Source organism: Meleagris gallopavo, chromosome 1, assembly GCF_905368555.1.
Source record: "Meleagris gallopavo chromosome 1, MGAL_WU_HG_1.1, whole genome shotgun sequence".
In the NCBI taxonomy this organism is placed as follows: domain Eukaryota; kingdom Metazoa; phylum Chordata; class Aves; order Galliformes; family Phasianidae; genus Meleagris; species Meleagris gallopavo.
The window spans coordinates 89,748,493-89,818,891 of record NC_139404.1 but is presented as its reverse complement, the minus strand read 5'-3'; the positions used below and the strand labels follow the sequence as shown (position 1 = coordinate 89,818,891).

Genomic DNA, 70,399 nt, shown 5'->3' with positions numbered 1-70,399 from the left:
GATGTGATGAGAGGTGTCAAACACTACAGTGGGAGTCAGGTGTCAGAGGAAGAACTGTTTAATTCAGTACTCCCTACTCTGCTACTTGCACAGCTCCTATTTCTGAACAGAGAAATCAGATATCCAAACACATGAGAGGAGAAGTATGACATTTTTCTGTGTAACATATGATTATATATTATGTAATCTATCAAGATTATATATTTTAGTATCTTTTAAAGGTATTTTTCCTTGCCAGCTTGAAGACTGAAGAAGCCCCACATGAATCATGAAAGGGGCTCCATGTCTGTACCTACAAGAAGGATACAGCAAAAGCTCTAACAATCGATGCTAAGCCTCTCAGTGAAGTCCCATCAATTTCAGCCTGAAAGCAGAAGAACATGAGCTTCATTTCTGTACATACCAAGCCCTGAGACTGCTAACAAAAAGGCTTTGTGATGTGATGGGAATGAAAAGGGATAAAATGTTACAATATTCCATACTGCAAATTGTTTCTTTTCAGTGATGAGGATGTTTAAAACTCATGAGAACATCTGGTGGGGCAGCAACGAGGTGAGAAAAACAGACAGGGTGCGTTTATACATGTAGATCTTTTTGTCAAGTGAAAATATGAACTGTAAGGGAAAGGGGATTTTTTAAAGTTAACATAACTTATTATTTATTTGTTCTTTAATGCTTAGGCTTTTAGGTTTATAAAGGGGGACAGTCTTTTTATATGTACCAATGACATTAACAATCAGAGTTTGTTAAACACATTTTATTATTTTTTGTTTAATGTTGGAATCAGCTGTAAAGGTTGAACACAATTATAATACAAAAGTGGTCTGAAAAATGTGTATGGACTTCTATGCAAAATTGTATTCTTTAGCTTTAAACTAATTTCCATTTGGAAAAAAATGGCATGTGAAAATAAAGCTAACAAAGCCATAATCTTTCTGATAGTTTCATTATTATCAATAATAAAGACTTTGCTTTTGACATTCAACTGCCAGATTTTCTAATGGCACAGAGGCAGAAGAAGGCCCTAGGGGACACTGTCCCTCTGTCCTGCTGACATCTGAAATATCTGCCAGGAGAGAGAGGCAGCTGCTTGTGCCTCATGATACTGAGCTAATCCCAGGTGCTGCCAAGTGTTTTGAAATCTGTGGATTCAGGGAAATATTTTAGGGTAACTTATTACTACTATTACAAGAAACTGCCATAATTGTAAGGACTTTCACTCTCTTTGCAACAATAGTTTTCTTGCCTATTGATTGCAATTCATTAAATATTCTTATTTATTTATTTATTTATTCTTTTTTTTTGAATGCCACAGTTCTGCATCATGCAATAATTTATACAATGGCCTCTAACAGGTGTCCCAGTAGACTTTACTCACATCTGTTCTACAAACCAAGTGCGTGGAATATAAATCTTCCATTCCTCACATGAGCATTAGCAAGGCAGGCTCTCAGCACAATCTGTTCATCAGCACACTAGTTTCCTTGGAAAGTTCAATATCTTAGCTAATGTTTATTAATTAAGCAATAAGACATGACAGACTGTGCAGCAGCCCTAATTAATGGACATCTCTGGTGCCTGCCACCCATCTAAGAAGTGCATTAATCAGCACCAACACAGGTCTGAAGTGACTTACCACAATAATAAAATGGTTATTTACTTAAACAAGAACATTTCTCAAAGTTAATAACATTTCAAGCCTCTACATTATACTGTGTACAGTATTAAAAAATGTATGAGAGACATTTTCAAACTCCGTTGCCTAAAGTTCAGCTTCCAAATCCCTGCTTAGGAATATAAATAGAGGATGCCAGAACTGCAAAGGTGTCGAGCTTCTCTGGCTTTCAGTAACCTGATGGGTACTTGTGAACTGTTGCAGTGTCTGAAAATCAGTTGGGCTTATTTAAGTGACAGGTATCAGCTTTACACTTCTTTTCACATCAGCTTGAACTCTTTGCTACCTGTGCTGGCTCCTCAAGATTTCATTTTTGTGATGAAGGGGCTACACAAGAGTCCCTTGGCAGAAGCAGTTTGACCCCTCTCTACTCATCTGCAATTTCCTCTCTAAAAGGGGAAATTTAGGTTAGATGTTAGGAAGAAGTGATTTACTTAGAAGGTGGTGAGGTGCTGGCACAGGCTGCTAAGAGAAGCTGTGGATGCCCCATCCCTGAGGCATTCAGGGCCAGGTTGAATGGGCCCTGGCCAGCCTGACCTAGATGGGGCACTGGGTGAGTTTTATGGTCTCTTGCAACCCAAGCCATTCTATGATTCTATGATTCTATGATCTGATGGAAGGTGCACTCATGTGGCAAGGAGGTGGAGCATCAGACAATGCTGAGAGAACTTCTGCTGCTTTTTCTCCCTTTGGGTAGGGATGGGCATATAATTTGCTACCATTTTATGCATATGAGAAACATACATTTAATTAGCAGCTGCTGCCACTCAAAACACAACTTAGCTGTAGTCCAAAAAGTGAACTAATTTCCCAAAGTTTTTTAGTGTGAAAAGCAATTTACAAGACAGCATGAGAAAAAATACCTCAGACCTGAGGAGTTTGTAGGGTGAAAACTTCTGGTGCTCTACAAAACCCTGCTCAATTCTATAAATAAAGAAGATTTTTATCAAAACACAATTCCCAGAAAATAACATCTTGTATTGTTACTTACTGACAGATAACTATCTGTTATTGACAGATATTTTGCTGTTGCACAATGTCGACTATATGTATGCAAGTCCTTACCAACAATTGTTTGTATAATAAATCTTTTATAAATCTATTCAGTGTATGCTCCTTCCTGTTACTTTCCCTGCCATCTTTACAGTATTAGTAACCTTTGGGAAAGTCCTATTATTTCTGCAAAATAAGCTCATGTGGATTCAGGATAACTTACTGTACTGAAGCATATGCCCCCAAATCCAGCAAAATAAGCTTTACAATATATCTAATAACTTGAAATTTCCCAACGGCATTTAGAGTCACTAAATGTATTTAGAAAGTCACAGGTACTTGCTGTTAACATTTCAGCAGCAGAAGCCTGTGGGCAGGGCTCCAGAGTAAAAGAGCCCTTTTCACTGTGCATTGGTGAACAGCAGGGAGAGCTCTCTGGAGTCTGCATCATTAGCATAAGCAGCATCCATAGGGTCCACATCATTATTCTGTGCTAACAGATACTTATATTTTGTATGTACAAGTGATTAAATGTTGTTATCCTCCTTCTGTAGCAGAATATTTAATATGCCCTAAATGGAGGGGTCACTAATGAATTGTCATGGTTGGCATAGTGTTGAATAAATTGTAGTTTCTGACAGAAGGAAGATAACGGGCCTGATGCCTGAATTAAAGAAAGGGAAAAATGAATTTCTCTGTTGTGTATGACTCTAACCTGGCCACTTGAGTTCTTTGTAGATAACGGCAGGACAAGGAGAAATGGTTTTAAGTTGAGGGAGGGAAGATTTATGTTGGATGTCAGGGGGAAGTTCTTTACAGAGAGAGTGGTGAGGTGCTGGAACAGGCTGCCTAGAGAGGTTGTGGATGTCCCGTCCCCAGAGTTGTTCAAGGCCAGGTTGGATGGGGCCTTGGGCAGCCTGATCTAGTATTAAATGGGGAGGTTGGTGGCCCTGCATGTGGCAGGGGGTTGGAGCTTGATGACCCTTGAGGTCCCTTCCAACCCTGGCCATTCTGTGATTATGTGATTCTGTGATTTATGGGTAGCACAGGCCCTCAGCTAGGAAAGGCTTATTGGGGTGGAAGAATGAGACCTCCTCACCTGTGGACATTTAAAGTTCTTACTGCTCAGAGCTGCTGAGTGGAAAAGAGGCAATGGACACAGACTGAAAAATATTAAATTCCATAAAAATCTGAGAATATATTTTTCTGTTGCAAGGGTGATTAAGAAACTTCACAGGTTGCCCTGACAGGTCGTGGAGTTTTCTTCCTTGGAGGTGTTCAAAATCCAGGAGAGAGATGGCCCCAAGCAAACTGCTTCAGCTGACCTTGCATGAGGGAGTTGGATGAGACAATCCTGAAATGTTCCTCAGTCTTTGCTGTTTTGTGATATGCTAATACTGTTTTCTCAGTTTCATGTTCTGTTCCATCTCACCTTAACGGAAGGCTCACAATGAAACCAACCATTGCTTCTGTTAGTTTGGGGAGGTAGAAAGTGTGAGGATATATGTGCTTTTGGATATAAAGTGCCTTCCATGCAATGCAGAGTAATCAGCTTTTGCAACAGCGTGTGTATAATGGACAGGCTGATATGCTGATATTGCCTTGGCTGCATTCAGCTTTGCTTCTGAATGGAAGATTAGCTCAAGAATAGCACCCTCTGCTATTGCAAGGCTGCAAGAGATGTCTTAAATCCTTAGCTCCTAAAACACCACATCTCACAGTGTGGCATTTTAAGGAAAACAATGACTGTTTACTGGGAATCAGTGCTTGTGTGCTGTGGCAGTTCAGGTGCTGATGAATGTTTCTCTGTTCAGGTAAGGAAACAGCTGGGGTAGGTACTCATACTGTTAGCCTGACTGCCTGTTCATCCACTTCTATTATCTTCAAACCTATCTGGCACACTTAAATCAAATTAAACACATTGTTTTAAAATCAGCAGCTGGGCAGAATGTAAAGTTTACTGTTGATATATTCGGTTGTATGAAACAGAGGCCTAAATATGGGAGAAATCTGCATGCAGAGGATTGCACACTATGCCTCAGGGAAAAAAAGTGAGCTTAATTCAGTTATCTAAGCAGAGATGTTTCATTTTAAATTTCCTAAAGTTTCTGCCTGGTTGTTTTGAGTTGTTGCTCCTGAATAACTTGGATCTCCTGTGTGTCCTGCATCAGCCACATTGCAGATCTTAGTTACTCTCAGTCATCTCAATTGTTAATGCATTGCTAGTGGTATAAAATAGAATTGAGCCTACTGGGCTCATCTACTTATTTGACAATAGATCTGTGAAGCGCTAGTTCAGACAGTACCAAAATGTCTCTGCTGAAGGAAAAGGTGTGTCTCAGCTCAGTGGTTGCTCTTCAGATGGACAATCAGCTACCGCTGCCTGGTTGATCAACAGCACTTATCATCCTATACCCCGTGTTAACTGAGGAGCAGAGCAGGGAGCTGGGCTGCTCTCTGGTAGATGTGTAGAGGGGGGATAGAAGCTGTGGTATTGTTAGGGAGGAATAACGTACAGGAGATGTGATCTTATTCCAAAGGGTAAACTCACAAGCAAAATGCTGGAGAAAAGTAGGATATGTACTACTGAGTACAAGTCCAAAGGAAATAAGGCTTTATTAAGTTTTTTAAGTTCTACTTGTTTTTTTTTTTTTTTTTAAACACTCTGAAATGATGCTTTTTTAATGAAAACCTTTCTCGGATCCTTATCCCCAAATGACTGATCAGCCTTAACAAGCAACCAGACTTGAACAGCTGAATAACTTAGCAACAGTATGAAAACAGCCGTCTGGGAAAAGTCTTGTCAGCTCTTCAGAATCCATGCAGAGGCAATTCTATTCACATAGAGAGGTTAAGATGGGTTGGCTGGTATTTTGCATTTTGACATAAAGGTTGATGGCTGGTGGGAAGAATGACTATGCCAGTTTGAGCAGTGGTATGTATGCATCAGATAACAAAATCAGTAGCAATTTAAACTGTGGTGGATAAAAAGGCATTCTCCCTTTTCTTTTTTACATTTGCTAGGACAAGTCTTCAGTGTTACCATAAGTAATCGTATTTTAACTGAGAAAGCTTATTTGGCTGTGAGTTTTGCAAACATGTCAGAGGAAAGTATTACTTTTTTAGGAGGGAGGACTATTGTCCTGCACTGTGGTTAAGCCTATGAATAGTCTTTAAGGATTTATAATACATTTAATTCTTTCAATTCTTAAAACTTTATAATGCATTTAATTTGTAAAAAAAGAGAATTTGCAAATACATTTCTCATGGCAGCTTAACCTTTACTCCTTTAGCATTTATCCATGTGTGCCTACTGAAGGGTACCATCAGAGCGTAATGGAGCTAATGGGACAAATTTATCATCAGAGTAGTTCCAGTATTCCCTCAAATTTTGATTTATAGCTTAGCTGAGAACTGCATCAAATTGCATATCTGATGCAGATTCCCAGAGATTTGGATGAAAGCCATGTATATCTAGCATCAGAACCTGGCAAGTTGCCTATAACTCTGTAATATGTCTTTAATCCTTTGGATGAAACTCATCAAGGTATGAGTAATAGTGGGTTGAGTCTTCAGGTTGCATAAATTAACTATTCCATTGATGGAGTTATACTGATTTAAATAAGTTCAGGTTCTAGCCTAGAAAGTGAGTGAGAAAACAAAGGAAAGCAGAGAGAGAGACAATTTTTCAAGGAGCATTTCAGCAATATTCAGATTAGTCCTGTAGAGTACTCACATCCTGGTTGGACATCTCCCAGTATGGTCTCTCACCATAGGACATCACTTCCCACATTACAATCCCATAGCTCCACGCATCGCTTGCTGAAGAGAACTTGCGGTAAGCTATAGCTTCAGGAGCAGTCCATCGGATGGGAATTTTTCCACCCTGGAAAATATGATGATAATGTATGAATATGACTGGAATATTGAATAGCACAAATTTTTAAGAGAAAAGAAGTATCCTGGAAGCAGAGTTTCTACATTCTGGCTTCTGTCAATTTGCCTTGTTAATTTGCCGCGGGGGGAAAGAAAGAAATAGGCCCTTTTGAGAATTTGATAGAAATTTGGTTTCCTATGTAGTCTAATTCACCAAAACCAGCACTTCTTGAAAAAATAAAAAGTCTCTGTTCAGAGAGTAGAAAGCATTTAGATGATTCATGTTTGTTCAGAGCCACATAATTAGTCAGAACCTGCCTTTTGATTGAAAACTCCCCAAGCTGAGATTCCTAGTAAATTGACATTTAATCTCTTTTCTCAAGTGAAAGAGAAACATTTATTACAAAAAGCACTTAATAAAATTGTAGAAGCAAAAAGGAAACTATACTCTCCTCTTTATTTTTTTTAATAAATAAGCCTTTTAATTTTTGTTTGGGCTGTTTAAATGTCTATGTAAGCAGAAAACCAAGCGTGTTTCCAATAGGCATTTCTATAGTGTAAATAGTCTTATTCTGCAGTTTTCAACACAAAATCCACGTGCTACCACAAAAATAGGGGTAAGAACTCAATCAACAAACCTGACTCACTCTTTCAGGGATCACCCTATGCAGAGTTTTTCTCTGACATCACTAATTTAGATTGTTCTAGGCTCCCATAACTTGCTTATATATATATGAATACTATTTTTCATTTTCACAAGTGTTTCTTCTCCACTCAAAAGTATGTATTTATTATCATTCTCTGCATAACTCTACTAATCAGTTGTTCCAATTGAGTGAGCAGTGTGCGGAAGGTGCCACTAGATGGTAGGAGGCAGCCGGTGGAGCTGAGTTGCTTTCAACCAGCAGTGACAGATTCTGCTCAGTGTTATGATGACATTTCTGACAGAAACAAAAGAAGAAATGAACTAGAACGTTGGTTTGGCAGCCAAAGAGAAGCCACAGTTAAAAACAAGTATGTAAATCTTGGTTAATTTGCTTTAAATACACAAAAAATTAGTTGTCTGGGAACTGTTGAGGCCTGACTCTACACTGACTCAGTGGATGCTTGTTCTATCAGAAAGTGTTCAAAACCAAAGTTTGGTGGCTGTGGTGACATGCCAGTAAACTAACTTCTTGTCATTGAGTGTCACTCTCCAATGAAAGATGTATAGTTATCATTTATGAGGTATGATAGTTGTGAGGATAGTCAAGATATATAGATATACACATAGATAACCTCTGTATGAGGTTATACGTTTTTGCCTGCTCAGCCCCAGTTGACATCAGTGTCAAACTGCCTACTGATTTTAACAGCAGTAAGATAAAGGTAATAATTTTGTATTTTTGACCAAGATCCACCACTCTCCTTTTACTTTCCTTAGTCCAACAATTGGGTGGCCAGACCAGATGTGTGAGATGCAAAGACCTCTGTGCCATCTCCGCTGCCACCCCAGAGCAAGCCCTGCCTATAACCACAAGAGACATTGTCCTGAAAGCCCTACATGCCCTTTCTCATCATGTATTAATCCTGGCTGCCAAATGATACAGGACAGCAACGCGAGGTGACTCTCTGAACCTAAACTCAGCACGCAGCCCCTCTTGCTGCCTTTTGCTTTATGCCCATTCAAGAGTCTTTCCGAAGTGCCACAGCAGCATTTGAGGGAGGATGCAAAAGAAAAATTTCATGTTTTCTTTCCTCATCACAGTCTCAGGAGATGTAATACCAGTTTAAATGATTGTGTTACTGCCAGACTTTCACAGTGTTTGTCATGACAATGTCATGTCAATGAGCCTACAGTTCTACTTTGTGGAGTTTTATTAATCCTTTACCACCATCTGAATTTTAATAAAAAGTCATGTGTTAGTAACAATATTTACTTTTAAGAAAAATACAAATCTATTCATGCAAATAAAAAGTGTTCGGATGTTAACAAATTTTAATATTTATAAAATCATACAGATAACATGATATGTGTGATAAATTTTTAAGGATTTTTTTTTTCATGAATCTGATCATTGGGAATCTGATTCCCAAATTACACTCAAAAAAGCAGTCATTGCTGTATTCCTGAGCAGTATTTGCAGCTCAGTCTGAAACTGTTGGCTAAATACAAATGAGTTTTAAAGAATCTGACTGGACTCTGCAACTAGTTTCATCATGCAGCTTTACTGATTGATCCCTTTTGGACTGAAACAGTAGTGGCTCACTGAGTGTGAAAATGAGAATGGAGAACAGAACCTTAACAAAATTCACGGCAGTTCATTTTCAAGGGCATAAGATGTGCTCAGTGTTGCAATGTGAAAAAAAATCTTTTATACTACTCCTAATGACAAAAGGAAGCAAAAACTCTTAGATTTTTACAGTGGATTCATCTTATATATGAAGACATTATATTCATAAAAATGTAGATTTTTATATATATAAACATAAATAATTATGTTTGTAGAATATCTTTTTATGCAAAAAGCTTGTTTTATTTATTTGTGAACCACTCAAAATGCAGAGATTGCTGTATGACTACTTTAAGAGATATGTAACTGAACAGTTGTAAAAGCTGTTCATGAGTAATAAAAGGACACATTAGGTTTAGAGTAGCTGAAAGTATAACTCCTGCATCTGGTTAGAAAATAAGCAATGTTATTGATAATGGACATTTTCTTTTATATGTTAATCTAAATGGGAATGTAATAAATACTGTTTACAAAATGCCTTGCATTCAAGTTCAGATAATTTATAAATTGTCTGTATTTTATTACTGTAGTGGTGCAACGTTTATCAGAAGGCCCTTGTGCATGCTTTTTATGCTTTTTGTGGGGAAGGAGGAAAGGGGCAAAGGGGCAAAGTGTTGTTAGGGTCCATGCTGTATATTTCTGTCTCATCTCATACTTTAATAATGACGTCAGTGGCCAGCTAATTTTATTTTCACATAGTAAGAGAACACTACACTCCAATTATTAGAATTTAGCCTTCTTATCTGTATGCTGCCCTGATTGCATTTAATAAGTATTTTTACTATGCAAAGTCAAGAATCCCCCTTGGAATTAGAGCACTAGGCTGACACTGCTTTGTGAGTAGAACTGTTTAGAGACTGGCTCTTGGAATGGAATTTGCCCCTCGCCTACCCACACCTACATGCATGCTTTCCCTGCAGAGCTGGCAACAGCACTGTTCACCATATGTTTAGCAACAGAATTGGAATTACGTGTTACAGAATGCCTTTCTTTGCCTAAAGCCATGCATGAGAGAGATAAATCGTCTCAACGTGCCATCTCTTCATCAAACTTACATTAAAAAAGTGTCTATGATCAGCTCTGTGAAAAGACCCCAGTGAGTAACTGACACTGACACTGTGTACTGCCCAACAGGCAGCCAAGTCTATTCCTTGCTCTGCGTTTTTGCCATTTCCAATTTGATATTTTTATTTTATATGGTTGACATCTTAAAAAAAAAACCAAGAGGCACAGTTTCTTTAATTAAATATTTAAAAATGTTTTAACACTTGAAGAGAACAACATAAGCAGCAGCTACAACCGATTCCACCAAGATGAAGGTCAAGATACATCAGCTCAAAATCCTTGATGTGAAAAGTGACACAGAGGGCACAGAAGGAAAGAAGGAAGGCTGTTAGATGCTCAGAACTCTTGGCGTGCCCTGCTAGCTAGTTAAAGTCAGAAGCAACTCTCAGTACACTGAAATTTTCAATACACTGAAAACCTTAGATACAAAACTGAAGCAAAGAGCGCTGAATGGATGTGCAAAGATGAGTTAGCTGTCAGAACCAAACACAATGCATCAGGCCCGTGATGTCCTCAGAGTTAACAGTGATGTGAAACAGTACCTATTTCTGTTGAAAAGTCTGTTCCTTGTTTTCCCCGAATGACAGGCCATGCAGAGGGACTGTCACAGAGCTGATGGAGGTTTTGTGAAATGCTGAGGTGCAAACCCATCAGTTCCAGATCCACAGACACCTAGAACTGTTTCTCTGCAGGACAAGAGGCACTGAACCATATGCACCATTAGTCTGATGCAGCAAAACAGTTCCTATTTATCTGTCACTTACTGTTCCTTTACGTATGATGTTGCCAAATCATGCAATAATTATCCATGACACAAGTGCGTTACCTGTCATTTTCTCCACCCCACATTACATAAATGGGAAACAAAAGAATTTCAGAATGAAGAGAGACAAAAGTAATAATAGATTAGTTTTAAATATTGGACATCATTCATCATTCTGCATAAAATCCATAGCCTACTTTACCGGAGTGATGCTTTTATTTGAGCATATGAATCAGGTTTTTCATGCACAAAGATATGAATAGTCAGAATTTAGCACTGTCAAATCATAATTTAGAACTCTGCAGTATTACCAACATTATTCTCTGAAGACTACTGGAATATCGGAGAAAGTTCACGTCAGGATAGTGAAACAGTTCTGAAAGGGCAATTCAGAATTTGCCTTCATTGTGCCCAATCCCAGCCATTTTTTCATTTTTCTCTGAACTGAAATGAACAAAACCCCCAATTTTCAAAAAGATAGGATTTTCTTTTCATTTCTGGAGAAAAATTATTTTTCCTTTCAAATATCCTGATTAACAATGCTAACATTAATTATGTGGAGCTTAATTTATTTTCCCTAAGTCAGCTATCAGATTTTTTAATAGAATCAAAGAATTGCTCAGATTAGAAAAGACCTTAAAGATCATCAAGTCTAACCACAACCTAACCATACTACCTTAACTAACAACCCTCTGCTAAATCATGTCCCTGAGCACCACATCCAAATGGTTTTTAAACACATTCAGGGATGGTGACTCAATCACCTCCCTGGGGAGCCTATTCTAGTGCTTAACAACACTCTCTGTGAAGAAGTTTTTCCTGATATCCAACCTAAACTTACCTTGGTGCAACTTGAGGCCATTTCCCCTCGTCCTGTCACCTGTCACCAGTGAGAAGAGACCAACCCTGCTTTTGCTGTAAGCAAAAGATGCGGGAAGAGAGCAATAAGGTCTCCCCTCAGCCTCCTTTTCCCCAGACTAAACAGCCCCAGTTCCTTCAGTCTCTCCTCATAGGGCATATTCTCCAAGCCCTTCACAAGCCTTGTTGCCCTTCTTTGGACCTGCTTCAGCACCTCAATGTCCTTTCTGTACTGAGATGCCCAAAAATGAACACAGTACTCAGGTGGGGCCTCACCAGTGCCAATTACAGGGACAGGATATAAAAAAAGCTACTGCTATGTTAAGTTAAAAAAATAAAGATTTAAAATAGTACTATAGTAGTATAGTACTCTTCTAACATTGAACAGTTCTGAAATGCAGAACATTCTACAAAACAGCAGGAATTCTCATCAGTATCACTGGCAGCATTTCCTTTCAAACAGAACCCTTCAGCATGCAGTCCCTTGCCTGTTCTGAAGCACTGATCTTCACTTGGGTTGGAAGATAATAAGTCTGATAAAAATGCATAGTTTTGACCCTCAAAATCCACGTAAGTGAAACAGTAGTGAATATTTTGGACCACTTACATCTGTCCTGCAATCATGTTTTCCTGACAGTGGTTGATACTGTTTGCGTAAGTAACAGGACTATAGAAATTTTTTCTTGTTAGCCATGATGTCTTCATCTACAAGGTGCTTGTTAAAAGATAAAACATTTTTACCCATTTATTTTAAGAATGAACATTCTCTAGTTTTCAAATTAAGTAGTTCATCCCAGAGAGTAAGGAAAAGAGGCTTGCAGTTGAAAATGGGAACAGTTCTAGTCCTCCATAGCGGAAAGTTCAGTGGCTTGTTTTTTAGTTTTTTTTTTTTCTTTTTTTTTCAGAAGAGGGCGGGAGAAAGTATGGAAGATGAGGACAAAGATCAGGAGAGAAGAAAAAAAAAGAAAAAAAGATGTAACTTTTAGAAGTTGACAGCTTTACAAATCAATGTAGACAGCTAGAGCCATTAGAAAGCACAAAGAGTAGGGCCACTCTCTAGGGAAGGGGAGCCAGGAGCAGCTGTAGTGAAACCTGGACAGTGTCCTCATGGACAGACAGAGTGCACCCACAGTGTCTGGGAGCACAAGTAGAGCAGGATGGTGATGGCAATTGGTGCTATTGACAGTTCTTGAGTTGAAGGCAAAGTAGGAAGACAATGGCAATTCAGAATCTCCAGTCCTACTGGCCTGGGGCTGGCCAGCTGAAATGGAGGCCTGGACCCATGGGCAACATTGGGGAGGCTTGATGGTGTCCTCAGAACCCTGTTAAGAACCAGGAAATTATACACAAACATATAAACACAAGTACTCTGCAAATCTCTTTGCGACTGTTTTTTTGAAAGGTAATGCTGAGTCTGGTGGGGCCAGAGAACCTCCAGAAGTTATAGAGGGTGGGCCTTGACATTTCCCTAGCACTAAAAATACATCAGTGAATTGTACAGTATTGGGTGCTTGGCCATCAATAACAGAAATTATTTATTTTTCTGAAATTAAATATCATAGCCATACTTCTCTACAAATCCAGTTTAGAAACCATAGCACTACTTGACGGTAAAGATAGCAAAAAGGTCATTTTTCTTGAAACTAATATTTCTGACAAAGATGTATCTCCTTTTGAGAGCATCAATTTCAAGCTATCTGCCAGCTATGTCAGCACAGCTCGCATTACAGCCGTAACCAATTTCTTGAAAGTTACTCCTACAGAGTCCTTCAATCTGAACACCCAAAGCCTATTCACTATGATTACATGAGTAGTCCTGAAGTCAATGGAAAAGGTGAAGAGGATTTGTTCTGAGATGCTTATTTGAAAGATACCTTACATTGCACAACTCAGTAACAAAGAAGCTTGCCACAAGATTCATTCTTACAGCAGAACTTAGTTACTGAATACAAATATTTCTTTAAAAATAACAAAGTTAAACTGAAAAAAAAAAAACCCAAAAAACAAACACCTCCAAACAAAACCCCAAAGTATCTGTAGGTACTATGCTTTTTTAAAAGCATCAGTCAAAATTTGCCTCTGAAATGATGCCCCTGACTTCTCTACGGCTCCATGAAGTTTTTATTATTGGATCAAAAGTAACTGTTACTATGAGCTGCTTGAACACTTTGTGTGATTAACTATCATTAATGATTTCACAGCTAGTGATATCAACATGAATATCTAGTTGACATGCACAACAACCAGTTCCCATATTTTAATAATCTAGTGGCCTCTCTCTGTTTGCTGTCATAATGACCAGATCAGACTTGACTGCCTTGTCCCCTGCAATAATTCCTCCCATACTGTGTAATTAAAAGTGGCAAATAAAAACTCAGAAATATATGGAAACTTGAATATTGAGGACAAATAAAATGGATTTAAATGCAAAATGAACACCATATAGTCTGCAGTGTTGTCTCCAGGATATGCTTTCATATTCAATTAACAAAAACCTTGTAGGTTTTCTTCAAAATGAGGCTGCAGCAGAATTTTCGAGATATTGTACAAGAGAGAGTCTAGGGACCCAGATACTAAGTTCATATATGGCTTGCTGTGGAGTACATTAGATTTTATTTAATAAAGACTTCTTGAAAACTTTGTGCTAGAAATGCATCAGAAACATCAAGAAAGTAGGCTTTTCTTTTGAGAATTACAGTGTCATACACAGCTGATGATGATCAGAATTATTATGAAGCTAAGCTACTCTGCAACTATCACTGCTTTAGTTTCCATTCCAGCTGGGCCAGGAAGCATAGAGAAGAATTAGCATCTTAGTAACTGATGAATTAAATCTTCTGCTCACATTTTTGCGAGGTCATTTCTCAGTTTATACTGAAGGACTATGCTGGTTCTTTAAGTTTCAGTCATTCATGGATTAGACACTGGTTTAAAGATAGGAAACAAACAGTCAGATGGAAAAGGTCAGGTTTTAGAGTGGCATCCCCCAGGAAACCATCCTAATGTCCAGCTGGCAGTGTATCTATAAAGAATCTATAATAAAGACTGGATAGTGAAAAGGTAAAACTGTGCTAATAATGCAAAGGTATTGATGGTAGCAAAGATTATGAAGGACCATGAATATTTGACAAAAATCTTACGTTACTGAGTTGTTAACAGGCAAAATGATACAAAACTCATTGTCATGAGGTGATGCAAATTGAACAAAATGGTCTGAACTTTACATAAAAACAAGAGAAAAGGACTCTACTGAGCTATTACTGCTCAAGACTGAGATCTTGTGGTTATAACAGAGAGTTATATGAAATTATCAACTCTGTGATTGATAGAAAACTAAAGAAGAAGAAAAGAAACAGTAGAAATGATGGAGAAGGAAAAAATCTGAAAACAACAGCACATTATGGCACTGCTGAAAACTACTGTACTCCTATATTGTTTACTGACTGTTGTCTTGATCTCCCATTTAATAAGGATAAAGCAAAACTATAAGAACTATACAAAAAGACAGGAGAGGTGTTCAAACATATGGAATAAAAGAAACGAACAAAGATTTATACAACCCTAAATACAATGAAGATGTTAATAGGTGGAGAGTATATGAGTTTACATAGACAACAGAACCAAGATTTATCACATATAAGTGGCAAACAGCAGATAAAGAACAGTAACAAAATGACTTTTTTTTTTTTACAAGGAAATTTATTGCTATGGGATGTTGTGGACCCAAAAGTACAAACATCACCTAAAATGACTAGATGAACTGACAGAGAAAATATTTGTGAAAGATACACAAATCTCAGTTAACAAAGCCTTTGAGCTACAGACCGCTAATAGCTCAAAAGCTCAAAGCTAAGAATGCATCATGACATGAAAGTTTTCTTGCTATAGTTCTTAGAACTTGCTACTCATAACATTTTGGAGATATTTCATTTAACTATAAAGCACTGAGTTTGATCAGTATTCCCTTCCTGTGATCTCAGCTGACTTGCAGGTAAAATTCAGACACACGTTGTAACAGTATAACTGCAAACGAGAGGATGTGAACACACTATTAACCTTTGAGAGTAAAGAAAGTTTAAATTTAAAAGCTAAAGGAATTTAAAGAAAGGCATCAGACATGAGGTGCTCTTCACGTGAGACAGTGTATTTGTAGACAGCTATCCAAAGGATCACAAGAGGTTTTGAGGTTGTTAATTCTATGACTACATTTATACAGGTTTGTACTGGATTTCATCGCTTACACATATCCTTAATGACTGAACTCATTGACTGAATAGTTCAAAAAGAGTATTAAGATTTCTCAGTACTTACTAATTAGTACAGAGTACTAAAGAGATAAACTGGCAGGCTGTTATCTGTAAAGATATTGCCCTATGATAGCGTGTGCTGGGGGCAGGTAGAGGTTTTTGATTGCTCCATGGAAGGATGACACTGCATTTCACATCTTTCTTCAATAATAAATAGATTCACTTATGAAAAAAAAAATTAAAAAAGAAATAAAATTATTCCTACAATGTTGGGAAGCATGAAAGTTTCATGTTTTTAAGTGAACTAACATGAAGTATAAAATCATTCTTTGGATATTGGTGGGGTTAGAGTAGAATGGATGCTGACAAAGGAAAAGTAGTGGAGTCCAGGACCATGGGTTGAGAAGCACAGTGGGGATGCCAAATCCTGGGCACCATCTCCTGCTTTCCCATCTGGGGATGGGGAGAGATGAAGATGGAGAGATGCTTACCAAGGCCAGGCATGCAGTTAAACTCAGCAGAGAACTGTAACAGCCATTTCTCCTGTACCATCCCGAAGTGCTCCCAGTGCTACCCTAAAATGTTGCTTTGCTTGTTTTCCAAACCACAGCTGCACTCCCGTCCATCAACCCCAAGGTAAGAGTTTTGACCTACCAGCAATTTCAAGAAGTGCGTATGACAGAAAGGTGGAGATATCAAAGGCTTGATTAAATTGCCTGAACATGGAGTCTACTGTCTCTTTAGTCACTGTCACTTGCTCGTTAGCTGTCATTTTACAAAAATGCGGATCTCCCATTACATCACATCTGTCAGCCCTCTGCAGATATCTCAGGCACCCCTTAATGTCTCAGAGGACACTAGACCTGGACATTTAAGCAGCTGATCCATTCCTGATTTACCCATATTTAATGATGAACATCATTTGAACAAAGAAAAAATATCACAGTAGAAAAAAAGAAAAGGCAGAAGAGCTCAGTTCATAGCTGTTCTGAGCACAGAAGACAAGAGCTGGCTGTCAGATCAGGCTGCATGCTAGCTGACCTGTTGGGCACAACACATTGCCTCTATCCCAGCTAGCAAACTGGGCAAATCTGGGGATAATGCGGAGATATGGAAAGGGCTTATGAGTAGTTTGATATTGCACGAGGCCATGGGGACATGGGAGGGATCTAAGCTTCAGCAGTGAAGTCAAACTGCTGGAGCATACCAAGAAAATGCAAGTACTGTGAAGATACCATGTGGAAACTCCGAGATGATCAGAAATTATAATGCTGAAGTTGCAGAAGATAGCCTGAGAACTAGGATAACTGCAGCATGAAAATGGAATTGCTCATCACTAATCAACTGGGTTGGAAGAAAACCTTAAAGACTATCTAGTCCAACCTTACTTATGTATATAACAAACAAATGGCTTCATTAACTTGATGCTCATCAAATATTTTTTACCCATCTTTTGACCAAACAATCCGGTTACAGTGGAAGCTACAACACAGTGTTATACCATAACCACACAAATATAGATGAAACATATCAACAATGAATTACTAAGAAATGAACATGAGAAGGTAGTTTTCAGTCTCAAAGGTTGCTTCACAACAAAGTTGTCTGATATTTCTATTTGGTCTAGTGACAGACTGGTACCATCCATACATCAATACAGCATGTCAGCTTGCAAATTATTGAATAACAGGATAACCATCTGTTTGATAAACAGTTCAGCACAAAAATATGGTTGAAACTTCTTTCAAATATCCACATTAAATATTTATAAAATGAGTAAAGGGCACTGAACTTGGTTTCTATTTCATTATTATCATTAACTTACCAAGACCTACATGGGGCTTATATGGAAGCTTCAGTCATACTAATGATGCTGTTAGTATAATATATAATGGCTATGCTAGCATGATGTTGGTTTGCAGGTACTGATATTCTGCCCCTGACTCCTGTAATAGCAACATTTCTTAGATTTCACTTCTTAGATGTATGTTTTGTAGTTATTATCTATATCTTGATGTATTTTAATTTAGGCTGTATGTGAATTGTGGGACTAGGATAACTTTTGTCCAATAAGTCAGTTGAATTAATTCATTGTATTCCCTAGATGGCATAAAGTTTTGAGTAATACACAATTAGATTATCTTTTTCTGATGATGCATCATACTAAATCATCATCTGACTGATGATAATATAATGGGAATAACATATTAACATAATTTATCATCCCTGTACCTTGCTCAGGGGATATTTTACTTTATCATATAATATATTAGTTGTCACTTCCATTATATATTACAGTAAGACATTGTCAGAAAGAAATATTTTGATGAAGTTGTACTTAACAGTAGAGACTATTATCTAGGGATAAACAGCCTTCAGGGGTACTTTGTTTTATAAATAATTGGAATACAAAGGTAAGAAGATACATGGCATAATGAGAAATGCTATTATTCTCTGACATCAGAGATGCCACTGGTGCTAAACCAGTTATGGTTTATATAAATTGCTACACACCCTCTGAACAATGGCGAATTTGCTTTTCCTTAATGAGTTCACCCAAAAGCTTCATCAAATTAGATTAAATTTATTTTGACCTTTGATCAGTATCTTTACTGATCAAAAAAACAACAAACCAAAAAAAAAAAAAAAAAAAAAAAAAAAAACCAGCCCAAAACCAAAACTGTATTTCACTGAAAAATCTACCTTGTTCAGAATGATGCAAAACGAGCTGGATTTCCCCTCCTCTCTAAATTCAGAAACATTAATTTAGCAGATTTAAATTAGCAAACAAGAAAACTTTTTTATCCACTAGTTCACAGAGAAATGATCATTCAAACATTTTTTAACATTTGAATTTCATGCAAATTAAGTGTATGCATCTGTCTAATTTGCATCAAAGTTGGTTTAGCTCCTGCCTTAAGGCACCAATATATGGCAGTGATGCATTCACATGGCCATACTGCATAATAATAGAATCACAGATGTACATAATCCTCCATAATCATAGAATCATATAATGTACAGGTGTGATTTCTGCAGGAAGTCCCTTCCTGTCCTACAAAGAAGCACATCCTCTGTTTTTTTTTCTTTTCTTTTTCTGCAAATAATCTCAGTTACCTTTATGTACTTAAAATAAATAAATGCACAAAACCAAAATGGATTTCCAAAGCTCTTTGGGAGAGCAACAAAACAATGCGCGTTCCAACAGGCAGCCATCAGAACAGCTATGCCTGCAGCATCAAAAGTACTTGCAGGTAAGTTCTTCCAGGTAATTGCACTGGGAAAGAGAGTAGAGAGTAGATCACAGACACAGCAGAAACTGATGACATTTTAAGAAAAAACATTTTTCTCCTCTGACTGAAAATGGCAATTCTTTGGTTTATAGATTTGCTCCCCTTGCTTTCTGGATTATGACCTTGTACTCTTAAGAAAATTAAGGGAAACTAATTTTGGTAACAATGAATGGAGAAATTGTGGAATACTAATACGTGGTTCTGAGTTTCTATTTTCAAAATCTTGTGTAAAATGCAAGTCTTCTTTAATGCCAGAAATTCATATAACTTCAAGAGCTGCAATGCTAATCAAAACAACACCTATTTCCATGCTCAAGACAAAGTGGGGTATATGCTCTAGCTCTTGCAGCTCTTCACTGCTTGTTTCAGTGTTGACTGGAATATTTGTAGATTAAACAGGTTATTTTCATCTGTAGATCCTAACAACCCATAGGGTTCCCTTAGTTCTAATGGAAGAGCTGAAGAAAGAACTTGAATTTTGCAAAGAAAGGGTATCATTATACCTGGTAAAAACAGTGATATGAAGCTAATGCTGATGAAAATCTTTACAGATATATTCAGTGTCCAGCGATTCAATTATATCAAAAACAGTGCTGAAAAGAAGCCATCATTGCTTGTCAGAGGTTTCCAGAATGGTACTTGATTTATTCCAGGCATGAGAGTTTACTAATTACAACTTCAAGAGCATGCTCTGGGAAATTGCTCTAGATTAGCCATCTATCCTCTTTAACAAATTTCCACACCTTCTGGCATACTCTGTGAAACTTCTCTCACAACATTAATATTTCTATGATATGTATTCTTATGCTTAATGAAAGGTAGATAAAGCTATGCTTGTGGCATAACTCAGCCTTCAAACAAAAAGCAATGCAACTCTCCACCCTCAACCTATAACGTGAAAATAATTTTCTGAAGAAAATTCAGGCTTTGATCCAGTTTTACTCCTAGAGTGAGATGTAACATTGAAAAAGGAAGCTCTTCATTGCTCTTTCAGTCTTGCATCCCATAGGATGTGCACATTCCCACCCATGCGGTCAGCTTTTAGCTCATCTCTTAAGTTGAATCCATTTACTTGAGCTGTGCAAAGGACTGTCACATTTCAGTGCCTGGATTAAATGCTTTTCTCTTCACATCCAGTCTTCTGTTTTGCACTCGTGCTGTAAGTGATCCTCAGCTAGAAAACTTTTGCTGCTTCTGAAATACAAGTGGATGCTAGAGATCTTTGGCTTTTAAATGAATCTGCTATAGATCTGCTGATCTATCTCAACTGGAAAAAGTATGCTTAGGATTCAACCTAGCATCTTCATCTCTTATTCCATGGTTTCAGGCATCATTCTTAGTGGCGGCATCCCACCCATTCATTGGTCTTTTTGCTAAGCAAGATAGTAGAAAAGTTTTACCTACATTTTTTCTAATTTCCAGTTGGTTCTGTACAGAGCTTTTGCTTTCAACACCAGTGTGTTTTTTATAGAAAGTTAGCATCCCAGCATGTTATGTTTGTGCATGCCATCTCCTTCCCAATGTGCTTATGGCACTTCTGTCTTTTCACCACCCTCACTTCGTGCTTACAGTTCTCATTCAATTGCAGCAACCATTTGCTGCAGCATGTGAACAGGTGTTAATGCAAAAAAGCTTCATGCTTTTCAACACTTACTCAACTGCTTACATTGAAGATCCAGTTGTGGGCTACTTTTCTCAACACACACATATGAATTGGTGTCCCTCGCTTTCCCCAGACGTTCTTCTGAAGCTTTAGTATTCCCCTTCAGGTTCCCTTTGTGTTGCTGAAGTGACCACAATCACATTTGTCTAAATAAAGCTATTGATGGCACACTTTTGGTCTTTCTAGACCTCATTCTGAAAATCATCCAAAGTATGGAACTTGGACAAACAAACAAACAAGCAAACCCAGCAATGAAAAAGTAAAAATTAGTCTTCAGTTTCTCATAGCTACACAGAATTAACGGAATCAGATTTTTCCACATGTATTGCTTTTTGCAACATACACCAACAGTCTGATCATGGACAAAAGCCACGATATCTTATTGCATATTTTATATTTTTAAAGTGTTTCAAAATTTAACAGTTGCTAAAGGATTTTGGCAATAGGATATGGGAGAAAAAATGTGTACTAGAAATGAATGTGAGATATTTAAGGGTTAAAAAGCTCAGAGCTGAAACTGCCTTCTTTAGATTCAGGGTAATCACAGCAAATGTACCATGCACAGCCCTTAATCAGAAAAACAAGCTTGTTTTTGTATTGTTCCTCAATTGTCTTTGCAATTATACAAAAGCCTATAAAGCCTTTGTTTGAGGTACACTGACCAATACTGATTTTTCCAAGCACTGTAACCAAATTAGGAGTTGTTTTTCACACTTTCTATTTCATAAGTATTCCCCAAAATGAGGCCATTATGCTGAAATTCGTTAAACATTGAAAGGGTGCTGTAACACTGCTTTGCCATTTTGCTCTTCAGAGTACTTCATGGTTCCTAACTAATTACTCTCATAGCAGCCCTTTGAAGAAGCTACTCTCTATTTAACAGCAGGAGAAACAGAGACAGAGGTCGAGAACTGTCAAATATGCTGAATACCTGCAACTCTCACTGGCAATAACCGGATTTCTGGATGCTCACTGATACTGAAAAGAGGCTGTAAATGACATTTTCCTCCTTTGTCTAAAATGACAATTATTTGGCAAAAAACTCTGAGACAAAGTCCCAGCTTATGCAGCTGGTTTCCTGGGCTGTGCCTTCATCTCACAGCAGAAAGAGCTTTACAGTGGCTTTTGTATTTACAAAAATAGAAGAACAAATTAACAATCAACTGCTATGAATGTTTATGTAGCCCCCTTTCTCCTTTGCAGTCTATTCACTTAAGCAAAAGTCAACACACAGGTTTGTAACAATGAAATTATAATTATAGAGAGCAATGAAAATTATTCTCACAGTACACACCTCACTGGGAAAGGATGAAATAGGGATTGGAAGGAAATGTGTTATCTGTAATTCCTTGAAGCAATCTTTATAATACTTACCAGACCTAGCATTATGTCCCACCTACAACTGAGGAAATGTTGCTGAAGTTATTAACCACCAGTAACGCATATAAATCTCTAGACTTAAAAAAAATAATTCCACTTGATGTAAGATTAAATCAAACCTTTTCCTCAGTGCAACACTGTGGTGCACCTCTCAAAGTAAAGCTGTGTTATCTTATCTCTGATCTTTGTAAACACTACAAAAACAGCAGAAAGATGTCTAACCTCCAGGAACACACAGTCTGTTCAATTTCATTTTTCTTGTTTAGTTCAAAAGATCAGAGAGCAAGATAATAACTTCTCTCTTTTGGCATTTTATCTGCATGCTAACTTCCATAATAAAAATTCAGTTTCATATTTATTGCTTTGCATTTTATTATTATTTTTAATTTAGTACCTCTTATCATTACTTTGATTGAACACACTTTGCCACTCCTGCAGGAAAAAAGCTTTGGCTTCATTGTGTTGCTCTGGGACTTGTCATCAAGCAAAATTCACAGATGTTCCAATGAACACACAGCATTTGGTCCAGTTCTAGCATAAACACCACGGTTTACTTTACTTTATCTACAGTGTCATGATCTTGTACAAGCAATCAGTAAGATCTGTTAACACCTTTCACCTATTCTGTCTACAGCTCTATACTTTTGATAAAATTATGCAAAGTAGGAAGAAAAGAGGAAAGGCAAGATTAGGGAATAAGAAAAGTCCTATGAGATGATGATGATGGCTTATGTGTGAATAACCTTCCGAATCCTCATGAAGTCACACCAACTTCTTTTATGTTACTGACTGATATAGGCTATTAAATCAGAAGAGAAAACTGGAATTTGCTACCCTAAAGCAACCTGACAAAGAATGCATGTGCACATGCAAAGAAATTGTTCCTGAGCAATAAACAGTTATTTTGGCACATTAACAACACAGCACTTGCAAATAAAATTGGAGAATGGTTCTGAAACATACAGAAATGCACAATAGGTCTGAGATGATGCTCCCATGCATTATAAAACTGATGTTACATGGCTACTAGAAAGAGTCATATGTATATTTGCAAAAACAATCCTTTATACAGAAATGGCACCGAAATACCCATGTCTGTAATAATACCGTGAGGTTTTGGGTAGAGTTATGCATGTTCCACTTAAACACTTGTACCTGCCTTGCTCTCCATCTCTCTGACAGAGAGAAATCTGGATTTTCAGAATGTATTAATGTCAAGTCCAAAGATGAACAAATTATGACTCAAATCACCAACAATTATTACTTGTTTTTGACAAGTATTTAAAAAAAACACAGAAAACAAAGAAAAACATTTTTTTTTTCTTTCAAGGGCCAAGTTTTTAAGGTTTTCTCATTGCTACAAGAACCCCAAAAAAACCAACCAAACAAACAATCAAACAAAAAAACTAGAATGTAAGTCTTATGAATATTCTAAGAGCTGATTCTTCCCACAGAGAACTCAGAGTAAAATCATACATGCTGACAAGTGAGAGGTCAGCAGTTGGTGTAATCCAGCCTATCTGGTTGCTGTAATTAAGTCTGCACACAAACTGACAAGTGCAATATTGCTATTCCTTTTAATGCCATAGATCTTCAGAGAAGAACTTTTAGATTTTGAGCTACAGTTTTCTTTTAGAGAGTCTTCGGTATGTCACATTGATCTTCTCTTATGATTCTATATTACATACATTTCTTACTGCGATTACTGAAGGGTATCAGTTTCTGTGCAGGTGGCTGATACAATTACCTTTTATTATTGGTTATAATTAAGTCTGTGCAAAAAGTCCAGGAAATGCAGTGCACTACACTGAGAAACTTAATTGCAAAAACTCAAGAGCGTCGAAGAACACCTTCATTACATTGCATTTGTTATGCAGTCTGGTGTTGTCCTTGTGACAAATTTCAAGCTTTAATTTAAACTCCTTATTTTTACTTGCTTAAAACTTGAAAACAATGTGTCAGCAAGATGCTTTTTCTTGCTTTTTTTTTGTTTTTGTTTTTGGTTTTTTTTTTTTTCCTAAACACATCACAATACACAATTTCAATTCCAGTGCAGTATATGGAGGACTAGAAACAAGTGTTTTGAAAAGATACAGTGTGCAACTTGAGACCATTGGAATAAATTACATAACGGCTTGATTTCACAACACCTGGCCAAAAGGTGAACTGACAATCACCAGGACCTTTAAAAAGGAAGTTGCAAACAGGAATAATAGCACTTGGTCAGATGTTTTGTAATTGAGGGAGACTTCCAGAGAAACCAGACAAAAAAACTTTTTCTAAATGTGCTGTCAAGAAGCACATAGAGCTTGCTTGCTGTGCCCTGGAAACAGAAAAACAATCACATTAAAAAAGACTACAACTGAACCAAGTAATAGTCACAGAATCAAATAATCAAATGATCATTTTGGCTAGAAAAGACCTTCAAAATCATCAAGATCAATCATCCACCTAATATTACAGGACCACTGCATGTCCCTGTCACATCCACACATCTCTTGAACACCTCCACAGCTAGTGACTCCATCACCTCCCTGGGCAGCCACTTCCAATGTCTTTCCATTAAGACATTCTGACATCCAGTTTAAACCTTCCCTAGCAAAATTTGAGGCCGTGGTCTGACATCCTATCACCTGAGAAAAGAGACTGACATCCTCATCATTGCACTCTTACATGGGAAACTGTCAGGAATCAAAGTATTTCCTAAGGACATAACATGCACTTGGAAAGAAACTTCTGAAGTTTCTTCAAGAAATTTGTATGTCTTATTAATGGATGAATGTACATTTCACCAAAACATAACATCTGCAGCATTGAAACATGATTTCTAATATGACTGGATATGTAAAACCTAGGAAAAAACATAGGTGATGGCAAATGGATAGAGTAGCAGGCTCCAAAAGGCATAACGCTACAGAGTCTAACAGGTTCTATTATGCTCACTGACACTTCCATCCTACACAGGGGAAAAAAAAAAAAAAAATCTCTTCAAGGAAGCCCCTAAGTAATTTCATATGTAATTTTGCTCCCTTAAGTAAATGTAATAAAAGAAATATTAAAACTTGTAAGTTTCTATAACCGAATCTGTGGTATCCTTTTATTAAAGACTTGACTCTGCCTTCAGGTATAAACTGAGAAAAAGTATACTTGAAGGATGATATGGAAATTCATTGTTGTGCACTCCGAGCATCTTTTTCTAGCCTCTGGCAAAGGAGTAATAATAAGTATTTTTAAAAGATGATACAGGAAAATAAAGGCAGCAAACCTACATAATATATTTTATTTTAAAATTATTTTTGTTAACAATTGTATCTCAGGGAAAGGCAAGATGAAAATCCTGGAAGAAGGGCTATGTAACCTATAGATTTACTTTTGATAGAAGTTACTTCGCTTGTTGGTGCTACTGATTCTGCCCAGGGACAGATGTGCTGGGAGTAGATGTGGCAGGCAAGAAGCAGCCTGATCTGGAAAGACATATAAGAAAGAGCAGGGAGCCAAACCTGAGAGCTGGAAGGAAGAACTTTCTAGAAATGAGATTCATGAAGCCATCTTGATCATTTAAGTATCATCACATGGCATGAACAGGACAACCAGATTATCAGGCCTAGTCAGCATTGGTTCATGACAGGAACTACCTGACCAAACTGATCTCCTTCTATGACAGGGTAAACTGGTTAGTGGCTGAGAGAAAGGCTGTGGATGTTGTTTACCTGGACTTCAGCAGGGCATTCAGTACTGTTTTCCATAGCATTCTCCTGAAGAAACTTGATGTTAATGTCTTGTAGAGAAGTACTGTTTGCTGGTTAAAAAACTGGCTGGATGGCCAGGCCCGAAGCATGATTGTGAATGGAGTTAAATATGGTTGGCAGTAGGTTACACGTGGTGTTCCTCAGGGCTCAGTACTGGAGCTTGTTTTACTATCTTATCAATGATATTAGTGCAGGGATTCAATGCACTCTCAGTAAAATTCCAGATGACATCAAGTTGATCTGAGAGCATGCTCATCTGATTGAGGGTAGCAAGTCCATTCAGGGGAATCTGGGTATGCTGGATTGATGGGCCACATCCAATAGCATGATATCCAACAAGGCTAAATGCTAAGTGTTACACTTGGGCAGAATAGCCTTATGCAGTGGTGCAAACGTGCGGAAGAAAGGCTGGAAAGGTGCTCAGCAGAAAAGGACTTGGGACTGCTGGTCAACAGTCAGGTGAACATGAGCCAGAGGTGTGCCCAAGGTGCCCAATAAGGTCAAAGGAATCGAGGCATGTATCAGAAATAATGTGGTCAGAAAATAAAGGGAAGGAATAACTTAAAGTAGCACAGCCAAAAATTAAAGGAAAGAAAGAGATAACTCAATTACACCAATAAAAAATGGGCTAAAAGGATTTCTTGACAATCCTAGCTGCTGTGAAACATTGCCTGCTGACTTCAACCCCATTCTAGAGCAGCAAATCATAGAAAAAAAAATCATCCTCTCAGGAGGAAACGATTGATAGTATCCAATTTATTTAAGTAAGAGAATGGCATATTTGGAAAGAGACAAACAGAGAAGAACACAGCAGCGTATCCTGAGCCTACTCAATGCTCAGGAATGTGTCCGATTCATCAAGCTGCACTCCAAGAGTCATCTCGATGGTGAAGGTGCAGTTGGAGGGGCTGGTCAGCCGGATCTTGCATGAGCGGTGGGAGGGCAGCAGCTCCAGGCGGCAGTCACGCGACTGAGGCAGATGCCTCCAGGCTGCTTTCACCTGGTCCTGGAGCCAGAGCGCGCTTTTCTCCACTTGCAGATAGGAGCCCGTGCAGAAGGTGTCGAGCAAGCTGGGCCCCTGTTTTTCTCTCAGCTCCTCCTGATCGTGGTGCAGAAAGCAGAGCATGTCCCCCAGCAGCCGCTCCTTCGTGCAGGTGCACTCCAGCTGCACGCGCAGACAGGACCTGCTCGTCGCCGTCTCCTCCACGTTGTCCAGCTCCACATGGAAGGTGTGCCCAGGAGGAGGCCTCACGGGCACGAGCAGCTGGTAGATGATGTTGCCATCGTGGGTGCTCCATTCTTCATAGACGCAGACCCCGATGGCCGGCTGCAGCTGGGGCGTGAAGCTGTGGCAGGTTTGTCCTCGGCAGGTGCGCAGAAGATCATCCACCAGCTCCTCCACCAGCTGGCACTTGTCAGCCATGTACGGTGCTGGCCACTCGGTGCTGTAGGCCCAAACTCTGCCCAGGTCCCGTGTCTCGTCTGAGTCCCTGTCCTCTTCCTCATCGTCGTCCTCCTCCTCGTTTCGGGACCTTTTCAGGCTGCTGCCGATACAGGCCAGCATACGTGCCACTTTTGTGAGGAAGAAGAAGGCCTTAAGGAAGAGGGTAAGGATCGCAGCACAGATCCAAATAATGCTGCTGCTCCCTGGCAAACATCTCCTCTTCCTGATGCACCAAATGAGGCCAAAGAACAGCAGAAAGCCTCCGGGAAAGGCCCAGATCTGCCAGTGCTGAAGGGCAGCAAAGAGCGGGGCTCCCTTGGCCGCCCAGGTCTGCTGCTGGGTCCACTGCACCGTCTTGGTCAGTAGCTGAGCCATGACCCGACTCAGCTGCTCCACACGCAGCTGAACCTGCTCATGCATATCGCCACGCGTGAGGTGAATTCCCAGACGGATGATTCCCATAAACGCCATGGCGATGAAGACCATTCGAGCCACTTTCATGAGGAAGATGAAGGTCTTAAGGAAGACAACAAGGATCGCAGCAAAGATCCAGATCATGCTGCTGCTCCCTGGCAAATGTCTCGTCTTCCTCATGCTCCATATGAGGCCAAAGAACAGGAGAAAGCCTCCGGGAAAGGCCCAGATCTGCCAGTGCTGAAGGGCAGCAAGGAGCATGGATCCCTTGACCGCCCAGGTCTGCCGCTGGGTCCACTGCACCGTCTTGGTCAGCAGCTGAGCCATGTCCCGACTCAGCTGCTCCACATGCAGCTGAACCTGCTCATACATATCGCCACGTGTGAGGTGAATTCCCAGACGGATGATTCCCATAAACTCCAGGGCGATGAAGGCCTTCCGAGCCACTTTCATGAGGAAGATGAAGGTCTTAAGGAAGACGGCAGGGATCGCAGCACAGATCCAGATCATGCTGCTGCTCCCTGGCAAATATCTCGTCTTCCTCATGCTCCAAATGAGGCCAAAGAACAGGAGAAAGCCTCCGGGAAAGGCCCAGATCTGCCAGTGCTGAAGGGCAGCAAGGAGCATGGATCCCTTGACCGCCCAGGTCTGCCGCTGGGTCCACTGCACCGTCTTGGTCAGCAGCTGAGCCATGTCCCGACTCAGCTGCTCCACACGCAGCTGAACCTGCTCATGCATATCGCCACGCTTGAGGTGAATTCCCAGACGGATGATTCTCATAAACGCCACGGCGATGAAGACCTTTCGAGCCACTTTCATGAGGAAGATGAAGGCCTTAAGGGAGAAAACAAGGATCGCAGCAAAGATCCAGATCATGCTGCTGCTCCCTGGCAAATATTGCGTCTTCCTGAAGCACCAAATGAGGCCAAAGAACAGGAGAAAGCCTGCGGGAAAGGCCCAGATCTGCCAGTGCTGAAGGGCAGCAAGGAGCGGGGCTCCTTTGGCCGCCCAGTTCTGCCACTGCTTCCACTGCACCGTCTTGGTCAGTAGCTGAGCCGTGTCCCGACTCAGCTGCTCCATACGCAGCCGAACCTGCTCATGCATATTGCTATGCGTGAGGTGAATTCCCAAAAGGATCATTCCGATCAGTGCCAGGGTGATGAAGACCACCCAAGCCATAGCCGCTAGCCGCTAGCAGGTGCGTACTGCACTCACTGAAGGCCTGAGGCAAAGTGCCACAGCGCTGCCTCTCTTACAGCTCCTGACAGCCCCAGCCCACCCTCCATTGTGACTCGTCTGCTCATGTCACAAACACGGCCGCATCACTGCACGCTGTCACAAACACGGCCACATCACTGCACGCTGTCACAAACATGGCCGCATCACTGCACGCTGTCACAAACATGGCCACATCACTGCACGTTGACACAAACATGGCCACATCACTGCATATTGACACAAACACGGCCATATCACTGCACGCTGTCACAAACACGGCCACATCACTGCACGCTGTCACAAACACGGCCACATCACTGCATATTGACACAAACACGACCACATCACTGCACGCTGTCACAAACACAGCCACATGACTGCCTGTTAGATTAGACTGGTAGCATGATCCGTGTGCCATGCCTCACTGGTGGAACAGTACTGCAGAAGTATGAACAGGAATGCTGCCAACTTACACTCTAATGTAGGCTACAAACCAGGGGCAAGAGCTTTTCAGCTTAGTGCACGGAAAAAAAGTCACTGTTAGTCTAGGAAATTCAGCACCTATCTAAGCCTAAAGCCAAAGGGAAACTGTAGAACATTCCTTATGTTTTCCACTCGTTGGCTAAAGAATTAATGTACCTAACATACCAAGAAATCTGTAAATGAAAATGGAAAGCTGAAGAGTGAAAAACTGACAAAAGAATGAAAGCGGTAGCTCTATGACGCTACTAAGAAACAGTCTAAGAGGATTTCTTGATATTCTAGATGCTCTGAAGGATTGCCTGTAGACTTCCTCCCCGTTTTAGAGCTGCAAATCATAGAAAAAAAATCACCCTCTCATATCATGAAAGGAAGCAATTGAGGTGTACTCCAGGCAGCAGCAGAAGTGCCCCAGGACGTCATCCAGCCACAGGGGCAACTCCTTGCTCCAGGCTTCAGAGGGCTACGGTTGTCAGGTGGCGAATCACAAGCATCTTCAGGGCTTGGGGCAAAAAGCTGTGCCCACCAGCAGACAACTGCAGGTCCGCAGACAGTTGAGGTAGAAGCTGAAGTGATGGGCATGCCTGGCCGTATGCCTGGCAATCTGTAGGTCCGCCTCAGCGCACTTTTCTGGCCGCACCGTGCTGCTGGTGCAGCTGGCTTCAGCCTATTCGATGCTCAGCAAAGTTCCTCAGGCATCAAGCTCCTCCTGCATCCTCATCTCAGTGGCACAGAACATGTCTTGATGCTATTGAACATATTCCTACCTACCAGAAACAAAAGGCAGCTTCGGAAAAGAGCCTTAGCAATAAATGACAGATTGAAAAAAAGCCGTGTTCAAAGCAAAACTATTCCTAGGTGTGGATTTGTGTTATAGACACAAAAAAGAAAACTCTTACACGAGGAGCGCTGGTGTTAACAATAGTATCCAATTTATTTAAGTAAGAGAATGGCATATTTGGAAAGAGACAAACAGAGAAGAACACAGCAGCGTATCCTGAGCCTACTCAATGCTCAGGAATGTGTCCGATTCATCAAGCTGCACTCCAAGAGTCATCTCGATGGTGAAGGTGCAGTTGGAGGGGGTGGTCAGCCGGATCTTGCATGAGCGGTGGGAGGGCAGCAGCTCCAGGCGGCAGTCACGCGACTGAGGCAGATGCCTCCAGGCTGCTTTCACCTGGTCCTGGAGCCAGAGCGCGCTTTTCTCCACTTGCAGATAGGAGCCCGTGCAGAAGGTGTCGAGCAAGCTGGGCCCCTGTTTTTCTCTCAGCTCCTCCTGATCGTGGTGCAGAAAGCAGAGCATGTCCCCCAGCAGCCGCTCCCTCGTGCAGGTGCACTCCAGCTGCACGCGCAGACAGGACCTGCTCGTCGCCGTCTCCTCCACGTTGTCCAGCTCCACATGGAAGGTGTGCCCAGGAGGAGGCCTCACGGGCACGAGCAGCTGGTAGATGACGTTGCCATCGTGGGTGCTCCATTCTTCATAGACGCAGACCCCGATGGCCGGCTGCAGCTGGGGCGTGAAGCTGTGGCAGGTTTGTCCTCGGCAGGTGCGCAGAAGATCATCCACCAGCTCCTCCACCAGCTGGCACTTGTCAGCCATGTACGGTGCTGGCCACTCGGTGCTGTAGGCCCAAACTCTGCCCAGGTCCCGTGTCTCGTCTGAGTCCCTGTCCTCTTCCTCATCGTCGTCCTCCTCCTCGTTTCGGGACCTTTTCAGGCTGCTGCCGATACAGGCCAGCATACGTGCCACTTTTGTGAGGAAGAAGAAGGCCTTAAGGAAGAGGGTAAGGATCGCAGCACAGATCCAAATAATGCTGCTGCTCCCTGGCAAACATCTCCTCTTCCTGATGCACCAAATGAGGCCAAAGAACAGCAGAAAGCCTCCGGGAAAGGCCCAGATCTGCCAGTGCTGAAGGGCAGCAAAGAGCGGGGCTCCCTTGGCCGCCCAGGTCTGCTGCTGGGTCCACTGCACCGTCTTGGTCAGTAGCTGAGCCATGACCCGACTCAGCTGCTCCACACGCAGCTGAACCTGCTCATGCATATCGCCACGCGTGAGGTGAATTCCCAGACGGATGATTCCCATAAACGCCATGGCGATGAAGACCATTCGAGCCACTTTCATGAGGAAGATGAAAGTCTTAAGGAAGACAACAAGGATCGCTGCAAAGATCCAGATCATGCTGCTGCTCCCTGGCAAATGTCTCGTCTTCCTCATGCTCCATATGAGGCCAAAGAACAGGAGAAAGCCTCCGGGAAAGGCCCAGATCTGCCAGTGCTGAAGGGCAGCAAGGAGCATGGATCCCTTGACCGCCCAGGTCTGCCGCTGGGTCCACTGCACCGTCTTGGTCAGCAGCTGCGCCATGTCCCGACTCAGCTGCTCCACATGCAGCTGAACCTGCTCATACATATCGCCACGTGTGAGGTGAATTCCCAGACGGATGATTCCCATAAACTCCAGGGCGATGAAGGCCTTCCGAGCCACTTTCATGAGGAAGATGAAGGTCTTAAGGAAGACGGCAGGGATCGCAGCACAGATCCAGATCATGCTGCTGCTCCCTGGCAAATATCTCGTCTTCCTCATGCTCCAAATGAGGCCAAAGAACAGGAGAAAGCCTCCGGGAAAGGTCCAGATCTGCCAGTGCTGAAGGGCAGCAAGGAGCATGGATCCCTTGACCGCCCAGGTCTGCCGCTGGGTCCACTGCACCGTCTTGGTCAGCAGCTGAGCCATGTCCCGACTCAGCTGCTCCACACGCAGCTGAACCTGCTCATGCATATCGCCACGCTTGAGGTGAATTCCCAGACGGATGATTCTCATAAACGCCACGGCGATGAAGACCTTTCGAGCCACTTTCATGAGGAAGATGAAGGCCTTAAGGGAGACAACAAGGATCGCAGCAAAGATCCAGATCATGCTGCTGCTCCCTGGCAAATATTGCGTCTTCCTGAAGCACCAAATGAGGCCAAAGAACAGCATATTGCTATGCGTGAGGTGAATTCCCAAAAGGATCATTCCGATCAGTGCCAGGGTGATGAAGACCACCCAAGCCATAGCCGCTAGCCGCTAGCAGGTGCGTACTGCACTCACTGAAGGCCTGAGGCAAAGTGCCACAGCGCTGCCTCTCTTACAGCTCCTGACAGCCCCAGCCCACCCTCCATTGTGACTCGTCTGCTCATGTCACAAACACGGCCGCATCACTGCACGCTGTCACAAACACGGCCACATCACTGCACGCTGTCACAAACATGGCCGCATCACTGCACGCTGTCACAAACATGGCCACATCACTGCACGTTGACACAAACATGGCCACATCACTGCATATTGACACAAACACGGCCACATCACTGCACGCTGTCACAAACACGGCCACATCACTGCACGCTGTCACAAACACGGCCACATCACTGCATATTGACACAAACACGACCACATCACTGCACGCTGTCACAAACACAGCCACATGACTGCCTGTTAGATTAGACTGGTAGCATGATCCGTGTGCCATGCCTCACTGGTGGAACAGTACTGCAGAAGTATGAACAGGAATGCTGCCAACTTACACTCTAATGTAGGCTACAAACCAGGGGCAAGAGCTTTTCAGCTTAGTGCACGGAAAAAAAGTCACTGTTAGTCTAGGAAATTCAGCACCTATCTAAGCCTAAAGCCAAAGGGAAACTGTAGAACATTCCTTATGTTTTCCACTCGTTGGCTAAAGAATTAATGTACCTAACATACCAAGAAATCTGTAAATGAAAATGGAAAGCTGAAGAGTGAAAAACTGACAAAAGAATGAAAGCGGTAGCTCTATGACGCTACTAAGAAACAGTCTAAGAGGATTTCTTGATATTCTAGATGCTCTGAAGGATTGCCTGTAGACTTCCTCCCCGTTTTAGAGCTGCAAATCATAGAAAAAAAATCACCCTCTCATATCATGAAAGGAAGCAATTGAGGTGTACTCCAGGCAGCAGCAGAAGTGCCCCAGGACGTCATCCAGCCACAGGGGCAACTCCTTGCTCCAGGCTTCAGAGGGCTACGGTTGTCAGGTGGCGAATCACAAGCATCTTCAGGGCTTGGGGCAAAAAGCTGTGCCCACCAGCAGACAACTGCAGGTCCGCAGACAGTTGAGGTAGAAGCTGAAGTGATGGGCATGCCTGGCCGTATGCCTGGCAATCTGTAGGTCCGCCTCAGCGCACTTTTCTGGCCGCACCGTGCTGCTGGTGCAGCTGGCTTCAGCCTATTCGATGCTCAGCAAAGTTCCTCAGGCATCAAGCTCCTCCTGCATCCTCATCTCAGTGGCACAGAACATGTCTTGATGCTATTGAACATATTCCTACCTACCAGAAACAAAAGGCAGCTTCGGAAAAGAGCCTTAGCAATAAATGACAGATTGAAAAAAAGCCGTGTTCAAAGCAAAACTATTCCTAGGTGTGGATTTGTGTTATAGACACAAAAAAGAAAACTCTTACACGAGGAGCGCTGGTGTTAACAATAGTATCCAATTTATTTAAGTAAGAGAATGGCATATTTGGAAAGAGACAAACAGAGAAGAACACAGCAGCGTATCCTGAGCCTACTCAATGCTCAGGAATGTGTCCGATTCATCAAGCTGCACTCCAAGAGTCATCTCGATGGTGAAGGTGCAGTTGGAGGGGGTGGTCAGCCGGATCTTGCATGAGCGGTGGGAGGGCAGCAGCTCCAGGCGGCAGTCACGCGACTGAGGCAGATGCCTCCAGGCTGCTTTCACCTGGTCCTGGAGCCAGAGCGCGCTTTTCTCCACTTGCAGATAGGAGCCCGTGCAGAAGGTGTCGAGCAAGCTGGGCCCCTGTTTTTCTCTCAGCTCCTCCTGATCGTGGTGCAGAAAGCAGAGCATGTCCCCCAGCAGCCGCTCCCTCGTGCAGGTGCACTCCAGCTGCACGCGCAGACAGGACCTGCTCGTCGCCGTCTCCTCCACGTTGTCCAGCTCCACATGGAAGGTGTGCCCAGGAGGAGGCCTCACGGGCACGAGCAGCTGGTAGATGACGTTGCCATCGTGGGTGCTCCATTCTTCATAGACGCAGACCCCGATGGCCGGCTGCAGCTGGGGCGTGAAGCTGTGGCAGGTTTGTCCTCGGCAGGTGCGCAGAAGATCATCCACCAGCTCCTCCACCAGCTGGCACTTGTCAGCCATGTACGGTGCTGGCCACTCGGTGCTGTAGGCCCAAACTCTGCCCAGGTCCCGTGTCTCGTCTGAGTCCCTGTCCTCTTCCTCATCGTCGTCCTCCTCCTCGTTTCGGGACCTTTTCAGGCTGCTGCCGATACAGGCCAGCATACGTGCCACTTTTGTGAGGAAGAAGAAGGCCTTAAGGAAGAGGGTAAGGATCGCAGCACAGATCCAAATAATGCTGCTGCTCCCTGGCAAACATCTCCTCTTCCTGATGCACCAAATGAGGCCAAAGAACAGCAGAAAGCCTCCGGGAAAGGCCCAGATCTGCCAGTGCTGAAGGGCAGCAAAGAGCGGGGCTCCCTTGGCCGCCCAGGTCTGCTGCTGGGTCCACTGCACCGTCTTGGTCAGTAGCTGAGCCATGACCCGACTCAGCTGCTCCACACGCAGCTGAACCTGCTCATGCATATCGCCACGCGTGAGGTGAATTCCCAGACGGATGATTCCCATAAACGCCATGGCGATGAAGACCATTCGAGCCACTTTCATGAGGAAGATGAAAGTCTTAAGGAAGACAACAAGGATCGCTGCAAAGATCCAGATCATGCTGCTGCTCCCTGGCAAATGTCTCGTCTTCCTCATGCTCCATATGAGGCCAAAGAACAGGAGAAAGCCTCCGGGAAAGGCCCAGATCTGCCAGTGCTGAAGGGCAGCAAGGAGCATGGATCCCTTGACCGCCCAGGTCTGCTGCTGGGTCCACTGCACCGTCTTGGTCAGCAGCTGCGCCATGTCCCGACTCAGCTGCTCCACATGCAGCTGAACCTGCTCATACATATCGCCACGTGTGAGGTGAATTCCCAGACGGATGATTCCCATAAACTCCAGGGCGATGAAGGCCTTCCGAGCCACTTTCATGAGGAAGATGAAGGTCTTAAGGAAGACGGCAGGGATCGCAGCACAGATCCAGATCATGCTGCTGCTCCCTGGCAAATATCTCGTCTTCCTCATGCTCCAAATGAGGCCAAAGAACAGGAGAAAGCCTCCGGGAAAGGCCCAGATCTGCCAGTGCTGAAGGGCAGCAAGGAGCATGGATCCCTTGACCGCCCAGGTCTGCCGCTGGGTCCACTGCACCGTCTTGGTCAGCAGCTGAGCCATGTCCCGACTCAGCTGCTCCACACGCAGCTGAACCTGCTCATGCATATCGCCACGCTTGAGGTGAATTCCCAGACGGATGATTCTCATAAACGCCACGGCGATGAAGACCTTTCGAGCCACTTTCATGAGGAAGATGAAGGCCTTAAGGGAGACAACAAGGATCGCAGCAAAGATCCAGATCATGCTGCTGCTCCCTGGCAAATATTGCGTCTTCCTGAAGCACCAAATGAGGCCAAAGAACAGCATATTGCTATGCGTGAGGTGAATTCCCAAAAGGATCATTCCGATCAGTGCCAGGGTGATGAAGACCACCCAAGCCATAGCCGCTAGCCGCTAGCAGGTGCGTACTGCACTCACTGAAGGCCTGAGGCAAAGTGCCACAGCGCTGCCTCTCTTACAGCTCCTGACAGCCCCAGCCCACCCTCCATTGTGACTCGTCTGCTCATGTCACAAACACGGCCGCATCACTGCACGCTGTCACAAACACGGCCACATCACTGCATGTTGTCACAAACATGGCCGCATCACTGCACGCTGTCACAAACATGGCCACATCACTGCACGTTGACACAAACATGGCCACATCACTGCATATTGACACAAACACGGCCACATCACTGCACGCTGTCACAAACACGGCCACATCACTGCACGCTGTCACAAACACGGCCACATCACTGCATGTTAGATTAGACTGGTAGCATGATCCGTGTGCCATGCCTCACTGGTGGAACAGTACTGCAGAAGTATGAACAGGAATGCTGCCAACTTACACTCTAATGTAGGCTACAAACCAGGGGCAAGAGCTTTTCAGCTTAGTGCACGGAAAAAAAGTCACTGTTAGTCTAGGAAATTCAGCACCTATCTAAGCCTAAAGCCAAAGGGAAACTGTAGAACATTCCTTATGTTTTCCACTCGTTGGCTAAAGAATTAATGTACCTAACATACCAAGAAATCTGTAAATGAAAATGGAAAGCTGAAGAGTGAAAAACTGACAAAAGAATGAAAGCGGTAGCTCTATGACGCTACTAAGAAACAGTCTAAGAGGATTTCTTGATATTCTAGATGCTCTGAAGGATTGCCTGTAGACTTCCTCCCCGTTTTAGAGCTGCAAATCATAGAAAAAAATCACCCTCTCATATCATGAAAGGAAGCAATTGAGGTGTACTCCAGGCAGCAGCAGAAGTGCCCCAGGACGTCATCCAGCCACAGGGGCAACTCCTTGCTCCAGGCTTCAGAGGGCTACGGTTGTCAGGTGGCGAATCACAAGCATCTTCAGGGCTTGGGGCAAAAAGCTGTGCCCACCAGCAGACAACTGCAGGTCCGCAGACAGTTGAGGTAGAAGCTGAAGTGATGGGCATGCCTGGCCGTATGCCTGGCAATCTGTAGGTCCGCCTCAGCGCACTTTTCTGGCCGCACCGTGCTGCTGGTGCAGCTGGCTTCAGCCTATTCGATGCTCAGCAAAGTTCCTCAGGCATCAAGCTCCTCCTGCATCCTCATCTCAGTGGCACAGAACATGTCTTGATGCTATTGAACATATTCCTACCTACCAGAAACAAAAGGCAGCTTCGGAAAAGAGCCTTAGCAATAAATGACAGATTGAAAAAAAGCCGTGTTCAAAGCAAAACTATTCCTAGGTGTGGATTTGTGTTATAGACACAAAAAAGAAAACTCTTACACGAGGAGCGCTGGTGTTAACAATAGTATCCAATTTATTTAAGTAAGAGAATGGCATATTTGGAAAGAGACAAACAGAGAAGAACACAGCAGCGTATCCTGAGCCTACTCAATGCTCAGGAATGTGTCCGATTCATCAAGCTGCACTCCAAGAGTCATCTCGATGGTGAAGGTGCAGTTGGAGGGGGTGGTCAGCCGGATCTTGCATGAGCGGTGGGAGGGCAGCAGCTCCAGGCGGCAGTCACGCGACTGAGGCAGATGCCTCCAGGCTGCTTTCACCTGGTCCTGGAGCCAGAGCGCGCTTTTCTCCACTTGCAGATAGGAGCCCGTGCAGAAGGTGTCGAGCAAGCTGGGCCCCTGTTTTTCTCTCAGCTCCTCCTGATCGTGGTGCAGAAAGCAGAGCATGTCCCCCAGCAGCCGCTCCCTCGTGCAGGTGCACTCCAGCTGCACGCGCAGACAGGACCTGCTCGTGGCTGTCTCCTCCGCGTCGTCCAGCTCCACATGGAAGGTGTGCCCGGGAGGAGGCCTCACAGGCACGAGCAGCTGGTAGATGACATTGCCATCGTGGGTGCTCCATTCTTCATAGACGCAGACCCCGATGGCCGGCTGCAGCTGGGGCGTGAAGCTGTGGCAGGTTTGTCCTCGGCAGGTGCGCAGAAGGTCATCCACCAGCTCCTCCACCAGCTGGCACTTGTCAGCCATGTACGGTGCTGGCCACTCGGTGCTGTAGGCCCAAACTCTGCCCAGGTCCCATGTCTCGTCTGAGTCACTGTCCTCTTCCTCATTGTCGTCGTCCTCCTTGTTTCTGGACCTTTTCAGGCTGCTGCCGATACAGGCCAGCATACGTGCCACTTTTGTGAGGAAGAAGAAGAGCTTAAGGAAGACGGTAAGGATCGCAGCACAGATCCAAATAATGCTGCTGCTCCGGGGCAAATATCTCGTCTTCCTGATGCACCAAATGAGGCCAAAGAACAGGAGAAAGCCTGCGGGAAAGGCCCAGATGTGCCAGTGCTGAAGGGCAGCAAGGAGCGGGGCTCCCTTGGCCGCCCAGTTCTGCCACTGCTTCCACTGCACCGTCTTGGTCAGTAGCTGAGCCATGTCCCGACTCAGCTGCTCCATACGCAGCCGAACCTGCTCATGCATATTGCCACGCGTGAGGTGAATTGCCAGACGGACGATTCCCATAAACAGCAGGGCGATGAAGACCTTTTGAGCCACTTCCATGAGAAAGATGAAGGTCTTAAGGAAGACAACAAGGATCGCAGCACAGACCCAAATAATGCTGTTGCTCTGCGGCAAATATTTTGTCTTCCTGATGCACCAAATGAGGCCGAAGAACAGGAGAAAGCCTGCGGGAAAGGCCCAGATGTGCCAGTGCAGAAGAGCAGCAAGGAGCGGGGCTCCCTTGGCCGCCCAGTTCTGCCACTGCTTCCACTGCACCGTCTTGGTCAGTAGCTGAGCCATGTCCCGACTCAGCTGCTCCACATGCAGCTGAACCTGCTCACGCATATCGCCACGCGTGAGGTGAATTCCCAGACGGATGATTCCCATAAGCTCCAGGGCGATGAAGACCTTTTGAGCCACTTCCATGAGAAAGATGAAGGTCTTAAGGAAGACAGCAAGGATCGCAGCACAGATCCAAATAATGCTGCTGCTCCGGGGCAAATATCTCGTCTTCCTGATGCACCAAATGAGGCCAAAGAACAGGAGAAAGCCTGCGGGAAAGGCCCAGATGTGCCAGTGCTGAAGGGCAGCAAGGAGCGGGGCTCCCTTAGCCGCCCAGTTCTGCCACTGCTTCCACTGCACCGTCTTGGTCAGCAGCTGAGCCATGTCCCGACTCAGCTGCTCCATACGCAGCTGAACCTGCTCATGCATATCGCCAGGCGTGAGGTGAATTCCCAGACGGATGATTCCCATAAACGCCAGGGCGATGAAGACCTTCCGAGCCACTTTCATGAGGGAGATGAAGGTCTTAAGGAAGACAACAAGGATCGCAGCAATGATCCAGATCATGCTGCTGCTCCCTGGCAAATATCTCGTCTTCCTGATGCTCCAGATGAGGCCAAAGAACAGCATATCGCCACGCATGAGGTGAATCCCCAGAAGGGTAATTGCCATAAACGCCAGGGTGATGAACACCACCCGAGCCATAGCCGCTAGCCGCTAGCAGGTGCGTACCGCACTCGCTGAAGGCCGAGGGCGAAGTGCCACAGCGCTGCCTCTCTTGCAGCTCCTGACACCCCTACCCCACCCTCCATTGTGACTCGTCTGCTGATGTCACAAACACGGCCACATCACTGCACGCTGTCACAAACACGGCCACATCACTGCATGTTGTCACAAACACGACCACATCACTGCACGCTGTCACAAACACAGCCACATGACTGACTGTTAAATTAGACTGGTAGCATGATCCGTGTGCCATGCCTCACTGGTGGAACAGTACTGCCGAAGTATGAACAGGAATGCTGCCAGCTTACACTCTAATGTAGGCTACAAATTAGGGGCAAGAGCTTTTCAGCTTAGTGCATGGAAAAAAGTCACTGTTCATGTAGGAAATTCAGCACCTCTCTAAGCCTAGAGACAAAGGGAAACTGTAGAACATTCCTTATGTTTTCCACTAGTTGGCTAAAGAATTAATGTACCTAACATACCACGAAATCTGTAAATGAATATGTAAAGCTGAACAGTGAAAAACTGACACAAGAATGGAAGCGGTAGCTGTATGATGCTACTAAGAAACAGTCTAAGAGGATTTCTTGATATTCTAGATGCTCTGAAGGATTGCCTGTAGACTTCCTCCCCGTTTTAGAGCTGCAAATCATAGAAAAAAATCACCCTCTCATATCATAAAAGGAAGCAACTGAGGTGTACTCCAGGCAGCAGCAGAAGTGTCACAGGACGTCATCCAGCCACAGGGGCAATTCCTCCTGCTCCAGGCTTCAGAGGGCTACGGTTGTCAGGTGGCAAGTCACAAGCATCTTCAGGGCTTGGGGCAAAAAGCTGTGCCCACCAGCAGACAACTGCAGGTCCGCAGACAGTTGAGGTAGAAGCTGGAGTGACGGGCATGCCTGGCCGTATGCCTGGCAATCTGTAGGTCCGCCTCAGCGCACTTTTCTGGCTGCACCGTGCTGCTGGTGCAGCTGGCTTCAGCCTATTCGATGCTCAGCAAAGTTCCTCAGGCATCAAGCTCCTCCTGCATCCTCATCTCAGTGGTACTGAGCATGTCTTGATGCTATTGACCATATTCCTACCTACCAGAAACAAAAGGCAGCTGCGGAAAAGAGCCTTAGCAATAAATGACAGATTGAAAAAAAGCCGTGTTCAAAGCAAAACTATTCCTAAGTGTTGATTTCTGTTATAGACACAAAAAAGAAAACTCTTACACGAGGAGCGCTGGTGTTAACAATGGTATCCAATTTATTTAAGTAAGAGAATGGCATACTTTGAAAGAGGGAAACAGAAAAGATCACAGCAACGTATCCTGAGCCTATTCAATGCTCAGGAATGTGTCCGATTCATCAAGCTGCACCCCAAGAGTCATCTCGATGGTGAAGGTGCAGTTGGAGGGGGTGGTCAGCCGGATCTTGCATGAGCGGTGGGAGGGCAGCAGCTCCAGGCGGCAGTCACGCGACTGAGGCAGATGCCTCCAGGCTGCTTTCACCTGGTCCTGGAGCCAGAGCGCGCTTTTCTCCACGTGCAGATAGGAGCCCGTGCAGAAGGTGTCAAGCAAGCTGGGCCCCTGTTTTTCCCTCAGCTCCTCCTGATCGTGGTGCAGAAAGCAGAGCATGTCCCCCAGCAGCCGCTCCCTCGTGCAGGTGCACTCCAGCTGCACGCGCAGACAGGACCTGCTCGTGGCTGTCTCCTCCGCGTCGTCCAGCTCCACATGGAAGGTGTGCCCGGGAGGAGGCCTCACAGGCACGAGCAGCTGGTAGATGACATTGCCATCGTGGGTGCTCCATTCTTCATAGACGCAGACCCCGATGGCCGGCTGCAGCTGGGGCGTGAAGCTGTGGCAGGTTTGTCCTCGGCAGGTGCGCAGAAGGTCATCCACCAGCTCCTCCACCAGCTGGCACTTGTCAGCCATGTACGGTGCTGGCCACTCGGTGCTGTAGGCCCAAACTCTGCCCAGGTCCCATGTCTCGTCTGAGTCACTGTCCTCTTCCTCATTGTCGTCGTCCTCCTTGTTTCTGGACCTTTTCAGGCTGCTGCCGATACAGGCCAGCATACGTGCCACTTTTGTGAGGAAGAAGAAGAGCTTAAGGAAGACGGTAAGGATCGCAGCACAGATCCAAATAATGCTGCTGCTCCGGGGCAAATATCTCGTCTTCCTGATGCACCAAATGAGGCCAAAGAACAGGAGAAAGCCTGCGGGAAAGGCCCAGATGTGCCAGTGCTGAAGGGCAGCAAGGAGCGGGGCTCCCTTGGCCGCCCAGTTCTGCCACTGCTTCCACTGCACCGTCTTGGTCAGTAGCTGAGCCATGTCCCGACTCAGCTGCTCCATACGCAGCCGAACCTGCTCATGCATATTGCCACGCGTGAGGTGAATTGCCAGACGGACGATTCCCATAAACAGCAGGGCGATGAAGACCTTTTGAGCCACTTCCATGAGAAAGATGAAGGTCTTAAGGAAGACAACAAGGATCGCAGCACAGACCCAAATAATGCTGTTGCTCTGCGGCAAATATTTTGTCTTCCTGATGCACCAAATGAGGCCGAAGAACAGGAGAAAGCCTGCGGGAAAGGCCCAGATGTGCCAGTGCAGAAGAGCAGCAAGGAGCGGGGCTCCCTTGGCCGCCCAGTTCTGCCACTGCTTCCACTGCACCGTCTTGGTCAGTAGCTGAGCCATGTCCCGACTCAGCTGCTCCACATGCAGCTGAACCTGCTCACGCATATCGCCACGCGTGAGGTGAATTCCCAGACGGATGATTCCCATAAGCTCCAGGGCGATGAAGACCTTTTGAGCCACTTCCATGAGAAAGATGAAGGTCTTAAGGAAGACAGCAAGGATCGCAGCACAGATCCAAATAATGCTGCTGCTCCGGGGCAAATATCTCGTCTTCCTGATGCACCAAATGAGGCCAAAGAACAGGAGAAAGCCTGCGGGAAAGGCCCAGATGTGCCAGTGCTGAAGGGCAGCAAGGAGCGGGGCTCCCTTAGCCGCCCAGTTCTGCCACTGCTTCCACTGCACCGTCTTGGTCAGCAGCTGAGCCATGTCCCGACTCAGCTGCTCCATACGCAGCTGAACCTGCTCATGCATATCGCCAGGCGTGAGGTGAATTCCCAGACGGATGATTCCCATAAACGCCAGGGCGATGAAGACCTTCCGAGCCACTTTCATGAGGGAGATGAAGGTCTTAAGGAAGACAACAAGGATCGCAGCAATGATCCAGATCATGCTGCTGCTCCCTGGCAAATATCTCGTCTTCCTGATGCTCCAGATGAGGCCAAAGAACAGCATATCGCCACGCATGAGGTGAATCCCCAGAAGGGTAATTGCCATAAACGCCAGGGTGATGAACACCACCCGAGCCATAGCCGCTAGCCGCTAGCAGGTGCGTACCGCACTCGCTGAAGGCCGAGGGCGAAGTGCCACAGCGCTGCCTCTCTTGCAGCTCCTGACACCCCTACCCCACCCTCCATTGTGACTCGTCTGCTGATGTCACAAACACGGCCACATCACTGCACGCTGTCACAAACACGGCCACATCACTGCATGTTGTCACAAACACGACCACATCACTGCACGCTGTCACAAACACAGCCACATGACTGACTGTTAAATTAGACTGGTAGCATGATCCGTGTGCCATGCCTCACTGGTGGAACAGTACTGCCGAAGTATGAACAGGAATGCTGCCAGCTTACACTCTAATGTAGGCTACAAATTAGGGGCAAGAGCTTTTCAGCTTAGTGCATGGAAAAAAGTCACTGTTCATGTAGGAAATTCAGCACCTCTCTAAGCCTAGAGACAAAGGGAAACTGTAGAACATTCCTTATGTTTTCCACTAGTTGGCTAAAGAATTAATGTACCTAACATACCACGAAATCTGTAAATGAATATGTAAAGCTGAACAGTGAAAAACTGACACAAGAATGGAAGCGGTAGCTGTATGATGCTACTAAGAAACAGTCTAAGAGGATTTCTTGATATTCTAGATGCTCTGAAGGATTGCCTGTAGACTTCCTCCCCGTTTTAGAGCTGCAAATCATAGAAAAAAATCACCCTCTCATATCATAAAAGGAAGCAACTGAGGTGTACTCCAGGCAGCAGCAGAAGTGTCACAGGACGTCATCCAGCCACAGGGGCAATTCCTCCTGCTCCAGGCTTCAGAGGGCTACGGTTGTCAGGTGGCAAGTCACAAGCATCTTCAGGGCTTGGGGCAAAAAGCTGTGCCCACCAGCAGACAACTGCAGGTCCGCAGACAGTTGAGGTAGAAGCTGGAGTGACGGGCATGCCTGGCCGTATGCCTGGCAATCTGTAGGTCCGCCTCAGCGCACTTTTCTGGCCGCACCGTGCTGCTGGTGCAGCTGGCTTCAGCCTATTCGATGCTCAGCAAAGTTCCTCAGGCATCAAGCTCCTCCTGCATCCTCATCTCAGTGGTACTGAGCATGTCTTGATGCTATTGACCATATTCCTACCTACCAGAAACAAAAGGCAGCTGCGGAAAAGAGCCTTAGCAATAAATGACAGATTGAAAAAAAGCCGTGTTCAAAGCAAAACTATTCCTAAGTGTTGATTTCTGTTATAGACACAAAAAAGAAAACTCTTACACGAGGAGCGCTGGTGTTAACAATGGTATCCAATTTATTTAAGTAAGAGAATGGCATACTTTGAAAGAGGGAAACAGAAAAGATCACAGCAACGTATCCTGAGCCTACTCAATGCTCAGGAATGTGTCCGATTCATCAAGCTGCACCCCAAGAGTCATCTCGATGGTGAAGGTGCAGTTGGAGGGGGTGGTCAGCCGGATCTTGCATGAGCGGTGGGAGGGCAGCAGCTCCAGGCGGCAGTCACGCGACTGAGGCAGATGCCTCCAGGCTGCTTTCACCTGGTCCTGGAGCCAGAGCGCGCTTTTCTCCACGTGCAGATAGGAGCCCGTGCAGAAGGTGTCAAGCAAGCTGGGCCCCTGTTTTTCCCTCAGCTCCTCCTGATCGTGGTGCAGAAAGCAGAGCATGTCCCCCAGCAGCCGCTCCCTCGTGCAGGTGCACTCCAGCTGCACGCGCAGACAGGACCTGCTCGTGGCTGTCTCCTCCGCGTCGTCCAGCTCCACATGGAAGGTGTGCCCGGGAGGAGGCCTCACAGGCACGAGCAGCTGGTAGATGACATTGCCATCGTGGGTGCTCCATTCTTCATAGACGCAGACCCCGATGGCCGGCTGCAGCTGGGGCGTGAAGCTGTGGCAGGTTTGTCCTCGGCAGGTGCGCAGAAGGTCATCCACCAGCTCCTCCACCAGCTGGCACTTGTCAGCCATGTACGGTGCTGGCCACTCGGTGCTGTAGGCCCAAACTCTGCCCAGGTCCCATGTCTCGTCTGAGTCACTGTCCTCTTCCTCATTGTCGTCGTCCTCCTTGTTTCTGGACCTTTTCAGGCTGCTGCCGATACAGGCCAGCATACGTGCCACTTTTGTGAGGAAGAAGAAGAGCTTAAGGAAGACGGTAAGGATCGCAGCACAGATCCAAATAATGCTGCTGCTCCGGGGCAAATATCTCGTCTTCCTGATGCACCAAATGAGGCCAAAGAACAGGAGAAAGCCTGCGGGAAAGGCCCAGATGTGCCAGTGCTGAAGGGCAGCAAGGAGCGGGGCTCCCTTGGCCGCCCAGTTCTGCCACTGCTTCCACTGCACCGTCTTGGTCAGTAGCTGAGCCATGTCCCGACTCAGCTGCTCCATACGCAGCCGAACCTGCTCATGCATATTGCCACGCGTGAGGTGAATTGCCAGACGGACGATTCCCATAAACAGCAGGGCGATGAAGACCTTTTGAGCCACTTCCATGAGAAAGATGAAGGTCTTAAGGAAGACAACAAGGATCGCAGCACAGACCCAAATAATGCTGTTGCTCTGCGGCAAATATTTTGTCTTCCTGATGCACCAAATGAGGCCGAAGAACAGGAGAAAGCCTGCGGGAAAGGCCCAGATGTGCCAGTGCAGAAGAGCAGCAAGGAGCGGGGCTCCCTTGGCCGCCCAGTTCTGCCACTGCTTCCACTGCACCGTCTTGGTCAGTAGCTGAGCCATGTCCCGACTCAGCTGCTCCACATGCAGCTGAACCTGCTCACGCATATCGCCACGCGTGAGGTGAATTCCCAGACGGATGATTCCCATAAGCTCCAGGGCGATGAAGACCTTTTGAGCCACTTCCATGAGAAAGATGAAGGTCTTAAGGAAGACAGCAAGGATCGCAGCACAGATCCAAATAATGCTGCTGCTCCGGGGCAAATATCTCGTCTTCCTGATGCACCAAATGAGGCCAAAGAACAGGAGAAAGCCTGCGGGAAAGGCCCAGATGTGCCAGTGCTGAAGGGCAGCAAGGAGCGGGGCTCCCTTAGCCGCCCAGTTCTGCCACTGCTTCCACTGCACCGTCTTGGTCAGCAGCTGAGCCATGTCCCGACTCAGCTGCTCCATACGCAGCTGAACCTGCTCATGCATATCGCCAGGCGTGAGGTGAATTCCCAGACGGATGATTCCCATAAACGCCAGGGCGATGAAGACCTTCCGAGCCACTTTCATGAGGGAGATGAAGGTCTTAAGGAAGACAACAAGGATCGCAGCAATGATCCAGATCATGCTGCTGCTCCCTGGCAAATATCTCGTCTTCCTGATGCTCCAGATGAGGCCAAAGAACAGCATATCGCCACGCATGAGGTGAATCCCCAGAAGGGTAATTGCCATAAACGCCAGGGTGATGAACACCACCCGAGCCATAGCCGCTAGCCGCTAGCAGGTGCGTACCGCACTCGCTGAAGGCCGAGGGCGAAGTGCCACAGCGCTGCCTCTCTTGCAGCTCCTGACACCCCTACCCCACCCTCCATTGTGACTCGTCTGCTGATGTCACAAACACGGCCACATCACTGCACGCTGTCACAAACACGGCCACATCACTGCATGTTGTCACAAACACGACCACATCACTGCACGCTGTCACAAACACAGCCACATGACTGCCTGTTAAATTAGACTGGTAGCATGATCCGTGTGCCATGCCTCACTGGTGGAACAGTACTGCCGAAGTATGAACAGGAATGCTGCCAGCTTACACTCTAATGTAGGCTACAAATTAGGGGCAAGAGCTTTTCAGCTTAGTGCATGGAAAAAAGTCACTGTTCATGTAGGAAATTCAGCACCTCTCTAAGCCTAGAGACAAAGGGAAACTGTAGAACATTCCTTATGTTTTCCACTAGTTGGCTAAAGAATTAATGTACCTAACATACCACGAAATCTGTAAATGAATATGTAAAGCTGAACAGTGAAAAACTGACACAAGAATGGAAGCGGTAGCTGTATGATGCTACTAAGAAACAGTCTAAGAGGATTTCTTGATATTCTAGATGCTCTGAAGGATTGCCTGTAGACTTCCTCCCCGTTTTAGAGCTGCAAATCATAGAAAAAAATCACCCTCTCATATCATAAAAGGAAGCAACTGAGGTGTACTCCAGGCAGCAGCAGAAGTGTCACAGGACGTCATCCAGCCACAGGGGCAATTCCTCCTGCTCCAGGCTTCAGAGGGCTACGGTTGTCAGGTGGCAAGTCACAAGCATCTTCAGGGCTTGGGGCAAAAAGCTGTGCCCACCAGCAGACAACTGCAGGTCCGCAGACAGTTGAGGTAGAAGCTGGAGTGACGGGCATGCCTGGCCGTATGCCTGGCAATCTGTAGGTCCGCCTCAGCGCACTTTTCTGGCCGCACCGTGCTGCTGGTGCAGCTGGCTTCAGCCTATTCGATGCTCAGCAAAGTTCCTCAGGCATCAAGCTCCTCCTGCATCCTCATCTCAGTGGTACTGAGCATGTCTTGATGCTATTGACCATATTCCTACCTACCAGAAACAAAAGGCAGCTGCGGAAAAGAGCCTTAGCAATAAATGACAGATTGAAAAAAAGCCGTGTTCAAAGCAAAACTATTCCTAAGTGTTGATTTCTGTTATAGACACAAAAAAGAAAACTCTTACACGAGGAGCGCTGGTGTTAACAATGGTATCCAATTTATTTAAGTAAGAGAATGGCATACTTTGAAAGAGGGAAACAGAAAAGATCACAGCAACGTATCCTGAGCCTACTCAATGCTCAGGAATGTGTCCGATTCATCAAGCTGCACCCCAAGAGTCATCTCGATGGTGAAGGTGCAGTTGGAGGGGGTGGTCAGCCGGATCTTGCATGAGCGGTGGGAGGGCAGCAGCTCCAGGCGGCAGTCACGCGACTGAGGCAGATGCCTCCAGGCTGCTTTCACCTGGTCCTGGAGCCAGAGCGCGCTTTTCTCCACGTGCAGATAGGAGCCCGTGCAGAAGGTGTCAAGCAAGCTGGGCCCCTGTTTTTCCCTCAGCTCCTCCTGATCGTGGTGCAGAAAGCAGAGCATGTCCCCCAGCAGCCGCTCCCTCGTGCAGGTGCACTCCAGCTGCACGCGCAGACAGGACCTGCTCGTGGCTGTCTCCTCCGCGTCGTCCAGCTCCACATGGAAGGTGTGCCCGGGAGGAGGCCTCACAGGCACGAGCAGCTGGTAGATGACATTGCCATCGTGGGTGCTCCATTCTTCATAGACGCAGACCCCGATGGCCGGCTGCAGCTGGGGCGTGAAGCTGTGGCAGGTTTGTCCTCGGCAGGTGCGCAGAAGGTCATCCACCAGCTCCTCCACCAGCTGGCACTTGTCAGCCATGTACGGTGCTGGCCACTCGGTGCTGTAGGCCCAAACTCTGCCCAGGTCCCATGTCTCGTCTGAGTCACTGTCCTCTTCCTCATTGTCGTCGTCCTCCTTGTTTCTGGACCTTTTCAGGCTGCTGCCGATACAGGCCAGCATACGTGCCACTTTTGTGAGGAAGAAGAAGAGCTTAAGGAAGACGGTAAGGATCGCAGCACAGATCCAAATAATGCTGCTGCTCCGGGGCAAATATCTCGTCTTCCTGATGCACCAAATGAGGCCAAAGAACAGGAGAAAGCCTGCGGGAAAGGCCCAGATGTGCCAGTGCTGAAGGGCAGCAAGGAGCGGGGCTCCCTTGGCCGCCCAGTTCTGCCACTGCTTCCACTGCACCGTCTTGGTCAGTAGCTGAGCCATGTCCCGACTCAGCTGCTCCATACGCAGCCGAACCTGCTCATGCATATTGCCACGCGTGAGGTGAATTGCCAGACGGACGATTCCCATAAACAGCAGGGCGATGAAGACCTTTTGAGCCACTTCCATGAGAAAGATGAAGGTCTTAAGGAAGACAACAAGGATCGCAGCACAGACCCAAATAATGCTGTTGCTCTGCGGCAAATATTTTGTCTTCCTGATGCACCAAATGAGGCCGAAGAACAGGAGAAAGCCTGCGGGAAAGGCCCAGATGTGCCAGTGCAGAAGAGCAGCAAGGAGCGGGGCTCCCTTGGCCGCCCAGTTCTGCCACTGCTTCCACTGCACCGTCTTGGTCAGTAGCTGAGCCATATCCCGACTCAGCTGCTCCACATGCAGCTGAACCTGCTCACGCATATCGCCACGCGTGAGGTGAATTCCCAGACGGATGATTCCCATAAGCTCCAGGGCGATGAAGACCTTTTGAGCCACTTCCATGAGAAAGATGAAGGTCTTAAGGAAGACAGCAAGGATCGCAGCACAGATCCAAATAATGCTGCTGCTCCGGGGCAAATATCTCGTCTTCCTGATGCACCAAATGAGGCCAAAGAACAGGAGAAAGCCTGCGGGAAAGGCCCAGATCTGCCAGTGCTGAAGGGCAGCAAGGAGCGGGGCTCCCTTAGCTGCCCAGTTCTGCCACTGCTTCCACTGCACCGTCTTGGTCAGCAGCTGAGCCATGTCCCGACTCAGCTGCTCCATACGCAGCTGAACCTGCTCATGCATATCGCCAGGCGTGAGGTGAATTCCCAGACGGATGATTCCCATAAACGCCAGGGCGATGAAGACCTTCCGAGCCACTTTCATGAGGGAGATGAAGGTCTTAAGGAAGACAACAAGGATCGCAGCAATGATCCAGATCATGCTGCTGCTCCCTGGCAAATATCTCGTCTTCCTGATGCTCCAGATGAGGCCAAAGAACAGCATATCGCCACGCATGAGGTGAATCCCCAGAAGGGTAATTGCCATAAACGCCAGGGTGATGAACACCACCCGAGCCATAGCCGCTAGCCGCTAGCAGGTGCGTACCGCACTCGCTGAAGGCCGAGGGCGAAGTGCCACAGCGCTGCCTCTCTTGCAGCTCCTGACACCCCTACCCCACCCTCCATTGTGACTCGTCTGCTGATGTCACAAACACGGCCACATCACTGCACGCTGTCACAAACACGGCCACATCACTGCATGTTGTCACAAACACGGCCACATCACTGCACGCTGTCACAAACACGACCACATCACTGCACGCTGTCACAAACACAGCCACATGACTGCCTGTTAAATTAGACTGGTAGCATGATCCGTGTGCCATGCCTCACTGGTGGAACAGTACTGCCGAAGTATGAACAGGAATGCTGCCAGCTTACACTCTAATGTAGGCTACAAATTAGGGGCAAGAGCTTTTCAGCTTAGTGCATGGAAAAAAGTCACTGTTCATGTAGGAAATTCAGCACCTCTCTAAGCCTAGAGACAAAGGGAAACTGTAGGACATCAAATATTTTGATGGAAATGATGGAAAGGCTGTTGATGCAGTCTCCCCAGACTTCAACAAAGCTGTTCGCACAGTTTGTCATGGTATTCTCTTGCAGAATTTGCTGCCTGTGTCCTGGACAGGTATAGTTTCCTCTGTATAAAGAACTGGCTAGATGGCCATGCCCAGCAGGTAGTAGTTAGTCGAGTTAAGGCCAGCTTGTGACGTGTTACAAGTTGTGTCCCCCAAGAGTTGGTCATGGGGCCCATCTTCCAGGTAGAGGGATCTGGAGAGACTGGATCGCTGTGCTGAGGTGAATAGGATGAGGTTCACCAAGCCAAGTGCCGGGTCCTGCACTTTGGCCACAATAATCCCATGTAGTGCTATAGGCTTATGGCAGATTGGCTGGACGAACGTGAAGAGGAAAGAGACCTGGGGGTGTTGGTCGACACTTGGCTGAACATGAGCCAACAGTGTGCCTGTGTGCCCAAGAGAGCCAGTGCATTTGAAATAGTGTGGCCAGCAGGAGCAAGAGGTAATCATCCCCCTTTATTCAGCTCTGGTGAGGCCGCACCTCGATACTGTGTTCAGTTTTGGGCCACTCACTACTAGAAAGACATTGAGGCCCCCGAGTGTGTCCAAAGAAGGACAAAGAAACTGGTGAGGGGTCTGGAGCACAAGTCTTCTGGAGGAGTAATTGAGGGAGCAGGGATTGTTGAGTCTGGAGAATAGGAGGCTCAGGGGAGACCTCATCACACTCTACAATTTCCTGAAGGGAGGCTGGGATGAAGAAAGGATTGGCCTCATCTCTCAGGCAACAAATAGGACCCCAGAAAAAGGCCACAAGGTGTGCCTGTAGAGATTTAGATGAGATATAAGGAAAAACTTTTTCTGTCAGAGTGGTCAGGCGCTGGAATGACCTGCCCAGGGAGGTGGTGGAGTCACTGTCTCTGGTAGTGTTCAAGAGGCATCTGGATGAGGTGCTGCAAGACGTGGTACGAAAACATTGAAGACAACTGGCCCTAAAATGGAGTCCTGTGGAGCTCCTTGGAGTTCCACGGGATGAACCCGTGTGGGCCTTGTAGATTTGTATGCATCCAGCTGCAGCAGCAAATCCTGCACAAGTTTGGGGTTGTCTGGAGGTTTATTCTTACCACAGTCGCAGTCCTCCAACTCATGTCTCTGGGTTTCCCAAGCCTCATCATCAGTGTTGAAGATAGTGTGAAGAAGGCATTAAACGTCTCTACAGCCATTTCTGCTCCACATGGTGGAGCAGGCTGTCCCCCTGCAGCCCCTGGGCACTGCTCAGGACAGATCTCCATGCACAGCCAGGAAGGAGCCCACGGTGCAGTAATGGATGAGGCCTGGAGGAGGCCAAAGCACATGGAGCAGCCCTGGGCTGAAGCTGCAGCCTGTGGAGAGTAGCCCACAGTGGGGCCGGAGGCCGGGGGGAGCTGCCACCCACTGGGGACCTGTGTGGAGCAGTGCCTGACAGGTATACCCCGTGGTTCAGAGCCATGTTGGGGCAGTGCTGGGAGAGCTGCAGCCTGTGGGAAGCTCATGCAGGATCAGTTCTAGCTTCAGCAGCTCTTTCATGGGGGAAGATAGAGACTATGGAGGAGCAGCAGAGATGAAGCATTAAGGACTGACCACAGCCCCATTCCCAGTCTGTCCTGCTCATCTTGAGGGCAGGAGGTTGAAGTTTCAAGTGTAAAGTTGAGCCTCAAGAGTAGAAGCTGTAGGAGAAAAGCGTTTTTAGCTTTGCTTTTAGTTTTCACTGTTCAACCCTGTCATTAACTGGCTATAAATTGAATTCATCTTCCAAAAGCTGTGATGGTAACTGGTGAGAGATCTCCCTGTCTTATCTCAACCCACAAGCTGCTTCATGGTATTTTCTCTCTGCTGAGGACGGGAAGAGAGTGGGTAGCATGGTGTGCACTGGGTAAACAGCAAAGGTCAACCTACCATGTATGTACAGCTTTTAAAATACAGTGTGAATAAAGTGACTGTCCCCTCCTCTTTCCACTGGCAAAGGTACTTGTTAAAAGGGTTCCTTTCCAGGTGTGTGAGATGGAACAGAAAGTAGACATGTTCAGGAACAAAAAGTTAAATCCACACCTGCAACCACGTGCACATACATTTGCTTTCTTAAAGAACAAAACCACAGAGTGACTGGTCCAGTTGTCACAAACACGGTCACATCACTGCACACTCTCACAAACACGGCCACATCACTGCATGTTGTCACAAACATGTCCACATCACTGCACGCTGTCACAAACACCGCCACACTGTCACGGCATTGAGGAGGGTTGTTATCACTGCAAAGAGAGTGACAAGTGAGGGGGCACCTGTTAAAGGCTCGCTAACGAGGTGGGGGCAGTGGTAGCACTACCGGCAACAGGGCAGAGCTGATCAGCAACGCCCATAAAGGCTACCCGAATAGTGCTGGTCAGTCTGCTGGTTTGCCATAGCTGCACCTGGTCAGAAGGCTACTGCTAGGAAAAATGTGGAGACCCAGACTGAGGTGCCGTGCACACATGAAAGGAAAGCTGCTGCTAAGAAAAATGTGGAGAATCAGACAGAGGTCCCAAAACAATAATGTGGTAATGAGCAGGTTTCTGGCTGGTGAGTGCCAGAGCCTGGCCTTTGCAGTGCTAGGTGAGGGAGACAGCACTTGTGTAAGATGTGACCAGCTAAATGGCTTACTCAGACTTGTGATTGGCCAGAAGGAGGAGTTGGAGAGGCTGAGGAGCATAAAGGAATGTGAGAGGGAGATTTATTGGCAGTGCCAAACCCTATCAGCCCCAAACTCTAAGCAGCAAGCTGTGGAGCACATCACCCCCTGCCTCCTTTCAAACAGGTGACCAAGGGGAACCAGCAGGAGCAGACAGCGTTCCTGCTACAGTGAGCCTCCTGTCCTCTCCTCCCCCTAGCAACAACGGTGAAGAGTCAGGGGGTGTAGGACAGTGGCAAAAGTCCCTGCTTAGTGATGTAGATGCGCTCTCCCAGGGATCCCCCTGCCTCCCCAGCTGCCCCTGTGGAACAGGTACAGTGCTCTGCGTGGGCAACTGGACAATGGTGGTGATGATGGTTCTCTCCACTTGATGGCATCACCAAAGTCTAACCAGACCTCACAGCATTAAAGCCTCATAGGCAAAGAAAAAACAACAGGCCATTGTCATTGGTGACTCTCTGATGCAGGAAGCAGAAGGGCCAATATGTAGACTAGACCCTCTACACAGAGAGGTCTGTTGCCTTCCATGGGCCTGGGTTAAAGACGTAAGGAAGAAACTTCCTTCCCTAGTTTGGCCCTCAGACTACTGTCTCCTATTGTTTCAGGTTGGCAGTGATGATATAGAAAGAACTTCCCTAAAGACTATGAAAAAGGACTTCAGAGCTTTGGAGTAACAGACAAGGGGTTCAGGAGCACAAGCTGTGTTCTCCTCTATCCCAATTTTAGGGAATGATGAGGGACTAAAAATGATGGATCAATGGATTCATACCTGGCTCCAAGCCTGGTATGCCTGGCAGGGTTTGGGGGTTTTTGACCTCTGCTCTATTTGCAGGAGACCAGGCCTGCTGGCAACAGATAGGAGTAGCTTCTCCCACCGGTGGAAAGGGGTCTTATGACGGGAGTTGGGAAGGTTCATTGATAGAGCTTTAAACTAGATGCCAGTGGTTGTAGGAGAGGGATGTGCCAGTAAGATCCCACAGTCTTGTGTCTCGGTGAAGGAGGAGGACGATTCACTCTTTTGTAGGAAGAACACAAGAGATGGCGTGAGGTTGGTGGCTACAGAAACACCTGAGTATGGACAAGGTGACTTGCTTGGAGGATGAAGGTAAGGCTGTTGATGTGGTCTACCTGGACTTCGGTAAAGTCTTTGACACTGTCCCCCACAACATTCTCATGGAGAAGCTGGCTGCCCATGGTTTGGATGGATGTATGCTCCACTGAGTGAAACACTGGCTGGATGGCTGGGCCCAAAGACTTGTGGTCAATGGATTTACATCCAGTTGGCGACCAGTCACGAGTGGTGTCGGTACTAGGACTGCTTCTATTTAACATCCTTATTAATTATATTGATGACGGGATTGAGTGCACCCTCAGTAAGTTTGCAGACGACACCAAGTTGGGAGGGAGTGTTGATCTGCTTGAGGGGAGAAAGAAGGACCTGGATCAATGGGTCAAGGTAAACTGTATGAGTTTCAATAGGGCCAAGTGTTGGGTCCTGCATTTTGGTCACAACAACCCCAGGCAACCCTACAGGCTTGGGGAGGTGTGGCTGGAAAGCTGCCTGATAGAAAGGGACCTTGGTGTACTGATGGACAGTTGGCTGAATATGAGCCAGCGGTGTACCCAGGTGTGCCCAGGTGGCCAAGAAGGCCAACGGCATCCTGGCTTGTATCAGGAATGGTGTGCTGAGCAGAGCTAGGTAAGTAATCCTGCCCCTGTACTCAGCACTGGTGAGGCCTCACCTCAAGTACTGTGTTCAGTTTTGGGCACCTCAGTACAGAAAGGACATTGAGGTGCTGGAGCAGGTCCAAAGAAGAGCAACAAGGCTTGTGAAGGGGCGTGGAGAATGTGCCCTACAAGGAGAGACTGAAGGAACTGGGGCTGTTTAGTCTCTGGAAAAGGAGGCTGAGGGGAGACCTTATTGCTCTCTTCCAATATCTGAGAGGTGCTTACAGAGAGAGCGGGTGCCGCGGATAGTGTCCTAATTAGATTGTTCTCGAGCGGGGAAGCACGACAGTACTCAATATGAGTGATCAAGCTTCACGTTATTGTTGCACACTAGAGTTTATATAGGTTTCTGATACACGTGTTCGCTTACTATTGGAGCACAAGGTGGGCGTCTAGGTGGGCTGCTCAGCCTTAACCAATGCTCAGTCAGCATTCACCCCTGTGCTGCTAAGCCAATTTACTTGTCAGCCCCCCCCACATCCACAGAGCACGGCTGCAGATGTGGGCCTGCTGTTTACATGCTGCCCCAAGGACGTTGTGATTCCTATCTAACTCCTAGTATTTTCTCATGGGTATGCACTCTGTGCTGCTGCACCAGCTATGCTTGTTCATATTCTCATGGCCGCCCTGCTCTTGCAGCCATTCCCCAACGAACGGGGTTGGTCTCTTCTCACTGGTGACAGGTGGCAGGATGAGGGGAGATGGCCTCAAGCTGCACCAGGGTAAGTTTAGGTTGGATAACAGGAAAAACTTCATTACAGCAAGGCTTGTTAAGCACTGGAATAGGCTCCCCAGGGAGGTGATTGAGTCACAATCTCTGAATGTGTTTGGATGTGGTGCTCAGGGACATGATTTAGCAGAGGGTTGTTAGAGTTAGGGTAGTATGGTTAGGCTGTGGTTAGACTTGATGATCTTTAAGATCTTTTCCAACTGGAGCAATTGTATGATTCTATGATTCTGTGATTCCATGAACATGAGCCAACAGTGTGCCCAGGTGGCCAAGAAGGTCAATGCTATCCTGGCCTGCATTAGAAATAGTGTAGCTATCAGGAGCAGGGAGGTAATCATCCCCCTGTAATGAGCTCTGGTGAGGCTGCACCTCTATTACCATGTTCAGTTTTGGGCCCCTCACTACTAGAAAGACATTGAGGCCCTGGAACGCGTCCAGAGAGGGCAATGAGACTGGTAAGGGGTCTGAAGCACAAGTCTTATGAGGAGCGGCTGAAGGAGCTGGGATTGTTGAGTCTAGAGAAGAGGAGGCTTGGAGAAGACCTGATCACACTCTACAACTTCCTGAAGGGAAGCTGTGATGAGGAGGGGATCAGGCTCTTCTTCCAGGCAACAAATACGATGCGAGGAAATGGCCACTAGTTTTGCCAGGGGACATTTAGATTAGATACAAGGAAAAACGTTTTCACTAAAAGAGTAGTCAGGCACTGGAATGGCCTACCCAGGGGAGTGGTGGAGTCTCCATCCTTGGTGGTGTTCAAGAGGTTTCTGGATGAGGAGCTACGAGATATGGTTTAGTAACTTAGTGGGTAGTAATGGTGATAGGATAGTTGGCCTGGATGATCTTGCAGGTCCTTTCCAACCTTGTGATTTTATGATTCTATGATTCTCTTTCTATGGAGATACTCAAGACCTATCTGGATGCCTACTTTTGTGACCTATCATAGAGTACCTGCTTTAGCACGGGGGTTGGACTCAATGATCTACTGAAGTCTCTTCCAACCCCTGCAATGCTGTGATTCTGTGATTTTCAAGTTGCATGTATAATGCTATGTGCATTTCTAAAAAGTAGAATTTTAGATTCTAAAACAGAATAACACTATGCAGAATAAAGATAATTTAGAGAAATACCTTCACCTGAGCTACTACTGTAACTTTAGTGATTTAAAGTCTGAAGTAAACTGTTAGTAAAAACTACTAGCAAATACATCACTAAAACCAAAGCAGCAGCAGCTGTGTAAAATTTGCAGTTGTGCTTTTTTTCTAGAGCTTACAAAAAATTGTTTCAACTGCTTTAGCAGTTTAGCCCACCAATGGATTAGCCACAACAGTTTAATCAGTTTATTAGGTTTGCTATACTTTCTCTCCTCTGCATATAGTCTGTGTTTGTCTGTTGGTTTTAAATTGCAGCTATCGAAAATATTTTTCTTTGTGTTTGAATACAGATGATGTATCTCTGGAGGTGGCTTTGGAAAACAAATCTTCAGAGCTTTGAAAGATAGCCATTTACATTTAAAGCGTGAATTATTTGGGCTAGTGGGTTATTATGGCTTCAGGGCCATTTCTGCCAGTGTTTCCCTAAATATGACACATGGGACTGACTTCTTTAGCTTTAATAAAGACAAAAGTTACTAGTGCATGAAACTTTACAAACAAGTTCTGTTGATATATGTTAAAGATTTTACTCATTTCCATTTTAAGTGGAAACTACTTTATAGCCTTGTAAAATTGAACATCCCAATCATTGTTTTTAGCATTAAAAATAACATATATGGCTGTAAAGTTACATGGCACTTCACAAATATAAAGGAGTTATTCTGAAATAGCTCTGAAGCTTAGGCATAGAACTGGAACAGAAAACAAAGTGAAAGAGAATAGGAGATTTTTAAGAAGAAAGAAATGGAAGAAAAAAAAAGAAAAAAAATTTTTTTTTTTTTGAGGTCAACGAACATCTAGGAAAAAGAAGTAATAATCAAGAGCAAAATATGTAAAGATAAATAATCATCAAATCATCCAGATCACATCTATTTCGTTTCATCTATAGCTTATGTGAATTTTAAGATGAAACAATACTTGTATAGAAAAATATGGAAAATAAATGTGACATAAATATGTCAGTGTGAGACATAAGAGAAAGGGAGTGAAAGTTAAACCCTGTACACTTTTACCACTAAGTCTATGGACTTCAGCTTGCATATTTGATAGTAATATTTGATAGATTGGATTTTTTCCTCTATTTCACTGATATCTTCATCTTTCCTGGTGAGTGTGAAGCTAGATTCAGATTCTTGATGCCTGCTTTGACAGTTAATGTTTGGCACTATTAGCTTGGAATAGATGTCCTTCAGCAGAGTGAGCAGAATGTTGAGAGGGTGAAGGAGTGCTTTTGCATTCAGAGAACTTCAGATGAACTCCTGAAATGTTTCTGTGGTAATATATAACCTAAATAATAAATACATTTGTCAGAGCTTAGAAAAAACATTTGGTTCCATTCTTCCAAATACTAAGAATATCCTTTTCTACACTCTTGTTTTGTGCCTGAGCCTAGGATAGAGACAACAGTGAGCATGCTTCTGTGCTCCTGAGTCCATGAAATCTTGTGCAATTTTATCACAGGAAAAATAAGGACTTAGGGTCTTTCGGTGCAGACTACTAACAAATTGTTTACCAATTGTTTGCAAATGTCAGTATTTGGCAGGCACATATCTTTTAAATAAGTACATTGAGTCCTCCTAAGCCCTTGAGTATCCTGGCTTCCTAGGGATCTTCTTAGATAAAAATATTACCTCATATACATGGACAAGTAGAATATGAAAGCTTTGAAGAATTAAACACTGGATGTTAGATGAAGGCTGGTTCACTGAAGGTGAGAGAGATAAGGAGATATGTGGAAACTAGATAAAGAGTCTTTCCCTCTCTAAGGATACTAGGAGCAGATTCCTTTGCTAATGTAAAACCTTAAAGAAGGAGCCATAGAGGTGTCTGTGATATATTCTTACAAGACACATATCAATATCCTCACTGTCAGCTGGGTATAACTGGGCCCTAAACAGTCTAGATTAATGTAACAATCACCTACGTATCTATGAGGAATAGTCAGAATAAATATATATATATATTTTTTTCTGGTTAAATTTGTCTACTCTAGATTACTCATGCCATTATCTTGTGATTTCTGAAAGGTAGCAGGAAGTACAGAGCTGCTACAGATGGTTATGCACATGCTTTCTTGTGCTGAGGGCATTCTGCTCCTGTCCAACTTTTTTCCTGAACTTTTGCTGGAAAAAAACATTTAGCTATTGAAAATTGCTTACATCAACAATTCATAATGCTCATTCTCTTCCTTTTCTGAAGAATGACAAGGAAAGAGGGGAGCTTGCACATGGAGATAGATAATTAGGTCAGAAAAAAAGAACTAAGCAGTAATATAATTTAAAAATGGATTGTACTGCTCTCAAACTTGTCTTTATTGCCCTGAAGCATCTATATGATCTAATAAAAGCCTGCTTCAGTAAGAGGTGTTTTCTATTCCTTTTCTGGTCAAGAGGTGTCAGGTTTCCGCGAGTTAGAAATATTACCTTGGCAATCAATAAATACACACTAATCCATTTGAGATTTCTCATTTGAGATTATTTATTTACTGGAAGTGGCATGTAGGTAACAAAATTAAGCTGAAACTGGAAGCATTGCCTTAAAGATCTTTTTATTTCCATTAGCTCTTTCTGAAAATTTTGTAACGTACCTATGTTGTACAAGGAGTTGTATGCTGTTCTGAGCCGAGTAACTGCTTACAGCAGGAAAATGCATCTGACGCTAAGTAGGAAGGAATGTACTCCCTCTGCTGTGAAAGAGAATTGATTACTGGTGTGCCATTAACTTCATTTTCTATGGAGGCTTTGAACAGATGATGCTTCTATCTCTTGATTTCATTTTCCTATGAGAAGTAGGAATGAGAGAAAACTGCATGATTCCATTTTCCTAGCTTTGACACCCATCAGAGGAATGTTCAAAATCCTGGCTCTGCTCATCATCAGCTCTGACTTGGCTACCCCTGCTGTAGGCAGCTTCCTCCACAAACTCTTTTTTTGTTAAGTTTAACAGACTTTCAGTGACTTTGTAGTAAAACTGGAACATAAAATTAAAATGATGTGGCACTGATTTAGATTTTCAAACAGTAAAATTCAGGCTGTATCCAGAGGTCAGTATCAGGTAAGAAAAGATTAAACCTGACCACTATCTGTTTCTTATGAAAATGTACCTGTTAGATTATCCTCAATAATTGTTCAGAGTAAATCGTCAAGGAAAGTGGAACCCTTAAAAAATACGGTGTGCTAAATGTTTGCAGGATGTAGCTTTTCAGGCTTAGTTGATAGTTGAATGTAGTTTTTTGACTTTTATTTTCATCTTGTCTACCTGCCTTCCTGTTCTCAGTGACACGATATTGGAGAAGGGCCTATTAATAAAGATGACTGATGTCAGTTACCACTCAGGTACTAAACACTGGTATTGTTCAAGTATCAACTTTTTTTTCTCTGAAGCTTTGGAAAATCACAATGTGAATAATCTGGATGTTCTCAAAGAGCTTAGCAAGTCTGAACAGAACACTTCTTTTGGCAGGAAACATAAGATGACAAAACCTTATGTTAAGTTTCTAAGAGACTTTCTGAATAATCTGTTGTTGGGGAATGGCTGCGAGAGCAGGGCGGACATGAGGCTGTGTACGAGCATAACTAGTGCGGCAGCACAGGGTGCATTCTCATGAGAAAGCATTAGGAGTTAAGATAGGAGACACAACATCCTTGGGCAGCATGTAAACAGCAGGCCGTAAACAGCAGGCCTACATCCGCAGCTATGCTCTGTGGATATGTGGGGGGCTGATAAGTGAATGAGCTCAGTGGCAGGTGTGAATACTAGCTGAACATTGGTTGAAGCTAGGCAGCCCACCTAGACGCCCACCTTGTGCTCCAATAGTAAGTGAACACGTGTATTAGAATCATATATAAACTCTGTGTGTGCAACAATAAAGTGAAGCTTGATCACTCATATTGGGTAACTGTCGTGCTTCCCTGCTTGAGAACAATCTGATTAGGACGCTATCCGCGGCAATTGGCGCCCTGAACAGCGAAGGACTTGATGGAAGATTGATTTGGGAGCGGACGGACAAGAGCACCGGCATCGCAGCGGCTGAGCCGGGGGGCGGCATCGCCTAGACCGACCAAAAGGGGTCTGCATGGGATCCGGAGGGCACGGAACGGAGCTCCGTTGACAGTGGGCGCTGTGTGCGGTGAGACGTGGATTGCAGTGCACCATGGAAAGTGAGGTAGCCCTAGATTTTTTAAGACGCTTCTTAGAGAAGCGCGGGGTAGAGTCTGCGAGTCTAAAGCAATTGCCTGGGTTGCTAGCCGATGGTAAAGGGGAAGAGTTCTTTGCTCGTTCTCAGGATGTTCTAGGAAAGGAGGAATGGCACAAGTTAGGGGATGTCCTTTGGTATAAGGTAATTGATGACAACAAAGGGGCTAAAAAACTAATGAAGCCATGGAGAGATGTTATAACTTGTATCAGGAGGTATAGGTTAGAACAGCAGGTAGCTGCCTCAGCTATGCACCAGTTAGAAAGTTTGCCCAAAGACGCTGGGCAACTAAAGTCGGGGGGGATTACGTTCCAAAACCCCCCTCGGGAGGACCAGTTCCGCTCCGCACTAACAGCCTCTCGCAGGCAGGAGCTTCGGCGATCCTGCCTGCCCCCCCCCAGGGACGATACAGAGGAAGAAAGTGAGGATGAGGGGCTGGAAAAACTGGATTGTGAGGTTAAAATATTAACAGAGCAGTTATGTAATCTGGAAATCTGTATGCGGCAAAAAAGGGATACGGGGCCTGACCGAGGCTCTCAACCAGTGCCTTCTACGGGCCCTGTCCTACCGATAGCGCCTGTTGCTCCACCGACTCATCCGGCAGCGCCGCCCGACTGAACTGCGGAGAGATCGTTTCGCGCGCCCGCACCATTCTGCCGGATGGGGGGTGAGCAGTCGGGAACTCCGGAGAGTTCACTAACAAAGGAGCAGCAAGAACATCTTGAAGCCTTACAGTTAGTTTTAACGTTTCAGAATCAGCCTGTATCTACCTCAGCATTAGTTACTTTTCTCAAATGGTTAAGCAAAAATGTCCCTGAATTTCTGAAAACTGCATTCTCTTTTTATGGTGAACTTTGGGACGAAATTGGCGCAAAACTCCGGGAGGCTTCTATTACTAAAGATAGAACGACTGCTAAACTTTTATCTGTTTGGCATCAGATAATGGAAGGGCTTAAACAAATTCGACAAGGAAGACTTTCTTCCGACTATCCCCCATCTCCCTCCCTCCCACCCCCGCCGCTCCCCCTCCGCGCAGCAAGCAGCCCTGGTCCGGATTCGATCCGCGACTCCGCCCCTGACCCTGGGGAAGAGAAATCCCGACCCCCCCCTCATCGCCGCTGCCCTCGGTTCCGCCTCCGACGCTCATCCCGCTCCCGCCCTCCGCTCCGCCCCTGACGCTCGCCGCGCCGCTCCCACCCTCTGACTCGCCGAGGAGGCTCATCAGTACTTGCTATAACCTTGCATCATTCAGATGATGACCCTATTTGGATTCCTCCTCGCAGTGTTCACCCTTGACGCAGGAGCACTACCTGAACCACACCAAATCAACCCGCGGCAACACATGTGGGTCACCTGCACTAAATCAGCAGGCCGCACCAACTTCTGCTTAGCGCTTGCTTCTGCCACTGATCCCTTCCAAACTTGTTTTGAAGGGATGCTGTTTCTCAATGATTCTAACTTTTCTGCTTACTCCACAGGACATGCATGACATCCACTCTAAATGCACGAGTAGCTTTAGTTGTCCTTATACCAGGGGCTGTTGCTGGGAATAAGTATTATAACTATTAGTATAGTATAGTTATTGGTACTGTAAAACGTTTACTTAGGGAAAAAAAAAAAGGAAAGAAAAAGATGAGAAAGTCTGAAACCAAGTTTGGAACGACCATGAACTCATCATGATTGGAATTGTGTGTTTCTTATTGTTTGGTATTGCTTTGTAACTTGTTGTATTGCAAATAGCAACAGTAGTAATAGTTGTTGTGTGGTTTCTTAATTTTTATTTTAATAATAGATTGAATGTTACAGTAACAGGATTTAATGTTACCAATGCTGGAATCTATGGAAATAGCTATTTTAATGTATTAGTAGCACTAAGACAGAACCTGGAAAGGAAACCCAGGCAAAGGGATGACCCTATATAGAATGATTAACTCTCTTTCATCCCACTAATCAGGAATTTAAAATATGATCATGCAGCACCTGATACAAAGGCGCACGCCTTTGTGTTAACCTTGATAGTTTATTCTGCAAGCAGGTGTTCCATTTGGCCTCTGTATCATGCACTGGCCATACAGATGCAGTGTACAAATGGAAAGTAACCTTCAGACCCTGAGAGAATCTGGGGTGGGAGAGAGAGGAAAAGTGCACCTTGAAGCAGGGGATGCCCTGCTCGCACTGCCTATCGCATTCACCACCACGTTTTTTTCTCTCTTTTTCTGCAGATTGTTGGTTCTCGAGGGTCTGTAAATAATAATGCCCCTAGTTCTATCTGGCATGCAAAAGTTGCCCAACTATGAATTCTCTATTAGCCAAAGGTATAACCATGAGCACTCTAAAAGCATCTGTTGTACAAATCTTAGTGGTCTTTCAAAATCAATATATCAGAATACATTAAAGTTGAAGATCTCTTTCAAGGCAGTGAGAGATTAACACACAACAGGTCCCTCCAGGATTTATTTCCAGGTTGCAGAAAGTTGGGCTGCAGACCAAACACGTGTTTGTTCTATTTAGGTTAACAGTATTTCTTGTCATGATACTGTGTTTGCCTTGTTTCCTTTCTCACACTTATAGTATTGTCAATTGAGGCCTTGATTGAGTTATAATGATTGTATTATTAATATAATTACAATTCTATAGCATGGCAGAAGTTGTCGGTATCTTCAATGACGATCTCAATGTACTGTGTCCCCTTCTAAAGGGCACCGATCCTGCCACCTGCGTTTTGGTGACAACAGAGCAGCAGCATCTTATTGAAACTCTTGGGCATCTTACTGCGACACAGGCCATTGATCACTGTGAGCCATCTCTCCCCATAGATATCACTATCCTAAGTGGCCACAGGCAACTGCTGGGTGCACTGACGCAGTGCAAAAAGAAAAAGGGGGAGAGACCAGACATAAAGGTGCTGGAACGGCTGTTTATGAGCTTTCAAGGATACGTAAGAGATAATCCGTGTTTCCATTACAATACTTCAGAACAAAGTGCGTGCTTGATAGTACGACTAAGTGTCTCCTTGCCATGGGACCCCCAAGAGCTGGATCTCCTAGGTTCCCAGGCAATAGGAAACGTTTCAGCGGGATGGAATCAAATATGCTTTTGCTTCAGACGATCACACCAGGGCCTTAGTGCTCGGGCAAGTATCCTTAAGCAACTGTGGGACTATGTGGATAACCCTTTTTTTGATGCAACAGGATGGACAGTGGTCTCCCCCCATAATGAACAGGAATTCTCAGTATGGGGGGCATATTGTGGTTACAGCAACCAAACCAGGGAAGGAGGTAACCTACGACCGTGGTATGGATATGGAGCAAGCCTTTCCAAAGACGATTCCCAACCTGCGCTGTGGAATAATGACTCGGCTAAGGCCTTACCCCCAGCTGTATTTTTAATATGCGGTGACCGAGCTTGGGCAGGCATTCCTGCCAATGTCCAAGGAGGACCTTGCTATCTTGGACAATTAGCACTGTTCACTCCCCAACATCGTCAGTGGCTTAATGTCGCCTCTGGTCTGCGTAAGGCCAGGCGGCGGCGGAGTATACATTGCCTGACACCAGATTGCTACGATAACGTTGATTTGTGGTCAGCTACTGCCCGGGTGTTCGCTTCGGTTCTTACACCGGGCGTGGCTGCGGCCCAAGCGTTAAAACAGTTAGAAAACCTAGCATGTTGGTCAGCGAAATAGGCTAATGAGACCACCTTAATCTTGGCATCTATGTTATCTGATATGAATAGTCTTAGGCACGCTTTGCTGCAAAATCGCGCGGCAATTGACTTTCTGCTTTTAGCACAGGGACATGGTTGTGAGGACTTTGAGGGGATGTGTTGCTTCAACCTTTCGGACCATAGTCAGTCCATACATAAACAACTTCAATGGTCGAAGGAACATACGCAAAAGATTCAGGTTAACTAAAATCCCTATTTGGAGGACTGTCCCCATGGCTCACAGCATTAATCAAAGAAGGCTTGCGTTGGCTATTGCTTATTCTAGTTGTGCTTTTACTGCTTCACATAGTATATAATTGTATCATGAGGAGTATTGACAAAGCCACACAGAAAGTTATGCTCGTGCAAAAAGAAAAAGGGGGAATTGTTGGGGAATGGCTGCAAGAGCAGGGCGGACATGAGGCTGTGTACGAGCATAACTAGTGCGGCAGCACAGGGTGCATTCTCATGAGAAAGGAGTTAAGATAGGAGACACAACATCCTTGGGCAGCATGTAAACAGCAGGCCGTAAACAGCAGGCCTACATCCGCAGCTATGCTCTGTGGATATGTGGGGGGCTGATAAGCGGATGAGCTCAGTGGCAGGTGTGAATACTAGCTGAGCATTGGTTGAAGCTAGGCAGCCCACCTAGACGCCCACCTTGTGCTCCAATAGTAAGTGAACACGTGTATTAGAATCATATATAAACTCTGTGTGTGCAACAATAAAGTGAAGCTTGATCACTCATATTGGGTAACTGTCGTGCTTCCCTGCTTGAGAACAATCTGATTAGGACGCTATCCGTGGCAATCTGTAACAAATTTTAGTATCTCAAATAAGTCAACAGCTTTTCTCCATCCTCCTTACGCCTCTCTCTTTATCATAATCTTACTTTAGGTTTCTATTTGTGGAAGGTTTTCTTCCTCTTTCTCCATTTCACCATAATTTGTTTCATGAAAGACCAATTATGTCAAACAGGAGGCTGTATAGGGACCATAGGTGTCATTTACAGCATGCTATTCTAGAGAATTCTGGGAGAAACTTGTTATAAAAGTAGTAGTAGTACAGTCTTAAATCTGTTCCATAGAAAAAATAGGGAAAAGATCTTGGTTGTCTTCTGAGAATGTATCGGTATACATGCATAAATGATAAAGAATGGAAAATTACTGGTGAGGTTTTGTACATACAACTTTCTGAAGCTGTTTTTTTCAAATTTCTTTTACTTGTTCGTGACTTGTTCGTACATCAAGCCTTTATAAATGGAATCTCTCTGTGTGTGTATATGTAAGACAAAGCTTGAATCATAAGAATTCTACTGAATACTGAAAGAGTGCAAAAACCATTCCATTGCCTGTAAGTGGGACTGACTTCATCAACAGGCTTCACTTGTCTATAGTTTAATGTAAATGATAATGTTGCTCTGAGCAGGGATCAATTCAAAGTAAAGCAAGGCTTGCTGTAGGTACATCAATTCTAATTAAAGTATAACTTGTTTCAGCCAATATAAATACCTGGAAAAATATTGCTAACTTCTAGAAAGCAAGCAGCTTCAATAATGCACAATTCTGCCCACTACTTATTCCCTTCTCTACAATTTTATTTCCTTGGCACCTCCCCAGACTCATGTATCTGCTGGCAATCAGCTCATTAGCATTACTGCATGGATCACCTGGTAATTCACCCATCCTTGTTAGTAAATTGCAGGAACATCTGGCTGTTTGGAGGATAGCTTTAACATTGTTTCTGCCAGTTCAGCTTGAATATCGTTTTCCCACATCTCTGTTAAAAGCAAATGTGAATCATTTTCCACATATATCCATTTCAAATTTATTTTGCAACTCTTCCAGCACTAGTCCTAAATTTTGAGCTTATTGTCATGAGATTGTAAAATCAACATTTATACCTACAATTGTGTCTATGGCTTTTTTATCTAATTACTTGAGTGCATAAGTTTGTAATTTTTTTGTTTGTTTTGTTTAAGAAAAACCTAAAAAATATGAAAGACTGTTCCGGCTTTTATTATCACCTGGCTCCTAGCGAAGAAGCTTTAACACTGAATGCTAATATACAGTGCTTAGTAAAGCTGCAAAATGTGGCAGTCAGGATAGTGAAGAAGTGGTACAGTGTCTACTTCCTGAGATCCAAAAACTGTTTGACTTGTATTATGTATTCTCTGAAATTTTCATTTCATTTGTTTTTTTCTAAGGGACTGTTTCCAGTTGTTTCTCTGTGACTTTATCTTTTCTGTACTGATTGAAATGAGGTCACTGAAAGTGCTTAAGGCAAAATTTTGAAAGTATAAGACAGAAAAAAATGCCAAGAGAGTACTTCCTGGAATTGCCTTTAGTGTTTGAGCTCTCTTTTGACAGCCAGTGCCACTGAAAGCTCCTCGGACTCCTCGGGAGTTTGAGTGAGGAGCAAAAGGAACCTTAGAAAGAAGAGCTAATGCTGGTTGTATGTTTTGGTTTAGCTCTGGCTGAAGAAGAGGTAAAATGTGATTGTAGGGCAACATGCTGCTAAGCCTCCTGATGTTGGGAAGCCCTGTGGGTATGGTGGGACTTGTGATCTTGACGGCAGTGCATCAGAGGAGAGCTGAGGAGCTGTCTTGAAGGTATATTGCTATGCCATGTGTTGCAAACTTCTATATCTTGATAGCTGTGACAAAGGAGCACAAGGGGACTGAAGCCTTACTAAACTCAATTCTCTATGAAACATGGATTTCTTAATGGAAGGTGTACTGGACTGGGAATATGCCGTTTATTTTTTTGGTAACTTTGGTCAAATTATTTTTCTCTTATCTTCATATTCTCATCCATAAAATAGAGATCTTATGTGATTTCTTTTGGGATGTGTTAGCTGAGCACACTGAGTTAGATGCAAGTCCTTCACTGAGATGTTTATCTACTGCTTCCTGATGATGTATAACAGTTTTTAAGATCTTCTAATTAGTTGTACTCCTGCACTGCATACCTATATAGGTACATATTTCCTTTCCACTGCAGAATTTCATTAGCTTCAGGTCAGATTGCAGTCTGCCTTCTTGAATAATAATGTAGAATGAGAGACTTGTTCTGTCTGTAATACATTGGATTTGAGGAAAATATATTTAAAAACAAACTCCAAATTACAGAAATATTTTAAAAATCAAGTTTAAAATTAGACCATATTATTCAATTTAATTCTATAGAGTACTAAGAAAAACGCCAAGTAGAATATAAGTTTTGCTGAATATTTTTTTTCTTGGGGATTTTCTAGGACTTTTATTATGGGAATTGAATCTAACAACACAACTAAATGGCTCTCCTAAATACTCTTAATGTATCATGAACCAAATAGGAAGTAAGTGACTTCAGTATAAGGACATGAGATTCAAAACTGCATGGGGAATTGCATGGTGGAAGCGGGAGAGAGAGGTGTGCATACTTTCTCTTGAAGCGTTGATAATGTATTCCTGTGGGGTGTGGAACTTCAGAATGTACAGCAAAAAACAAAGGTATTTTTCTTCTTTCTCTTTGTATTATTCACTGAAAGACATGTTGGGGAAAAATCAACGGGTTCATATAAATAAAGCAATATTCATTGAAAGTCCCCATTTTTCTACTCCACTTATCATATGCAGAAGAACACAAAAGCAATTATAAGACTATTCCTGACTCTTAAAGAAAAATGCTGTGTGTGCCGAAAAAATGCCTAGTTTGTACGCTAAAAGCAGAATGTTCCAGTTCCAGGCATATCTTATAATTGCTTAAATTTTTACAGTGCTATCCTAGAGCAAAATGAAAATGTGTTGAAATGCATTTCTTGCTTATCCTCTCTGAAATAATCATGTGTTTTCCACATGAAGTGTGTGTGTGTGGAGGGGAGAAAAATGTTCTTAAATGGTGTCTCGCTCCGATTTATAGGAGGGAGATGAGGTTCTTTTAATATTATATACCCGGGGTGAGATTAAGAAACAACGGTTCATATGTTAGTCCAACCAGTTTATTAAAATCCTTACCAGGGAGACGGGGAAGGGAAGGAGGGCGATAGAAAAGAGAGGAAAGAAGCAAGAATTGCGTAAAGCGGGGATAGTCACCACCAGGATCCAGCAGCGATCCCGTTGCGCGACGTTTCGATGGTCCGAGGTAGAAGCAGAGAGGGGGGAGAGAGAGAAGCAGCGTGGCCGGCCTTGGGCAGCACGCAGGTGGCAGAAGGAAGTCGCGGAGCCGATCCACGAGGAAGCAGGACTCAGGTAGCAGGCCCAGGAGAGTCCGCCAGCACGCAGGAATTCCGTGGTGAGGGATCTGATGGCAGACACCTACCCTCACGGTTTTCGGTTCCTCCTTTTATCCTCCTTTTCCTCCTGCCTACGTGACATACCTGGGCGCTTGAGCAAGAGTCATGTGAGTATCACCCGAGATGGCCATCATCCTAAGATAAGTCCACACAAAAGACCGCTTCACAGCTATTTAGCTGCAGCTTATCTCCCTCTCCTTGCCCCTGGCCTTCTCCATCTATGTCCTTCGGACAAAGGATTTCACAGCCTTTGCTCAGGACTTGCCTGGACTCGGACAAGTCCATCTGTGTCCCCAGCAAGCTTTGAGACACTGATGTTAACAGAATAATATCTTACTAATGGATTTTTATTTTTGTACTGCCTTTATTTTTCCATATTGGGGTGTGGATGAGTCATCACTAGAAAGATTTCTTTGTAAGTAGTCTTTTCGTAGAGATTTTACTGAAGTAAGGAGTTGAAAAGAGCAAGGAGTCTATCTTTTGGAGAGAATTCTATGTAGTTATTGAATACTGAATTATAAGAACTTAATATACTTTACTGGTAACATAGGAAGGTGGTTGATGAAGTTAATTGATGCAAGTGGTTTAGTATCAGGAATTGTAGACTTGTCATTACACACTTAGATTTGATCAAAATTAGAGAAATGGTCAGTAGACGTATCTATTAATATAAAAGAACTAATACAGCAAAGCTGAATTTCTATAAATCACATTTTGGTTTTAAAATATTGCTATATGAAATAAGAAAACACACACAAGATGAACTGAAAGCTGCAAAGGGCCGTGAATCAAAAGTGATGTCAACAGACAGAGACTTGAGGATCCTCCCAAAAAAAGTTTGAGTACCATTTTCAGTTAAAACCAGCAGGTCAGATTACTAATGCAGCATGATCAAATTACTGGGTTAATCAGCTATAATTCAGCATGTGTTTTAATACAGTCCTCTATAAGCTTATATATAAGCTTATATGTTTAAGGATATAGTATATAGGCTATATAACTGGGACAGCTGAAAGATTTAAGAGTCATCAGTGAAGAATTTCCAACAAAGAAGTGAGTATGTATGAGTGTTATTGATAAAATATGCATTGAGGCTATCTAGTTTTTAGGCACAGGGAAAGAGAATACTGGACACTGTAAAAATGAAAGTGCTAAAATGATCTAGTATTTAAGGAGCTAGAATATGAGCATCCTGCTATAAAACTTTAGAAACTTGTTTTTTTACTATAGAACATCATGCCTTGAAGAAGGTTCTAAGAATGTCACTGTACTCGGGGATTTCAGGAAGTGGCTAGTGGTTGAGCTTACGTTGTTGAATCTTGATGTTAAAATGAAGTATCCTACACCTGTGGTTAACTAGGCATTGAAAGTATTTATCTAAGTCAATAAGATTTCAACTGAAGTGTTGAAAGTAATGAAAAAAACAACAAAAAATCTCTCACATGTATAACTTAATTTTTATGCCTTAAATTCGCTTGTGGGGAAAAGCCATATCATCAGATTACATGACTGTGGACCTGTGAGATGGATCTCTGTGGCAACCAGATCTTTCAGAATATTCAGCGTAAAGAAATACAGTTTCCTTCTTTCTTTCTTTTTTTTTTTTTTTAATATTTAAATAGCATCCTTAAAAATAATTGTTTATGTTTGAAATTTTATACTTTTTAATGTTTTTTCTAATATTCTTCGCATTCATTTGATTCTCTGCTTTTTATTAACATTTATATAAGACC

The 70,399-nt window shown here is 44.6% G+C and overlaps 8 protein-coding genes across 8 annotated transcripts; 1 reads left to right on the top strand and 7 right to left on the bottom strand.

Moving 5' to 3' along the window:
• Positions 1-26,585: 26,585 nt before the first annotated feature.
• Positions 26,586-28,512, bottom strand: LOC146545507 (uncharacterized). Its single transcript, XM_085216849.1, has one exon. It carries the CDS (start codon positions 28,510-28,512, stop codon positions 26,662-26,664), a length of 1,851 nt encoding a protein of 616 aa, XP_085072975.1. The 3' UTR covers positions 26,586-26,661.
• Positions 28,513-30,301: 1,789 nt separating this feature from the next.
• LOC146545506 (uncharacterized) lies at positions 30,302-32,680 on the bottom strand. The gene has a single exon (XM_085240015.1). The coding sequence runs from the start codon at positions 32,438-32,440 to the stop codon at positions 30,395-30,397; it is 2,046 nt and encodes a 681-aa protein (XP_085096141.1). The 5' UTR covers positions 32,441-32,680; the 3' UTR covers positions 30,302-30,394.
• Positions 32,681-33,869: 1,189 nt separating this feature from the next.
• On the bottom strand, positions 33,870-35,155 carry LOC146545505 (uncharacterized). Its single transcript, XM_085240010.1, has one exon. The coding sequence runs from the start codon at positions 35,136-35,138 to the stop codon at positions 33,963-33,965; it is 1,176 nt and encodes a 391-aa protein (XP_085096136.1). The 5' UTR covers positions 35,139-35,155; the 3' UTR covers positions 33,870-33,962.
• A 2,221-nt stretch (positions 35,156-37,376) lies between these two features.
• On the bottom strand, positions 37,377-38,849 carry LOC146545504 (uncharacterized). Its single transcript, XM_085216847.1, has one exon. The coding sequence runs from the start codon at positions 38,826-38,828 to the stop codon at positions 37,470-37,472; it is 1,359 nt and encodes a 452-aa protein (XP_085072973.1). The 5' UTR covers positions 38,829-38,849; the 3' UTR covers positions 37,377-37,469.
• Positions 38,850-40,857: 2,008 nt separating this feature from the next.
• On the bottom strand, positions 40,858-42,237 carry LOC146545503 (uncharacterized). Its single transcript, XM_085216846.1, has one exon. It carries the CDS (start codon positions 42,214-42,216, stop codon positions 40,858-40,860), a length of 1,359 nt encoding a protein of 452 aa, XP_085072972.1. The 5' UTR covers positions 42,217-42,237.
• Positions 42,238-43,978: 1,741 nt separating this feature from the next.
• Positions 43,979-45,625, bottom strand: LOC146545502 (uncharacterized). Its single transcript, XM_085216845.1, has one exon. It carries the CDS (start codon positions 45,602-45,604, stop codon positions 44,246-44,248), a length of 1,359 nt encoding a protein of 452 aa, XP_085072971.1. The 5' UTR covers positions 45,605-45,625; the 3' UTR covers positions 43,979-44,245.
• A 1,741-nt stretch (positions 45,626-47,366) lies between these two features.
• On the bottom strand, positions 47,367-48,890 carry LOC146545501 (inositol 1,4,5-trisphosphate receptor-interacting protein-like 1). The gene has a single exon (XM_085216844.1). It carries the CDS (start codon positions 48,750-48,752, stop codon positions 47,634-47,636), a length of 1,119 nt encoding a protein of 372 aa, XP_085072970.1. The 5' UTR covers positions 48,753-48,890; the 3' UTR covers positions 47,367-47,633.
• Positions 48,891-61,730: 12,840 nt separating this feature from the next.
• Positions 61,731-65,138, top strand: LOC146545500 (uncharacterized). The gene has a single exon (XM_085239999.1). It carries the CDS (start codon positions 63,328-63,330, stop codon positions 64,369-64,371), a length of 1,044 nt encoding a protein of 347 aa, XP_085096125.1. The 5' UTR covers positions 61,731-63,327; the 3' UTR covers positions 64,372-65,138.
• Positions 65,139-70,399: the final 5,261 nt, after the last annotated feature.

Excerpts from the sequence above, each read along its gene's own strand:
- LOC146545507 (XM_085216849.1), bottom strand. The coding sequence starts at position 28,512 with ATGAAAGTGGCTCGAAAGGTCTTCATCGCCGTGGCGTTTATGAGAATC.
- LOC146545506 (XM_085240015.1), bottom strand. The coding sequence starts at position 32,440 with ATGGCTTGGGTGGTCTTCATCACCCTGGCACTGATCGGAATGATCCTT.
- LOC146545505 (XM_085240010.1), bottom strand. The coding sequence starts at position 35,138 with ATGATCTGGATCTTTGCAGCGATCCTTGTTGTCTTCCTTAAGACTTTC.
- LOC146545504 (XM_085216847.1), bottom strand. The coding sequence starts at position 38,828 with ATGGCTCAGCTACTGACCAAGACGGTGCAGTGGAAGCAGTGGCAGAAC.
- LOC146545503 (XM_085216846.1), bottom strand. The coding sequence starts at position 42,216 with ATGGCTCAGCTACTGACCAAGACGGTGCAGTGGAAGCAGTGGCAGAAC.
- LOC146545502 (XM_085216845.1), bottom strand. The coding sequence starts at position 45,604 with ATGGCTCAGCTACTGACCAAGACGGTGCAGTGGAAGCAGTGGCAGAAC.
- LOC146545501 (XM_085216844.1), bottom strand. The coding sequence starts at position 48,752 with ATGGAAGTGGCTCAAAAGGTCTTCATCGCCCTGCTGTTTATGGGAATC.
- LOC146545500 (XM_085239999.1), top strand. The coding sequence starts at position 63,328 with ATGGCAGAAGTTGTCGGTATCTTCAATGACGATCTCAATGTACTGTGT.